A 69,487-nucleotide genomic window follows, 5' to 3' on the forward strand; every position below is an offset into this window, starting at 1 on the left:
TGCCCTCTGGCATCCAGGACCCTGGAGACCAGGAAGAAAGTCTGGAGAAAGGAAGACTTTCCCTCAGCAGAGGACAATCAGACTGGGGTGGGGGTGGGGGGGTCACACAAGCAAATTGGACAGCCACAAGTCCATGGGCCCTAAGGGGATGCACCCATGAGTGCTGAGGGAGCTGGCAGGCATCATTGCTAGGCCACTCTCCATCATCTTGGAAAGGTTGTGGAGAACAGGAGAGGTGCCTGAGGACTGGAAGAAAGCCAATGTCAGCAGCTCATCCTGGACGCTGTCTCTAAGCATGTGGAGGATAAGAAGGTGATCGGGTGTAGTCAGCATGGCATCACCAAAGGGAAATCATGCTTAACCAACCTGATAGCCGTCTCTGACGGAATGACTGGCTGGGTAGATGAGGGCAGAGCAGTGGATGTGGTCTCCCTGGCCTTCAGCAAGGCTTCCAACACTGTCTCCCATCACATCCTCCTAGGCAAGCTCAGGAAGTGTGGGCTGGATGAGCAGACAGTGAGGTGAAGGGAGAACTGGCTGGATGGCAGAGCTCAGAAGGTGGTGATCAGTGCCACAAAGTCTAGTTGGAGGCCTGTAGCTAGCGATACACCCCAGGAGTCAGTACTGGGGCCGGTATTGCTCAACGTATTCATCAGTGAGCTGGATGAAGGGACAGAGTGCCTCCTCAGCAAGTTTGCTGATGATCCAAAACTGGAAGGAGTGGCTGACACACCAGAGGGCTGTGCTGCCATTCAGAGGGCCCTCCACAGGCTGGAGAGATGGGCAGAGAGGAGCCTCCTCAACTTCAACAAAGGGCAAGTGCAGCATCCTGCACATAGGGAGGAATAACCCCCTGCACCAGGACAGGCTGGGGGCTGCCCTGCTGGAAAGCAGCTCTGCAGAGAAGGACCTGGGAGTCCTGGTGGAAAAGCTGACCACGAGTCAGCAATGTGCCCTTGATGGCCAAGAAGGCCAATGGGATCCTGGGGTGCATTAGGCAGAGCATTGCCAGCAGGTCCAGGGAAGTAACTCAACAGCAGAAATTTCTTAGCATTGGTAAATGGGGTGTAGTTGTATTTCTTCCTCACATTGCAGACAGGAAAAGAGCAAGCCTGCTTCCTGGTTTAGGAATGGTGAACAAAGCTATCCACAGAACTCGGCTCTACCTCGAGGCAGTTTAAAATCCAAGAACCTACAGCAGCTGCTGCTGCGATCAGTTACTGACTTCCAGTTGCTGCCCCAGGACCAAAGGACAAAAATACTGTTGTGGAAGAAGAGAGAGAAACGAAAACGCAAGCTCGCCGTCTTCTCTACAAAATCAGCGTTTCAGAAAGGCAGAACCATGCATTTCAGAAAGAAAAATTGGACACGGTCGTCCTTGTGAGAGAGGTCCTTGTGAGACTAAGGTTCTGCTGAGAAGTGGGATTTGAATCAACACTTTTAGTGGCAGTCTTTCCTCCAGGGGTCCAGGTGCACCTCACAAGGAACGAGTACTCCTCCACAGAAGCAGCAGAGCTGGGGACAGTTCCCAAATGCCTCCTTTAAAACAACAGAAACGCTTGCTCTAGCCTCAAGAGCAATCCGGTATCTGGGCCAGGACATAGAGGTGGTAAAGCAGAGCTGCCAACCCAAGCCCTGTGGCAGCAAGTCCAGAAGTTGAGGTAAAGACCCTCCCGCAGCACCTCCCGCATCGGGATGACCTCAACTGCAGCGCTCCAGCAGCAGGTGAACATGAGGAGAGAGGGGACGGCAAATCTGCAGCTGTCTCGCTTATGAAAAAGATCATGGTGGTGTCGTCCACAAACAGCTGCGTGCTATTCTTCCTGAGATGCAGAGGCAACGCCTGCCCTTCCCAACATCCCTTTCAGCAGCAGCTACAGTCAGAGCGCAGCGGTAGTTTGCGGCCAACTAGCTGTTCAGCAGAGCTCTGCGCCAAATCCCTGAGGCGGGCAGCTTCTGTTACAAGGACTTTGGAGAGTATGTGCAGCGCTGCAGGCAGCCCAAGCAGCTAGATCCTCTCCTGAGACTGGGTATGGCAAGCTACGAAGGAGCTCTTCCTCGCACCACTGCTTGAGAGGGAGGAGTGGTGCAGCAGTCGACAGGCAAGACACACAGACGGGCTCACAGACAGTCACTCGAAAGCAGACTTTGACTCTTCCAGTTGACTGGATTGTGGATGATGTTCCCTGCTTCTATGGCAATCCCATCATTTTGTCTTTCTTTTTTTTTCTAGCGTCGCCTGGATTCAGCTCTGTTTTGGTATTCTGTTTTATACACAGAGCCTGTAAGAGGTAATACTCGTTCTCTGCAGCAATAAAACATGGTTCCAAAAAGAATATTCACTGGCATGAACTACGCGGCCAATTAAGAAATCTTACAGGACTGCCAAGAACAACTAACTTGGCACCCCAGAAAGCTATAAATGCTTAATTAGTACTAGCAGCTATCTAATAAATAAGTGGGGGGGCCGGGTATGGAAAAAGAGCAACTCACTGTTTTCTGATCCTCCGGTACAAAACAAGGCTGTGTATCACAGTTAGTATAAAACCAGTGACTACCACAGACAGTGCTGTAATGTAGATCATCTGTGTGTTGTTATGAAGTGCACCACCCTTCTCACTGTCCACACCTGGAGGTAATGACACAATTTGTATATTAGGAGGGGGGAGAGTCTGCATTACTGATGATCTAGCAGTGTGTTCTACATGGCCTGTAAGCACTTGTTGCTTTGTTCCTATCTCTAAATGAGTGAAAACCTGGGGGCTGTAACATCTGCTTGGTTTCAGGAGCAGCAAATTGGAATTCCCCACTCCTTGCATGTTAGGGCACTTCGGAGCCTCTCTTCAGTATGGTCTCTGGAGCTGCTTTTATGCCAAGGGCAACCTTAACCGTTTTAGGCGTGGCACTTGGTGAGAGGCAGCCAAACTCCCCTCTTGCCCTTCCTGCCTACCCAGGTACTTACACCAGGGGTCAAACAGGAGGGAGCCATTGCCATCTTCAAGAATACCTCCGTCCCTTCTCAGCTGCTGAAGGCTTTGCTAGCACACGCTGAGGGACTGGGCCTCTGATAGCTGGTGACAGAGCGCGCTGCAATTTCTATGCTTCAGGCAGCCTTGCTACACTTTGTGATTAGTTTTCCCCTGCACTGTGGGGCTTGGTGAACGACAGCTTTGCGTTCACCCCCACGGTGATTTTGGAAACCTCAGCCGCTGCCCCCGGAGCCTTCTCCTTGCCAGCATGAAGACTCTCAGCTTGCTTCGCCTCTCCTCATAAGCTTTGGTGCCTGCTAACCGCTGGCCTGAGTTTGGCCCTTCTGATGTTTTGGTGGACGTACGGTGGAACAGGGAACTAGCTTTCCTCTCCTAGGGATTTAGGTGCACCTTCCACGCCTTCAACACAGCACTAGCCTTGCTGGGCAAACCCCTGCGTTTCTTCTCTCCAGCTCTCCTCTTTCCCCGCTATCCTGCTTCTTTTGACTCCCTCTCTGGTTTTGCTATTGCTTCCTTCCCCTTCCTGAACACCCTTGAAAAGGGAAAGGCGTGAGAGAGGAAAAGGGAGCCCTTTCCTTGGCTCCAGGTGCCCTCCAGAGAGGTCTTGCCTCCCATAACAGCCTGCAACGTCGCAGGGCCCCAAGGCACTCGGCTTGCTGCAGGATTATCCCTGCTACATTCACTGGGCACAGAAGCCGATGCGCTAACTCTGGCCTCCAGAAAAGCATCCCTCTGGTCTGTCAGGCTAGTTCCTCTGCAATTGCCATGTGCCTTTGGCATCCAAACATCAGCATGTGACTGGCTGCGTCAGCCTGCCTCTCTGCAGAAAACAAAGCAGTCCAAAACATATATACAGATATGCATATATATCGTGGTGCGGTAGAGAGAGAGATTCCTTAGGAAAAACAGGGTTGCTGCTGGGCGCCTCCTTTTCTCTGCCCTTCACGTGCCTTTCTTGCCTTCCTCTCCATAGCCCATTCCCCACAGATGACATGCAGTACGTTTCCCACTCAACATGTGCTGCTTGAGGGAAACATGCACCACACGCTTCAATTGCGTTATTATTGCTAGCTGGAGCACAACAGCACTTCTAGAACCTTCCCCTATCTACAGGAGACATTTCACCTAGAAAAGACTATTGCTCAGCCAGACCCCTCAGGGAACTACTCTTTGGAAAGTCTTTTCTAAAGGTCGGTCTGATGACTTCTCAAGCCACAGTCACACAGCTGGCTTTCAAAATTCAGTGCATCAAGCAGCTCAGAGGTTTGGTACAGTGTCTAGTTCTGAACTCTCCCGTCTCCAGTCACTCCAGTCACTGCTTCTATCCCAAGCAGCTCAACAACAACCACCACCAAACCTGCCCTGGTAATTCTGTAGTCAAGCTCTAGGCAAACAAACTGCCGTAGGCATAGGAACATGTTTGCTCCCTTTCAGCTCAACACACACCCTACCTTACAGCTGCAGAAAAACCTACTGAAAGGCAGAAACCAAGTGTTTCTGAATAGCTGGAGGAGAGCTGTAGCTTCCTAAGTCAACAACTACAGGGCCACAAAGCCAAAATGATGCCCCTGTTGTATACGGTAAGCCTCTGTCTAACTAGATGACAGTGCGTCGCTTAGAGATGGGCAGGAAGACCAAACTAGCATCCACTATTTACTAAGTGATAAAGGTCCTAACGGACAGCTTTACAAAAAACAAAACTGCTTTGTATTTACCTTCACCACTTTTATCCTCCGGAATTATGACGACGGGGCGCTTCTCTTCCGGTTTTGAGAGATTTGTCCCTAATCAGAGAAAGGTAAAGTCTCAGCATGCCATAGTCACAGAGGATGTAGAAGACCAGGAGCATTTCCACTGGAAATTGTAAGAATACTTATGCTTTCTAGGAAATCAATACTGACTACCTACCCAGGAGATCCTGCTGACGCTGGAAAACAGGATCCCACTGGTAACTTCCTTGAGCTTCCCCAACAGGCCCATGTGTAGGCAAACATGCACAGAACCAGTTTCCATTACATGTTTCGCTCTGCTGCTCTTCTGAGGAACTGTGAAAATGCTCATTCTTTCCAGGAAATAAATACTGACTACTTACCCAGGGATCCCGCTGACCTACGAAAATCCGACCCCTCTCTGAAGATAGGTAAGCATTGTGCATGCTAATGACAACACTTTCCACTACACATCTATTCCTATCCAGGAAACCTAAAGGATTGTAAGAATGCACATTCTTTCCTAGAAGTAAATACTGAGTACTTACCTTGGAGATCCTGCCAACGCTCAGAAACGGGATCCCTTTCCGAAGAAGGGTGTGCTCTGCCTACAGGGACATCTGTAGGCAAACATGCAGGAGAAGAGTTGCCATTACATATTTCGCTCTCTTGCTAATCTCAGGGAGTGTGAACACGCTTAGGCTTTCCTGGAAAGAAATACTGACTGCTTACCCAGGGAACCCCGCCGATGCTCGAAAATCCGACCCCTCTCCGAAGATAGGTACGTACTGCCTACAGGCATGTTTGGAGACAGAGACAAATCAGAACACTTTCCACCACATCCATTCCTATCCAGGAAACCTAAGGGATTGTAAGAATGCTCATTCCTTCCAGGAAAACAAAGCTGACTACTTACCCTGGGGATCCTGCCGACGCTCAGAAATTGGTCGCCCGTCTAATGATGGGTAAGCCATGAACGCCTGCCCATCTGTAGTGAGACATACATGAAAAACAGCTTACCTGACATATTTCGCTATGATGCAAACCTCTAGTAATTTACTGAAAGCAAGTGCACCACGTAATGACTCCGCAACACTTTTCGCTCCCTTCACCTCACGAGCATTTTCCAAACAGCTGCTGCGGGCCTCCAGGGGCCCTGTCTTACTACACAACTAATTCTCCTGGCATAGCATGCCGGCTCACATCTCCAAGGTCTCCCGATTCCCACTCCCAGACGCACTCTTTGGCACGTCTAACCATCCACTTGCCTCTAATGAGCACAGCTGCGCTACCATGCCTGGGATGCAGACGTACAGCCCGTGACACAAGCGATCTCAACATTTAGCCCAGGAGGAGAGCTGAACTGGGCTGCGCGTTACTCCCCGCTAGGAACAGGAGAACCGGGAACACAACTTGGGCCCGGAGGAAATACACTGCTCTCCACGCCGCTGGCTGCCTGGCTGGAAACGCAGGCTACACGAGAAACGCGCTTCTCTACGGTCTCGGCTAGCGCTGATGCTCTGACAGAGACAGAGCCTGATTGCGCACCACCTCTTGGGCTGCCATCACAAGTAGGCCTAAGGGGTAGCTGCGGGTCCTGGGAATCGGGGGAAGACACGCTTGGGAAGGGCAGAATGCTTCCAGCACCCGGGGGAAAAAATCCCTGCTTCCCCTCATCACGAGTGATCCCAAGGTCTTCGCAGCGCGGCCCCAGAAAGAGAGCTGGGGGCAGGAAGGAGGCAGAAGGGGACCCTCTGGACCTCTGCAGCAGCCCCCGCCGGAGAGCGGGGCAGAGGGAACGCCTCTGCCCAAAGCTCGCCGCACAGGACAGCGGCGGAGGCGGCAAACGAGGAGAGCCGAAGGGCGCCGCAAGCCCCGAGGGAAAATCCGCCCTCTGGAAAATCCGCCGCTGCCACCCCCGCACTCAGCCCCGGCGCTGCCGGCTGCCGCCCTGCCTGCGCCTGCAGCGCGCCAGCAGCCCGCGGCTTGCTGCGGCCAGGCTCCGCGCACCCCCGGGCCGTTAACAGTCTCCCGGCCGCAGGTGGCGGCGCCGCAGCTTCCGCGGGGGCCGCGCTCGGCCCCGCAAAGCGCTTGACGCGGCCGAGCGCTCGGCAGCAGCCCGGCGGCGCCAGGGAAAGTCTCGCCGGCGTTTCGTGCCCTCCTCGCCTCCGCACCGCCCCGTTTCCCCGCAGAAGCCCCCGCGGCGGCCGCGGCCCCTCCGCGCCTCCCCGCGGCGCTTCTGCCTCCCGCCCGCCCGCGGCCGCTCGGGGTCTGCCGGCGCCGAGCCCCCCGCCGAGCCCCGCGCCGAGCCCCGCTCCGAGCCCCCAGCCGAGCCCCGCGCCGAGCCCCCCGCGCCGAGCCCCCCGCGCCGAGCCCCCCGCCGAGCCCTCCGCCGAGCCCCCCGCCGAGCCCCGCGCCGAGCCCCCCGCCGAGCCCCGCGCCGAGCCCCCCGCGCCGAGCCCCGCTCCGAGCCCCCCGCGCCGAGCCCCGCTCCGAGCCCCCCGCGCCGAGCCCCCCGCGCCGAGCCCCCCGCGCCGCTGCCCCGCTCCGAGCCCCCCGCCGAGCCCCCCGCCGAGCCCCCCGCCGAGCCCCGCGCCGAGCCCCGCGCGCCGAGCCCCCCGCCGAGCCCCCCCGCGCCGAGCCCCGCGCCGAGCCCCCCGCCGAGCCCCCCCGCGCCGAGCCCCGCGCCGAGCCCCCCGCGCCGAGCCCCCCGCCGAGCCCCCCCGCGCCGAGCCTCCTGCGCCGAGCCCCCCGCCGAGCCCCCCGCCGAGCCCCGGGCGCGGCCGGCACCGTCCCGCCACCTGCCGCCGCCGCCGCCCGCCCGCCCTACCTGGGCCCCGCGCTCCCTGCCGAGCAGCCCCGGCGCCCCGGGCCCGCGAGGCCGCCAGCGGCAGCGGGAGCAGCGGCAGCGGCAGCAGCAGGAGGAGGAGGAGGAGGCGGCGGGCGGGGGCCGAGGCCCCCCCCGCCCGCGCCATGCTGCCGCTCGCCAGCTGCCACCGCCGCCGGGTGTCGGGGCGCGGCGTGGCACCGCGGGGCCCGTCGGGGGGCTCGGGGGCGCTCTGTGACCTCACGGCCCCTCTCCGACCCGCTGCCCCGGCCGCCTTGTGACCTCACCTCTCCGGGCCTGCCCCACGCCCTAACCGCACAGGTGCTTCACACATGGACAATAACTGCTTGGGGAGAAGGAAAAAAATGCGCGCTAGAATTATTTTCAAGCTCTTCCACGTGATTTAACAATGAAAGTTGTTGTCGTTTTTTGAGGGGGTTTCTTACTTTTCAAAAGTGTGCTGCTTTGTTTACAAGGTGATTTCTTCTCGTCAAGAGAAAAATCATGCAGAAACCGTTATTACAGCAAAGCAACCAGAAGAAGAGGTAATCCCACCTCAAGATAAACGTAAAATGAGAATGGGCAGGGGTTGCAGCGTTAAGCAGAATGAAGATGTGGGCCGTTTGATCATCTGAAGGAAGAAAGGAGTGAGCATAAACTTATTTGGGAAGGTGGGATCATTTGCATGTTTTATATGTGTGAAAGCAGCCTGCACTGACAGCAGCATCAGCCAGTTCTGCAACCTTAATCTTGGTACCACGTGCTACCGCGTCCTGCCACAATACAAGCCTCTCTCTTTTCCCAGCAATATCGTTTGAGAAGACCAAGGCTTTTTTCAAGTAACCTGGTGCGTCAGCCATAATTTTGGTTACTCCCAGGTGCTTCCCACCTTGCCCTGCTGCAACAGCAGTGGTGGGTACAGAGATTTACATGACACTTTCCGTTTGTCTATTCCCTCACCAGTGGTAACTGTTTCAGGAGCTGGAAGAAAATAAGGTCAGAAAGTCTTCCCAGCAAAAAAACATGTCTCAAAAGGGTCAAGAGAGCCCTGTTTTTAAAGAGCCTGCAGTCTACAGCCATTTCCGCAACGGAGAACAGAATCCATGATCTCCTTCCATTAGAAAGAAATCCAGACCACTTCCTTGTTCACATTTTGAGTCTAAATCACATCCCCTGGCATACTGACTTTGCCACTGAAAAACCTTCAGGTCGCTAAGAGAATCCGGTAGTACTACGTTCCGGTACCTCCAAGAGTTAGTGAATCAAAACACAGGTAGCGCCTTCTGTTTCCAACTAATAGTTTTGGTATCAGACGAATAGTTCCATGCTCTCCCGCACAGCTTATTACATGCTGAAAGCTTTTGTGTCCGGTAGAGCAGGAGGTTTAGAGCTGTCGTCCGTTCTTGACTGAGGCAGTGACTTCTCGGTGTTGTATGATTGATGTTCCCCCTCAGAAACGGTAACATCCCGCTCTGCAACAGCAGTGTATGGCCCACAGGCAGTTTCTGACATGTACTCCTTGGAGGGGGAATTCTCTTACTCCAAAGGTACTTTGGGCTGTTCCTTGGGAACTGAGCCACCTGCATGAGCTTGATGAGATCCAGCAGATTTCAATCAACTGAGATCAGCGTATCCAAAGGAAGAGGCTTCCTAAGTGTGAACCAACAAGGTAGGAGACATGAGAAGGAAGACTCAAGGACTGCGGATACGTTAACTTCTTAGGCGACTGTCAAACCAACCAGCATTAAGTAGTTCAAGCATGCAGTGAATTGGAACATGCGGCAAATTTCCAAATCTTTCCTGTGAATACAGGGTTTATGTCCCCTCTTACTGAAGCCAGTTAATGCAAACTCTCTTGGGAGTACAGGCCAGGGAAGCAAGTCACAGGGGATGTGGGTTGCCTAGTATCTAATCCCTTTCCAAAACCTATTAAGCTACTTTAATAACTGTTCCTTTTTTCCCTCCTGATTGAGAAGTAAGTCTAGAATTTCCCTCTTCTAAGCCTGCTCATTTCTAAGCTAAGTTTCTTTTAAGTTTCTGGCTGCTTGGTACCCTTTTAGTCTTGTGCTGCCACGGTGGAGAAGTTCAAGCGTTCTTTTTTTCCCCGGTGTTTACTCAATGGCATGTTCATAGACCATAATAGTATTCCTTCTCAACCTTCACCTCCGCCTAAGCGAAAAAGCTGAACTCTTTCAGTTGCTTCTCATACAAGGGTCTCTTGATTCGTCTGTTTACTTAATAGCACTTGTGTGCATCTGCCCCAGTCTCAAAGAATCCTTGAATGGGATACCCAAAGTTATGCCCAGTATTACAGATGTGGTCATCATGGCCTTTGACTAAGGATAGGAATGTTTCTCTGCCCTTGCAGGAAAGGCCATTCCTGATGCATCCTACAGTTGCCTTTGTCTTTTTGTTTTTATGGCTGCCATCATGGTGCCAGGTCCGTCCTCAGCTGTACTCCAGATTTCTTCGCTCTGCCTTGTGAGGCTGCAAATGCTGTTCTCTTTGAAGTGCTTCTCCTTTTCTCTGCAGCTTCGTAGGTTCCTTGGAACTTAAGTCAGTCCTGCACAACACACAGTTGCCTGCCTGTTCTTCTGCTCCTCTGGAAGAACATAAGTGACACTGTGTTTCCTCTTGAGTTCCTCTCAACTCAGAAGTTCAAAGTGGAGTTTGTGCTGTCTCATCCACTGTCTCATTGCTTAGATGCATACAGACCTTGTGAATGTGTGTCTGTACTGTCTCCTTGTCTGGAGATAACGTTCATTTGCTTATCAGCTTTTTCCCTACCTGCTAGAAGGCCTTGGCCAACACCTGAAAAGAGGCCTACTCCTTTCCTCCAGATCATCAGTGAGTATCCATTGCCTCCTTTGCTATGGTGGGAAAGCATCCATTGCCTCCTTTGCTAAGGTGGGAAATACTTCTTAGCCTTCTATACATGCAAGGCTGCTGGTCTCCTGAGGAGACAAAGTTTACATATCCATTCTGTGGAGCTGGAGATCTTCCTACGTCATATATGGGAGGGCACCTTCAAATTATGACGAGCAATGCCAGTACAGTATTCTGTTATCAGCCTCCAAGGACAGGGGAGATCTTTCGCTCTATACGTGGAGTTAGTTGGCTTTTGGAACTGGAGTATCACTCCTTACCTACATCTGCTGGAGTTGTGCTTCAGACCCTGCAGAGCAGCCAGCTGAACAGCACTAGCAGGCATTTGTCCTTGGAATCATCAAGGGAAGATCAGTCTCCGGCACACCCATTTTCCTGTACTGCAGCCGTCTAGACATAGATCTCCTTCCTTCTTGCATCAACAAGCAGTGTTACTTATGTACCGCCTGCTGGTGCAATCAGTTCTGGTTTCTGGACTTAGTAATGGGGAGGGCTAGGACTCTGCTGATGCTCCTGGGTCTGTTCTGCCAGAGGTAGGGCATGACAACTTGGACCTGCACAGCCAGTGCTTGGCAGTGTGGGTGCAGGATGATTTCAGTGAAGTGGCAGGCCTCCAGCCGGAGAGATTCAGGAACGCTTCTACTACACAAACCAATTTAGGTGAGGAGACTTTTGTCTTCCAAAGGTATTAGTCCATTATTTGCATAATCAGTGAAATAACTAATGGAACTACTTCCCCACCCACACATGCACCAACTCCAGGACCTGCTTTCCGTCTGACTGCTACAGAGGCCTGTTGGGGGAGCGCGCAGCAAAGAGACTATGACCCGGCTCCTCAATGCACGCAGGGCTGTGTTGGTTGTATGTTAGGGTTACGCGCATGCATTTCATGGTTATGTGTGGGTGAGGCAACAGGTGTTTTTGGGTGCAGTATAGTGTGGAGGTAAAGGAGAATCAACAATAGTGAAAAAAGACTAACATCATTGTTTTCCTAATCACAATCTTAAGATAGAGCAGCTAAAGAAACCTTGAGCTTTCTTTAAAAAGCTCCAACTCCTGCCTGGCTTGCCAAGGACTCAAACTAGATAAAGCCGGATAGAAGCTGCAGAGTTTGCTAGTGAAGAACTTCCTCTCACTTTGTTCTCTGCCTTGTATATCTAGCCAATCAGGAGAGTGTTAGATAGTAACTCTACCAACCAAAGAAATGTCATTTACGTATGCTAATCAGGGAAGCCTCTGCCTGATCTGTGTATCGGACCTGCTTCCCCTGCAGCTGCCAGGGTGTGCGTGTGAGAAAAAAGGCTCTCTCTGAACTGAATTCCTACGAGTAGAGTTTTTCTACAACAATAGTGTGTGTGTGTGCACATGGCTGTGTATATATGGCCATTATTCCACTATGGCCCTGCAAGTTACTGTGGGCCAGCACGTAGGCATTTTAATATCTCTTCCGTTCATGATTCCTGCAGAGAAAGAGGTTGTAAGGCACAGGCAGGTTTCTCCAGCTGGGAAGAGGCACTCACCATCTTTATCTGGCATTTCCTAGTAGATTTTTGCACTGGGAAATGTGCCCCCCAAGCCCTTTGTTAGGAACTCCACTGCTGCCAAAGAGGCACCACCAAGAGCAGCAATGGGAGCCTCCACGCTAACATGCCTCCCCCCCCCAGCTTGGGAGGTGCAGGCCCTTTGGTCTGGCCAGTCTTTCAGTCCATCGAGGCTTCCGTCTCAGGATCCCACCTGCAGTCTCTGCCGAAGGGTGTTCACATCTCTTTCACACAGCCAGCAATTCTTGGTCCTGGTTACTACGGTCATGCAGCAGCATTTTCTGCCCAGAACTAAGGAGTTTCAAAGAATGCTGTGGAATTTTATGGAGAGGGACAAAACCACAGAGCCAAGAATGCCCGTGGGGCTAGCTGGGGTCTGATATTCCGAGAGCCCTGCTCTTAGTTTTCCAGAGGCCTCAATGAGGCAAAACAGGTCCTTGTGGCCACAGATGTGGTCTCACCAGGGCTGAGTACGGGGGAACAATGACCTACCTCCGACCTGCTAGAAAGGCCCTGCCTAATACAGCCCAGGATACTGTTGGCCTTCCTTGCTGCAAGGGCACATTGTTAACTCTTGTTCAGCTTGTTGTCCACCAGGAGCCCAGTCCTTTTCCTAAAAGCTCCTCTCCAGCTAGTCAGCCCCCAGCCTGTACCAGTTCACAGGGCTGTTCCTCCCCAGGGGAAGAACTTGGCACTTCCCTGCATTGAACTTCATGAGGTTCCTGGCAGCCCATTTCTCCAGCCTGTCAACGTCCTTCTAAGTGGTGGCATAACCATATGGTATGTCAACCACTCCTTCCAGTTGTGTATCATCAGCAAACTTGCTGAGGGCCATTAATGACGATGTGAAGCAATCCTGGCCCCAGTACTGACCCCAAGCACACCAAGAGCGACTGGCCTCCAGCTGGACTTGGCGCCACTGAACTGAGGCTGGCAATTAGGCCAGTTTTCAGTCCACATCACTACCCACATATCTAGTCTGAACTTTGTCATTTGGAGGTCAGAGCACATGGAAGAAAAACTCCTCACCATCCCCAAACAAAAAGAAGTCTGTGCAGGACCAAGGCGTCACTCGCAGAGTGCTTTGGCAAGCCAGTAGGAACAGATTGCTGCCTTCTCGCGGCTCTGAAGCACCAGTCATATTCGACTTTAAAAGGCACCAGTTTGTATGAATAAGGGGAAACTGTCATGCATGCAGGCTCAGTTTCTCTTCTTGGCTCTCCAAGCCAGTGGAATTGCAAAAATAATCATGACTGGACAGAATGCTCCCCTGCCGCCCCAAAGAGTTCTCTCTAAAACCTAGGATACCATCTACCAACTGTGAAAGCAGGCTTTCAGACACAGAATTGTGGTCATTCCTCATCAGTCTCTCAAATCTCACCCTCAAGTGGACCAGTCCTTATGCACCCAAATGCATATACATGCACACTGACACACACCGAGCTGCATGTTAAAATAGACTTTAATTGTGCAATATCTTTTAAAGGGCCGCATGTATGTGAAGTACTAGTGCAGAGTTTTTAAAAAGCACGGCAGCACAGCACACGGTATTTTGTTCTTTCAGTTGCAGAAGAAGCAGCTGCAAGGCTCCAGAGCAGGGACAGGAAAGTTCAGAGGGCAGAGCTGTTTCAGTTCGTTGTTGGGTACAAAAGCACCCTGAGATGCCCCTTCTGGCAAAGGCCTCAGAGGCTGACTGCAGGTATGTATGCTGTTCCTCACTTCTATGGCAATCCCATTGTTTTGTGACTTTTTTCTGTGGTTTGGTCTTCTTTCTGCTGTATTTGGGTCATGTTTCATCTCAGAGTCTGTAATAGGTGATACGGGTTCTCTGCAGCAATAAAAGTGTGTTTCCAAAAAGAATATTCTATGGTATGAACTATGATGCCAACTAAAACATCTTACATTGGTAATGTCAGAGAGAAATCTCGCTTCAGTAGGTCCACATCTCTCTTGTACGGGGGAGCCCAGAACTGGACGCGGCACTCCAGGTGTGGCCTCACCAGTGCTGAGCAGAGGGGAAGCATCGCTTCACCAACTTCACTCAGTCTGCTGGCAACACTCTGTCTAATGCAGCCCAGGATGCCATTGACCTTCTTTGCCACAAGGGCATTTTGCAGGCATGAAGGCCTTCAAAGCCTTCAGTAATTTGACCTTGAAGGAAGCAGAAGCAGTGACAAAGTCCCGGGCAGTTATTCTTCAGCTTCTCTTAAACTTTGGGCAGAAGCAACTTAGCTTCCACAATAACGCTACAGCTCTTCAGTCAGCTTAAACCACTATGCAAGGGACTGTGTATGCACGTTCTCCCCCTCCCCAAGTCCCTGCCACATGAACTTCCCAGCCTCTCTTTCCATACTTTGCTTTTCAAGCCAGCACTCATGTTCAAGTGGCCACAGTGTGAATCAGAGAGGGGAGCTGATCTGGCCAAACACTGTTTGGCTTCCTCCTTTTTCCCTGAGTCTGGTTCATCTTGCAGCCACCCTGCTCTTGGACCCACACAAAGCAGGAGGCAGAAATGGGCAAGAAAGAGGGCTAAACTTCACCTTTTGGCTGCCATGTGGACACATTGATTATAAAGCCACAGAAGAAATAATGCTTGCCTACATTCAAACATATCTGCTACCTCTCTGCCTCCTGTTCTTACCCATTTCCCTTTCTCCCACCCAGTTCTTTGTCACCATCTTCTCTCAGCTTGTCCCACCCCTTCCCCCATTCTCTTTGCAAAGCCAGCTTCCTTTTTCCTCATTGCTGCATTGTTATCTGAAGCCAGTAAAGTGCCCAGTTTGGACCCCCCCACAAGGACAAGAGAGCTGTCAGCAAAGTGGCATGAGTCTAGCAAAGGATGACTAAGATGGTTTGGGCTGGAGCACTTGATATATGAGAAGCAGCAAGGTGAATGGGCCTTGTTCAGCCCAAGGAAGGGCAGGAGGAAGCAGGGAGATCTAAGGGAAGTCTTCCACCACCTGAAGGGAGATTACAGAGAAGATAGAGCCAAACACTTTGCAGAGGTGCACAGGGAAAGCACAAGAGATAATGCGCAAAAGCTGCAACAGCAAACCACAAAAGGAGTGGAACTCTGAGACAGAGGCCCAGGGAGGTCATGCAGTCTCCTTCCTTTGAGATTTTTCAAAACTTGGTAACCTGATCTACTTTTAAAGTCAGCCCTGCTTGGAGCAGAAGACTGGATTAGATGACCTCCAAAGGTACCTTCTGGTCTACGTTCTTCCATGGTTCTTAAGCATAGCCAAGAAGGCAGTGTTCTTGTCCCTAGTACTTTGAGTACAATGGCAATAATTCACTGAGAAAACTATGCACTCTACCAAGACATTCAACTCATAAAACTCCCTTTTCTACCAGCAAGCTCCCTTCTAAGAAGACACTATGCTTTTGGATTGGGATTTTGTCATGAGGAGTGATGCTTATTTGTGTAGAAAGGCAGCTGGCAATATTTTTCTAAATTTATGATGCAAGAGACTGCTGTCCACATTCACTAGGTGAATCACGGTGACAGTTAGCTAACTTTTTCTCATAAGCACACGATATTAACAAATTGTCAAGCTAACAAATCCGTGAACTACAGAAGTAAGTAACCAGAGAATTAACCATTTAGGCTGATCTGCAGCGGAAATATTAACCCATTTTTTGCTTGTTTGCTTGCTTTTTTTTTTTTAACTGAATGAGCTCATAACAATAAAGTTTGTCCTGTAAATCTGAGAAATCATAACGATTATGACACCTCAGCCTCTCCTCACAGGACATGTACTCCCTTCCTGACCATCTTGGTGGCCCTGCACTGAACTTATTCCAATTTATCAATGTCTTCCTTTGGGCCTGGAGAGGAGGAGGGGGCCAAAACTGGAGGCAATGTTTTAGATGTGGTAAACTGAATGCCGGGTAGAGGGGGGTAATCATGCCCCTCAATCTACTGGCTATGGTCCTGTTCACATAGACCAGGATCCCCTTGCCAGGGCACGCTCTTTGCTGCCAGGCCACACTGCTGGATCACATGCACCTTATTGTCTACTGAGATGCACAGGTCCTTTGCAACAGAGCTGCTCTCCAGCCACTCAGTCCCCAGCCTGTATTGCTGCATTCTTCCTTCCTGGGTACAGAACTTCACACTGGTCCTTGCTGACTGTCTTGAGGTTCCCGGTGGCCCATTCCTCCAGGAGAAAGGGTGCTCTCTGAATGGTGGTCCCCTCAGAAGCAGATCGACTGAGCCTCCCCAATCTGCTATTCTATGCCAACATGATAGGAGTGCACGCTGTGACCTCTGCCAGGTCCTGAATAAGGATGTGAAACAGGACAGGTTCCAGTATGGACTCCTGCAGTAGCCCACATGTCAGCAGCATCTAGGCAGGCTATGACCCATTAGCCACTACCTGGTTGGCCTGAACCTCCATCCGTTTTTCTACCTATACAGTTGTCCACCCATTTAGACAACATGATGTCCCACCATGATGTCACCCTTACAGGCCCCTCCTCTCAGCTTACAGAGCAAAACGGAACCGTGTACCTTCCCCTACAACGTACCTAGAAACCAAAGACCCCTGAAGTGGACTTAACTGAATAGAATATTGTTCCTTATATTCACTGCATGCTTGAACTACTTAATGCTGGTTGGTTTGACAGTCGCCTAAGAAGTTAACGTATCCGCAGTCCTTGAGTCTTCCTTCTCATGTCTCCTACCTTGTTGGTTCACACTTAGGAAGCCTCTTCCTTTGGATACGCTGATCTCAGTTGATTGAAATCTGCTGGATCTCATCAAGCTCATGCAGGTGGCTCAGTTCCCAAGGAACAGCCCAAAGTACCTTTGGAGTAAGAGAATTCCCCCTCCAAGGAGTACATGTCAGAAACTGCCTGTGGGCCATACACTGCTGTTGCAGAGCGGGATGTTACCGTTTCTGAGGGGGAACATCAATCATACAACACCAAGAAGTCACTGCCTCAGTCAAGAACGGACGACAGCTCTAAACCTCCTGCTCTACCGGACACAAAAGCTTTCAGCATGTAATAAGCTGTGCGGGAGAGCATGGAACTATTCGTCTGATACCAAAACTATTAGTTGGAAACAGAAGGCGCTACCTGTGTTTTGATTCACTAACTCTTGGAGGTACCGGAACGTAGTACTACCGGATTCTCTTAGCGACCTGAAGGTTTTTCAGTGGCAAAGTCAGTATGCCAGGGGATGTGATTTAGACTCAAAATGTGAACAAGGAAGTGGTCTGGATTTCTTTCTAATGGAAGGAGATCATGGATTCTGTTCTCCGTTGCGGAAATGGCTGTAGACTGCAGGCTCTTTAAAAACAGGGCTCTCTTGACCCTTTTGAGACATGTTTTTTTGCTGGGAAGACTTTCTGACCTTATTTTCTTCCAGCTCCTGAAACAGTTACCACTGGTGAGGGAATAGACAAACGGAAAGTGTCATGTAAATCTCTGTACCCACCACTGCTGTTGCAGCAGGGCAAGGTGGGAAGCACCTGGGAGTAACCAAAATTATGGCTGACGCACCAGGTTACTTGAAAAAAGCCTTGGTCTTCTCAAACGATATTGCTGGGAAAAGAGAGAGGCTTGTATTGTGGCAGGACGCGGTAGCACGTGGTACCAAGATTAAGGTTGCAGAACTGGCTGATGCTGCTGTCAGTGCAGGCTGCTTTCACACATATAAAACATGCAAATGATCCCACCTTCCCAAATAAGTTTATGCTCACTCCTTTCTTCCTTCAGATGATCAAACGGCCCACATCTTCATTCTGCTTAACGCTGCAACCCCTGCCCATTCTCATTTTACGTTTATCTTGAGGTGGGATTACCTCTTCTTCTGGTTGCTTTGCTGTAATAACGGTTTCTGCATGATTTTTCTCTTGACGAGAAGAAATCACCTTGTAAACAAAGCAGCACACTTTTGAAAAGTAAGAAACCCCCTCAAAAAACGACAACAACTTTCATTGTTAAATCACGTGGAAGAGCTTGAAAATAATTCTAGCGCGCATTTTTTTCCTTCTCCCCAAGCAGTTATTGTCCATGTGTGAAGCACCTGTGCGGTTAGGGCGTGGGGCAGGCCCGGAGAGGTGAGGTCACAAGGCGGCCGGGGCAGCGGGTCGGAGAGGGGCCGTGAGGTCACAGAGCGCCCCCGAGCCCCCCGACGGGCCCCGCGGTGCCACGCCGCGCCCCGACACCCGGCGGCGGTGGCAGCTGGCGAGCGGCAGCATGGCGCGGGCGGGGGGGGCCTCGGCCCCCGCCCGCCGCCTCCTCCTCCTCCTCCTGCTGCTGCCGCTGCCGCTGCTCCCGCTGCCGCTGGCGGCCTCGCGGGCCCGGGGCGCCGGGGCTGCTCGGCAGGGAGCGCGGGGCCCAGGTAGGGCGGGCGGGCGGCGGCGGCGGCAGGTGGCGGGACGGTGCCGGCCGCGCCCGGGGCTCGGCGGGGGGCTCGGCGGGGGGCTCGGCGCAGGAGGCTCGGCGCGGGGGGGCTCGGCGGGGGGCTCGGCGCGGGGGGCTCGGCGCGGGGCTCGGCGCGGGGGGGCTCGGCGGGGGGCTCGGCGCGGGGCTCGGCGCGGGGGGGCTCGGCGGGGGGCTCGGCGCGCGGGGCTCGGCGCGGGGCTCGGCGGGGGGCTCGGCGGGGGGCTCGGCGGGGGGCTCGGAGCGGGGCAGCGGCGCGGGGGGCTCGGCGCGGGGGGCTCGGCGCGGGGGGCTCGGAGCGGGGCTCGGCGCGGGGGGCTCGGAGCGGGGCTCGGCGCGGGGGGCTCGGCGCGGGGCTCGGCGGGGGGCTCGGCGCGGGGCTCGGCGGGGGGCTCGGCGGAGGGCTCGGCGGGGGGCTCGGCGCGGGGGGCTCGGCGCGGGGGGCTCGGCGCGGGGCTCGGCTGGGGGCTCGGAGCGGGGCTCGGCGCGGGGCTCGGCGGGGGGCTCGGCGCCGGCAGACCCCGAGCGGCCGCGGGCGGGCGGGAGGCAGAAGCGCCGCGGGGAGGCGCGGAGGGGCCGCGGCCGCCGCGGGGGCTTCTGCGGGGAAACGGGGCGGTGCGGAGGCGAGGAGGGCACGAAACGCCGGCGAGACTTTCCCTGGCGCCGCCGGGCTGCTGCCGAGCGCTCGGCCGCGTCAAGCGCTTTGCGGGGCCGAGCGCGGCCCCCGCGGAAGCTGCGGCGCCGCCACCTGCGGCCGGGAGACTGTTAACGGCCCGGGGGTGCGCGGAGCCTGGCCGCAGCAAGCCGCGGGCTGCTGGCGCGCTGCAGGCGCAGGCAGGGCGGCAGCCGGCAGCGCCGGGGCTGAGTGCGGGGGTGGCAGCGGCGGATTTTCCAGAGGGCGGATTTTCCCTCGGGGCTTGCGGCGCCCTTCGGCTCTCCTCGTTTGCCGCCTCCGCCGCTGTCCTGTGCGGCGAGCTTTGGGCAGAGGTGTTCCCTCTGCCCCGCTCTCCGGCGGGGGCTGCTGCAGAGGTCCAGAGGGTCCCCTTCTGCCTCCTTCCTGCCCCCAGCTCTCTTTCTGGGGCCGCGCTGCGAAGACCTTGGGATCACTCGTGATGAGGGGAAGCAGGGATTTTTTCCCCCGGGTGCTGGAAGCATTCTGCCCTTCCCAAGCGTGTCTTCCCCCGATTCCCAGGACCCGCAGCTACCCCTTAGGCCTACTTGTGATGGCAGCCCAAGAGGTGGTGCGCAATCAGGCTCTGTCTCTGTCAGAGCATCAGCGCTAGCCGAGACCGTAGAGAAGCGCGTTTCTCGTGTAGCCTGCGTTTCCAGCCAGGCAGCCAGCGGCGTGGAGAGCAGTGTATTTCCTCCGGGCCCAAGTTGTGTTCCCGGTTCTCCTGTTCCTAGCGGGGAGTAACGCGCAGCCCAGTTCAGCTCTCCTCCTGGGCTAAATGTTGAGATCGCTTGTGTCACGGGCTGTACGTCTGCATCCCAGGCATGGTAGCGCAGCTGTGCTCATTAGAGGCAAGTGGATGGTTAGACGTGCCAAAGAGTGCGTCTGGGAGTGGGAATCGGGAGACCTTGGAGATGTGAGCCGGCATGCTATGCCAGGAGAATTAGTTGTGTAGTAAGACAGGGCCCCTGGAGGCCCGCAGCAGCTGTTTGGAAAATGCTCGTGAGGTGAAGGGAGCGAAAAGTGTTGCGGAGTCATTACGTGGTGCACTTGCTTTCAGTAAATTACTAGAGGTTTGCATCATAGCGAAATATGTCAGGTAAGCTGTTTTTCATGTATGTCTCACTACAGATGGGCAGGCATTCATGGCTTACCCATCATTAGACGGGCGACCGATTTCTGAGCGTCGGCAGGATCCCCAGGGTAAGTAGTCAGCTTTGTTTTCCTGGAAGGAATGAGCATTCTTACAATCCCTTAGGTTTCCTGGATAGGAATGGATGTGGTGGAAAGTGTTCTGATTTGTCTCTGTCTCCAAACATGCCTGTAGGCAGTACGTACCTATCTTCGGAGAGGGGTCGGATTTTCGAGCATCGGCGGGGTTCCCTGGGTAAGCAGTCAGTATTTCTTTCCAGGAAAGCCTAAGCGTGTTCACACTCCCTGAGATTAGCAAGAGAGCGAAATATGTAATGGCAACTCTTCTCCTGCATGTTTGCCTACAGATGTCCCTGTAGGCAGAGCACACCCTTCTTCGGAAAGGGATCCCGTTTCTGAGCGTTGGCAGGATCTCCAAGGTAAGTACTCAGTATTTACTTCTAGGAAAGAATGTGCATTCTTACAATCCTTTAGGTTTCCTGGATAGGAATAGATGTGTAGTGGAAAGTGTTGTCATTAGCATGCACAATGCTTACCTATCTTCAGAGAGGGGTCGGATTTTCGTAGGTCAGCGGGATCCCTGGGTAAGTAGTCAGTATTTATTTCCTGGAAAGAATGAGCATTTTCACAGTTCCTCAGAAGAGCAGCAGAGCGAAACATGTAATGGAAACTGGTTCTGTGCATGTTTGCCTACACATGGGCCTGTTGGGGAAGCTCAAGGAAGTTCCCAGTGGGATCCTGTTTTCCAGCGTCAGCAGGATCTCCTGGGTAGGTAGTCAGTATTGATTTCCTGGGAAGAATAAGTATTCTTACAATTCCTTAAATTAGCAGGAGTGCAACATGTGTAATGGAAATGTATATCTAATTTCTAACCAGAAGGTATTGACTGGAGTTTCCCTGCGAGTGAAACAATATTTCACGCTTTGCAGGCATTTGTGTCCAGTTCTGGGCTGCGCAGTGCAAGAAAGACATGGGCATACCGGAATGAGCCTGGCAAAGCGCCAGCGTGGTGCTTAAGGGACTGGAGCACCTGACGTAGGAGCAGAGGCTGAGACAACTGGGAATGTTTAGCTTGGAGAAGAGAAGGCTCGGGGGAATCTCATCCTTGTATATAAATACCTGATGAGAGGATGTAAAGAAGATCATCCCGACAGTGCAGAGTTTGTCCCCACAGCATGGGTGAAAAGCAGCCCAGTAGCAGAGCCTGTCTCTCACCTACTGCCAACATTGGTGGCTATTTATTCCCTTCTCCACTGGATGCAAGAGCCATTTGTACTTTCTCATCAGACTGTCCGATACTTTTGTTTAAAGGGGCACTACAAAGAGGAATGTCCTGTGCACGACTAATACTTTGTCTTTTTTAATTTTTTTTGAAACTTGGCTGCAGGGAAGGTTGCAGGTTCCCTTCAAGGGAAATGATGATTTACATTCTGTGAGGACTTTCTGCCCAGGTCAGTCAGCTGCAACTTGTCAGTTAAATTTGTGCCACCCGAAGACTCCTTGAATAGTCTTTGCCCTAGGGAATATGGCACAGAGGTGTGCAGGTCCTGGGAGGCCTCATGCCCAGTTCCCTGCAGTCAACTCCAGCAGCAAGTGGATCCTGTCTGTGAACGAAGTACCTATGAAGGAGCTAAACCATCTGTCTGCAAAAGGAGGAGGAAGATGATTTAGGGCATTCTATGCTTTCTGCTGTCCTCTGCACCCCTGTGTAGAGGGCTCTACCCTCTGTTTCTCTGGGTATTTTAAAGAACAGGGAAAACTCTTCCCCCGTTGCCTGTGAATGGCCTCTCCCTGTCTCTTAGCAGTGGAAGGGGCGGGGGGAAGAAAGGTGCTGCAGCTTAGAGTCTTGCCAGGTCTCTCTGGTGAGGGTTGGTGTTCGCTCTCCGCTAGATGTGGATATGTTGGGCAGAGCAGGAGCTCCTGCTGGCTCGGGCCAGTCCTAAAGAAAAGCAGGGGAATCCCATGAGTGGGATAAGCTGCAGTGCCCATGCTCTGTGACAGCCAGCACATAGCAGGCATCTGCGGGCTTTTTCCAAGCCTTTTGCCTCTGTGGCACAGGGGCTGTTAGCTTGTTAGCTATTTACTTCCTGAGATAATTCACCATGATATAATCAGGCTGTGCTTTAAGGAGGCATGGAGCAGGAGGCAATGGTTTACCCTTCAGTGGTGTTACTGGTTTGCCCAAGATGTCAGTATGCACCCCAAGAGCCAGGGAAATGAAATTTTTGTGTGGTTTGGTGGCTCGTTTCTATCTTCAAGAGACACCATTTTCTACCAGTAGCACTTCTGTAACTTGCTCAAATGGCAAATGTTCTCCTTCTGGAGTCTTTTTGAATTTAGCCAGTTATGGCTAGCAAAGAGCTATGACAACCATTTTCTGTGCTTTCCCTGTAATTGCAAGATATTCTCTATTTGCAGCATTAAATGTTAGCAATTCTGTTGTGATCAGAAGTTAAAAAAAATAGTATCTTCTGATATATGTAATGTTATTTTTGAAATCGTTATCCTTCTCTTTGTCTTCTCCAAAGGACTTCTAGCAAATGGAGTGGGTTTCACTGTGCACTCATTGCATAGAGTCCGTGCACAAGTAATGGATCTCTTTAGGATCCTCCCTGCCTTCTTGCTTCATGACTGATGTTGAGAGCTGAAGCTACTTCTGTCAGACTGCTGTTCCCTCAGGGCCCTGGGAAGCCCAAACCACTGTTCCTTAGTGCAGCTTCAGCGCAACAGCACGTTCCTGCAAGAACTATGGCAACTGCTTAGTTGTGTAGCAGTAGAAAACGGAGGGCGTCAGGCCTGAGGCTTGGCTGCTGGGAGGAAGCCTGTCCTGGCAGAGGGATGGGGCAGGAGTACATGTCTTCTCCAGCCTCAGGAGCAAGACTCATGGGTGCTGTCAGGGGTCACAGAGAGAGAGGTGCTGAAGTGGCTCTGGCCAGAAGGGGAGCTTTTGCATCCTGCTTGAGAGAAGACTCTCTTCAGCCCTACTGCTCCAAGGAGCTGGAGGAAGGCACTGCTGCAGTTTCGCTGTGGTCACAAGGACGAGCTGTTCTGTGTAAGCTCTGGGGTTTGCTTTTGTGTTTTAATTGGAGAGAGGCTGCTGCTGATTGCCTACAGATGCTAGACTGGAGGCAGAGGCTGTAATGCAGCAATGCAAGGCACTCAGGCTAGCATTTGTTCTGGTCCCAGGAAGAAAGGCAATCAGCCTCCATAAGGTATTGGTTCAAATAGCATGGATTGGAGTTAACACAAGAAGGAAAGAGGATACATCTTCTTATGTCCCTTGAGATGCTGGGAACTTTAGACCTCTTACAGGATTTTCTTAGAAGAGACCATTTCTAGTCATCATTTCTACTGTCAAAGGCAGGGATGTTCATGTACGAACTTGCTTTGCTGGACACACAGGTGGTGTAATTGCTGGTGCCAAGTCGGAGCTGCCTGCAGGCTCCTGGGCAGCTTTTGAGATCTCAAGTTAGCAGAATCCTCCTGTGTGTGAGAAAATGTGGATGTCCTGGAGACTGAGCTGTAGATGCGGTCAAGGGTGTTGTAGGAGAAGGATCTCGTAACTTTGTACAAAGAAAGATAATCCCAAGAAGTGGATATTGCATAAAATTTCTTAAATTCCCCGTTGCAGACTTCTACCATGTTTTCCCAAAGTTGTGTTCACTTGCAGCCATGACCAACTATAGACTATGCGTCCACTAGCTGTGCAGTAAAAACTTTGTGTATTTACACTTGCTCCTTCCAGCTGTATCAGAAAAGGATGTGTGTTTTCTTCTGGGACCCTAAGAGAGATCTGACCACCAGGTGCGATAACTTGTCACCCAGTGGGCCCAAGTCAGAGGCGAGCCCCAGTTCAGACTCTTTGAGATTAGAGAGGTTTGGATCAGACCCTTGGTGCGTAAAGCCCAATAAATGAATTGATAATTTCTAAGAAACTTAGGAACAATGGGCAGAAGAGCAAAAGACCAGAGCGCTCTGTACCACCCTGCCACAGCATTTGTGTGGTTTGTTTTTCCCTTTCTACAATGGGTGTCTCCAATGGGTAGGCTCAGTTGCTGCAGTGAGATTCTGTCCTTTACCACTGATGGTGGAGGGAAGCGTAGCTGACCAGTTGGGGCTGGACACCTAACTTTAAGGCAGCTAAAATGAACCGCAGTTAATTCAATGTTGGGTTATCTAGGTGTGAATTGTTAGTTGTATTTAAAATCTCTGAGAGTTGTTTGGGGGGACCTGTGTGTTCTTTGCTAACCTTGGAGAGAGTGCCTCAAAGATCTTTGCAGAGCTTGAGGCTCAGGCCGCTTTCTGTGACTGTTACATTGCACAGTGATGTTGGCACAGTGGGACTTGTTTCTCAGGAGGCCATATTCACCAGCTGAACTGGCTACAGATTTCTCCCGTTCCCGTAGAAGTCAATACTTCAGTGTGGTCTTATGACTGGCCAAAAATGCACAAAGGGGAACGTGTTCAAGAAGAGTAGATGCAATTTACTCCTCGTCCGCTGTGTCTGTTTTTCTTGTCTGCATTAGTGAACTGGAATGTGTTGTGCGCTTAATTGTTTCTCCAGAAATGGGCTAGCTGAACCATCAGAAACCCAGCTTTTGTTTTGAAAATATTATTCAACGTCTTGAGAAGCACTGCCTTCAGAAGATGACATGTTTCTTCTGAGGAACAATCCCTTTAATTCAAGTGTCTTGCTTTCTTTCCAAAGAGACCACGGTGATGGAAAAGGAGAAAGAGACACTCCAGGAAGGTCCGAGTGACAGTCTACCTGTTGCTGCGGGAGAAAAAGAACAAAATGAAGCACAACGCCCACCAGGTAATTGCTATCCATTGTCAGGTGCCATAATAAATCAAACTGTCTGTCTACAGCCTCAATAGCTGGAATATACTATGCCAGCAGCCAGAGTTGAAAATAGTAGGGACAAGGAAGTGTTTTCCACCAAATGACAAATGGCTATCTGAAAGTGACTCTCATCTCTGGCATGTGGCAGTTGTTGCGTTTAGAGTGTTAGAGATGCCCAGGTAAGCTTTTCACAGGATCAATCACAGAACAGTGGAGTCAGAAAGGGACCTTTAGAGAACATCTAGTCTAACCCTCCAAACAGCACACTTATGAGGATGCTGTGCAATATTTCTCATACCCCTAGGGAACCCCCAGTTCCCTAGGAATGTAGAGACATAGTCATTTTTGGAGTAAGACATTTTGAACTGCATTCAGCGCACGTTAAGAACCTGACACTTAAGCGCCCCTGCCTCCTGCAGTGCCTGCATTCCCTGAACTTGCAGTAAATGCACGGAGGGCTTAGGCGCCAAAGAAGTAGAGAGCGGGATCCTGCTTCTGCCTGGACTCAGAACTGATGTACTGATTCCCTGGCTGGGCTCGGGCTGTAGAGGGAAATACCCCTGTCCTTCTGTAGCATCTGTGACAGAGACATGCTGAGACTTTACCTTTCTCTGATTAGTGACAGTGCTGACAGATCTTTCGAAACCACTCTACATAGATGACCTCATCATTTATAAAACTGGTGAAGGTAAATATGAGCTAGTTTTACTTCTTTTTTGTAAAGCTGTCCGTTAGTGGATGCTAGTTTGGTCTTCCTGCCCATCTCTAAGCGACGCACTGTCATCTGGTTAGACAGAGGCTTACCGTATACAACAGGGGCATCATTTTGGCTTTGTGGCCCTGTAGTTGTTGACTTAGGAAGCTACAGCTCTCCTCCAGCTATTCAGAAACACTTGGTTTCTGCCTTTCAGTAGGTTTTTCTGCAGCTGTAAGGTAGGGTGTGTGTTGAGCTGAAAGGGAGCAAACATGTTCCTATGCCTACGGCAGTTTGTTTGCCTAGAGCTTGACTACAGAATTACCAGGGCAGGTTTGGTGGTGGTTGTTGTTGAGCTGCTTGGGATAGAAGCAGTGACTGGAGTGACTGGAGACGGGAGAGTTCAGAACTAGACACTGTACCAAACCTCTGAGCTGCTTGATGCACTGAATTTTGAAAGCCAGCTGTGTGACTGTGGCTTGAGAAGTCATCAGACCGACCTTTAGAAAAGACTTTCCAAAGAGTAGTTCCCTGAGGGGTCTGGCTGAGCAATAGTCTTTTCTAGGTGAAATGTCTCCTGTAGATAGGGGAAGGTTCTAGAAGTGCTGTTGTGCTCCAGCTAGCAATAATAACGCAATTGAAGCGTGTGGTGCATGTTTCCCTCAAGCAGCACATGTTGAGTGGGAAACGTACTGCATGTCATCTGTGGGGAATGGGCTATGGAGAGGAAGGCAAGAAAGGCACGTGAAGGGCAGAGAAAAGGAGGCGCCCAGCAGCAACCCTGTTTTTCCTAAGGAATCTCTCTCTCTACCGCACCACGATATATATGCATATCTGTATATATGTTTTGGACTGCTTTGTTTTCTGCAGAGAGGCAGGCTGACGCAGCCAGTCACATGCTGATGTTTGGATGCCAAAGGCACATGGCAATTGCAGAGGAACTAGCCTGACAGACCAGAGGGATGCTTTTCTGGAGGCCAGAGTTAGCGCATCGGCTTCTGTGCCCAGTGAATGTAGCAGGGATAATCCTGCAGCAAGCCGAGTGCCTTGGGGCCCTGCGACGTTGCAGGCTGTTATGGGAGGCAAGACCTCTCTGGAGGGCACCTGGAGCCAAGGAAAGGGCTCCCTTTTCCTCTCTCACGCCTTTCCCTTTTCAAGGGTGTTCAGGAAGGGGAAGGAAGCAATAGCAAAACCAGAGAGGGAGTCAAAAGAAGCAGGATAGCGGGGAAAGAGGAGAGCTGGAGAGAAGAAACGCAGGGGTTTGCCCAGCAAGGCTAGTGCTGTGTTGAAGGCGTGGAAGGTGCACCTAAATCCCTAGGAGAGGAAAGCTAGTTCCCTGTTCCACCGTACGTCCACCAAAACATCAGAAGGGCCAAACTCAGGCCAGCGGTTAGCAGGCACCAAAGCTTATGAGGAGAGGCGAAGCAAGCTGAGAGTCTTCATGCTGGCAAGGAGAAGGCTCCGGGGGCAGCGGCTGAGGTTTCCAAAATCACCGTGGGGGTGAACGCAAAGCTGTCGTTCACCAAGCCCCACAGTGCAGGGGAAAACTAATCACAAAGTGTAGCAAGGCTGCCTGAAGCATAGAAATTGCAGCGCGCTCTGTCACCAGCTATCAGAGGCCCAGTCCCTCAGCGTGTGCTAGCAAAGCCTTCAGCAGCTGAGAAGGGACGGAGGTATTCTTGAAGATGGCAATGGCTCCCTCCTGTTTGACCCCTGGTGTAAGTACCTGGGTAGGCAGGAAGGGCAAGAGGGGAGTTGGGCTGCCTCTCACCAAGTGCCACGCCTAAAACGGTTAAGGTTGCCCTTGGCATAAAAGCAGCTCCAGAGACCATACTGAAGAGAGGCTCCAAAGTGCCCTAACATGCAAGGAGTGGGGAATTCCAATTTGCTGCTCCTGAAACCAAGCAGATGTTACAGCCCCCAGGTTTTCACTCATTTAGAGATAGGAACAAAGCAACAAGTGCTTACAGGCCATGTAGAACACACTGCTAGATCATCAGTAATGCAGACTCTCCCCCCTCCTAATATACAAATTGTGTCATTACCTCCAGGTGTGGACAGTGAGAAGGGTGGTGCACTTCATAACAACACACAGATGATCTACATTACAGCACTGTCTGTGGTAGTCACTGGTTTTATACTAACTGTGATACACAGCCTTGTTTTGTACCGGAGGATCAGAAAACAGTGAGTTGCTCTTTTTCCATACCCGGCCCCCCCACTTATTTATTAGATAGCTGCTAGTACTAATTAAGCATTTATAGCTTTCTGGGGTGCCAAGTTAGTTGTTCTTGGCAGTCCTGTAAGATTTCTTAATTGGCCGCGTAGTTCATGCCAGTGAATATTCTTTTTGGAACCATGTTTTATTGCTGCAGAGAACGAGTATTACCTCTTACAGGCTCTGTGTATAAAACAGAATACCAAAACAGAGCTGAATCCAGGCGACGCTAGAAAAAAAAAGAAAGACAAAATGATGGGATTGCCATAGAAGCAGGGAACATCATCCACAATCCAGTCAACTGGAAGAGTCAAAGTCTGCTTTCGAGTGACTGTCTGTGAGCCCGTCTGTGTGTCTTGCCTGTCGACTGCTGCAGTTGGTGGAGTGCTGCTTTGCACCACTCCTCCCTCTCAAGCAGTGGTGCGAGGAAGAGCTCCTTCGTAGCTTGCCATACCCAGTCTCAGGAGAGGATCTAGCTGCTTGGGCTGCCTGCAGCGCTGCACATACTCTCCAAAGTCCTTGTAACAGAAGCTGCCCGCCTCAGGGATTTGGCGCAGAGCTCTGCTGAACAGCTAGTTGGCCGCAAACTACCGCTGCGCTCTGACTGTAGCTGCTGCTGAAAGGGATGTTGGGAAGGGCAGGCGTTGCCTCTGCATCTCAGGAAGAATAGCACGCAGCTGTTTGTGGACGACACCACCATGATCTTTTTCATAAGCGAGACAGCTGCAGATTTGCCGTCCCCTCTCTCCTCATGTTCACCTGCTGCTGGAGCGCTGCAGTTGAGGTCATCCCGATGCGGGAGGTGCTGCGGGAGGGTCTTTACCTCAACTTCTGGACTTGCTGCCACAGGGCTTGGGTTGGCAGCTCTGCTTTACCACCTCTATGTCCTGGCCCAGATACCGGATTGCTCTTGAGGCTAGAGCAAGCGTTTCTGTTGTTTTAAAGGAGGCATTTGGGAACTGTCCCCAGCTCTGCTGCTTCTGTGGAGGAGTACTCGTTCCTTGTGAGGTGCACCTGGACCCCTGGAGGAAAGACTGCCACTAAAAGTGTTGATTCAAATCCCACTTCTCAGCAGAACCTTAGTCTCACAAGGACCTCTCTCACAAGGACGACCGTGTCCAATTTTTCTTTCTGAAATGCATGGTTCTGCCTTTCTGAAACGCTGATTTTGTAGAGAAGACGGCGAGCTTGCGTTTTCGTTTCTCTCTCTTCTTCCACAACAGTATTTTTGTCCTTTGGTCCTGGGGCAGCAACTGGAAGTCAGTAACTGATCGCAGCAGCAGCTGCTGTAGGTTCTTGGATTTTAAACTGCCTCGAGGTAGAGCCGAGTTCTGTGGATAGCTTTGTTCACCATTCCTAAACCAGGAAGCAGGCTTGCTCTTTTCCTGTCTGCAATGTGAGGAAGAAATACAACTACACCCCATTTACCAATGCTAAGAAATTTCTGCTGTTGAGTTACTTCCCTGGACCTGCTGGCAATGCTCTGCCTAATGCACCCCAGGATCCCATTGGCCTTCTTGGCCATCAAGGGCACATTGCTGACTCGTGGTCAGCTTTTCCACCAGGACTCCCAGGTCCTTCTCTGCAGAGCTGCTTTCCAGCAGGGCAGCCCCCAGCCTGTCCTGGTGCAGGGGGTTATTCCTCCCTATGTGCAGGATGCTGCACTTGCCCTTTGTTGAAGTTGAGGAGGCTCCTCTCTGCCCATCTCTCCAGCCTGTGGAGGGCCCTCTGAATGGCAGCACAGCCCTCTGGTGTGTCAGCCACTCCTTCCAGTTTTGGATCATCAGCAAACTTGCTGAGGAGGCACTCTGTCCCTTCATCCAGCTCACTGATGAATACGTTGAGCAATACCGGCCCCAGTACTGACTCCTGGGGTGTATCGCTAGCTACAGGCCTCCAACTAGACTTTGTGGCACTGATCACCACCTTCTGAGCTCTGCCATCCAGCCAGTTCTCCCTTCACCTCACTGTCTGCTCATCCAGCCCACACTTCCTGAGCTTGCCTAGGAGGATGTGATGGGAGACAGTGTTGGAAGCCTTGCTGAAGGCCAGGGAGACCACATCCACTGCTCTGCCCTCATCTACCCAGCCAGTCATTCCGTCAGAGACGGCTATCAGGTTGGTTAAGCATGATTTCCCTTTGGTGATGCCATGCTGACTACACCCGATCACCTTCTTATCCTCCACGTGCTTTAGAGACAGCGTCCAGGATGAGCTGCTGACATTGGCTTTCTTCCAGTCCTCAGGCACCTCTCCTGTTCTCCACAACCTTTCCAAGATGATGGAGAGTGGCCTAGCAATGATGCCTGCCAGCTCCCTCAGCACTCATGGGTGCATCCCCTTAGGGCCCATGGACTTGTGGCTGTCCAATTTGCTTGTGTGACCCCCCCCACCCCCACCCCAGTCTGATTGTCCTCTGCTGAGGGAAAGTCTTCCTTTCTCCAGACTTTCTTCCTGGTCTCCAGGGTCCTGGATGCCAGAGGGCAGGCCTCAGCACTAAAGACTGAAGTAAAGGAGGCGTTCAGTAGCTCTGCCTTCTCTGTATGCTTCGTCACCAGGGCCACTACCCCTTTCAGCAGCGGGCCCACATTTTCCCTAGCCTTCCTTTTGTTACTGATGTATTTGAAGAAGCCCTTCTTGCTGTCCTTGATATCCTTTGCCAGGCTTAATTCCAAATGGGCCTTGGCCTTCCTCATCACATCCCTACGTGCTCGGACGACGTTCCTATATTCCTTCCGAGTGGGCTGTCCTGGCTTCCGCCTCCTGTACGCTTCCTGCTTATGCTTGGTTTTGCCAGCCCTTGGTGTTCCCACATGTGTAAGGCGGACATCTCAAACTCTTGGCAAAGGGGGAAGGAGCCCAAAATATTTCTAATACAGCCGCAAGGTCCAAGGACGCGTCACCCACAGCGCCAGCTGCTGCACAGTGCAGCGTTGGAGCTGGTCAGATGTACCTTGGCAGGTGAGCCTTGTGCAGTGCAGTTCTCACTGCAATTTGGACAGCTGTTGTGCAGTGGCCGAGGCTGCTCCCCTTGCAGCTGCAGGGGAGCAGGGAATGACCAGAATCACAGTATTTCTGTGACTTGAGGCATCCGTGGCCAAGAATAGAACAGGCCCTTCCAAACCAAACCCCTCACTGTTTTACAATCAAAAGGGGAGCAGCAGCTGTGCTGCTGATGACACATGGCCCAGCTTGGAAATGAGCCACAGAAAAGCTTGGGCCCCAGCAGCACTTCTGCTGTGCCCCATGCAAATGATGTACAAACAAGAGACAACATTAAATATCTAGGTTTCATTGTTCTTACGGAGTTTCCTGTTTCCTCTGTTTGTATACAGGAGAAGGGGTTTCAGGAATTTTGTTCTTAGAAGGGGCATGGGGACTCTGTGCATTAACCAGTCTGCTTTCACCTGCCAAAGGAGGGACCCGTGTGGGAGATGAGATGCTTGGGGCTCATACAGCCAGTGCAGCATCTTTTCTCGCAGGCAGTGCCCGGCCTCTCCTCTGCAATAAAGCATGCAGGGCCCAGCACACACTATGGATACAGTGCTCACAGGCACCTTCCTTCCTTGTGAGCCATTTGGTGACTACCAGAGCCAGCAATAATCCCCTTTTGACCCAGGAAAGCCTCAAACAGGTGGCCCCACGCCTGATGTCAAGCTTAGGCATCTGCACTGTTCAGTGTCAGCCCTGGCTGTGGCAGGAGGCTCTACTTCAAACCATGCCCACACTGATATTTCCACTCTGGTTTTGCACAAAAAGGAAGCAAATGCATCCCCATGCATGTGTGTGTGTCTGCCTCTCTCTCTTCCCTCATCACTTTTGGACCCCCCCTTGGCAGTTTTCAATCCAATGCACTAGGTGATGGGGCAGAGCGCTCCAATATTCGGTTCCCACCAGGCTAGTGAGAACAGACAGCTGGGTGGAGGAGGGACTGCATTCATGCCTGTTGGTAGCGGATGGTGGGAGCTTCTGTCTTACAAGACACTGGAGACTCCATGTGGGAAAATGCCCTTAGAGATGCTGTCGCCAGGGAAAAAGCTCCCATCCTCCTCAATCCATCCATGAGTCACCCACCGACTGAGGCCCTTCTCGGACCCTCCTCCAACCACATTGCAGCTCCTGGCACTGGCTGGCAGACTCAGACAAGGCAAGGTGGCAAAGGGAGTCACACACCAGGGCATGTAAGGAGTGCTCAGTGCTAGGGTGACCCCCCCCCCTCCCCCCAGCAGCCCTGCACTGTGCTAGCGCTGCCCTTTATGGTGACAACAGGAGACACAGGCTGCAAGGCACACAGGTATCCCTCTTCCCAGGTTACAGCTCGCTGATGCTTCAGTGGGGCATGGGGTACAGAGTGGGCAGCAAAGGCCTCTTGGGAGCAGGAAAGGCAAGTTTCTGTGATGTTGTCCACATCCAGCCCATCATCACATCCACGCACCTGATTCCCCAAAGCGCCAATGCCCCTGGGAGACAGACAGCTGGTCCCTCCAGCAGGGATTTCCATGGGAGACTCAAATAGGGATGACTCCTCTGGTTTCTAGACCGAAAAGGGCCTGAACAGAAAAAATTGTCTGCTTCCAAATTTCTTTCTTGAGCTGAACATATGCTGCGCTAACAGTGAAACATCTGATGTCCCTTGGTGGGATGAGAGTCCCGGGGCTGGGCTTGGAACGGCCATAGCCACCTGGACATGAGCAAGGAGGTGCCAGGAGGTGGAAAAATGCTAATGTGGCTCAGGAGCTCCGTGTTTAAAGGTGGCTGGAATGAGCTACAATTTAAAGAAAAGACTAATACAAGTAGGAAAAGAAACAACCCAAAGCTGGGAAATTTCTTAAACCCTCTCATCGGAGGGACTTCTCTTGGCTGACAGCAAGGAGCCACAACTCTGCAGGAAAGCAGGTCTTGCTCCAGGACACAAAACCCTTAAAATGGACCCCAATCAACATTGATTTCATGCAAGCAAGTTAAAAAGCAGACTGGCACCAGCCCCTTTTGGAAAAGGCCACCAACAGGTGCCTACACAGGGTATGGCCCTGGGTTGCTCGGCTGGACACTGATGCCCCTATGCAGACGGATCGTCAGGCCGAAAGCCTCGGCCAGTCCGAACGCAGGCCAGGCAGTTTGGTTCTCAGCAACCCGCTGGCCAACACATCCCATACAGGTGCTACTGCCAAGGGTGTCATCGATTTGTTCTCTCTCAGGACAAGTGTCTGCACTACCAAAGGACTATCCCCAGCTGTTGCAGGCCAGCAAGGAGGGGGGCCAGTGGGTGCCATGTGCTGGATGGACCATACTGAGAGGCAGCTCTGCTTTTTCCACAAGTTACCTCCACCTGGGCTGCAGGTGCCAGGGGCTGCCCCCATCACCTCTGCTGCCCAGGCCCATCTGGCGCTGGGGGCTTTGCCCCAAGCTGGGCAGCAGTGTCACGCTCAGTTGGAGGAAGGCAGGACACTGCACTGGGCCTTGGCCAGCCTCTGAGAGCTGTCACCAGCCTGTCATAGGAGAGAGTGGGAGACACCGCTGCCTCTCCTAACCTGGGGCAAGACGGGAGTCCTGGATAAAAAGCAGTATGGGGAAGCTGAACGGGTAGGAAAACCCAGCAGTGTTGGGGGAAGGGGAATGGATGCTCCTTGAGCAGGTTGCCATTGGAGTGCCTGCCAGATAGACATGTTCATAGCCCCCTCCTTTTCCAGTTCATAGAACCAGCCCTGCCAGGGAGGCCCTGGGTGTCGCATGCCACCGGGGATCCCTGTGCATGCAGGAGCCAGCACTGCGGGTGCTGCTCACTGCAAATCCAGGCAGAGCCATGGCAGCCAGACACTCCCTGTCCCAGGGCTGTGGTGGGACAGAGGGATTCCCTAGAAAGCGTGGCAGGTCCAAGCATGGGGATGGTCCTGCAAGACACCAAGGAGGCACTGCTGGAGCCTGACCTGGCACAGCCCACAGCCCCGGCAGACTGGGTGCTGGCTGGCACTTTGGGGTACAGATCACCCTGCCACGGGGCATCCTGGCTGGGGCAGAGAGGTCTGCCGTGGCTGTGCATGGCCGAGCCCTGCTTCCTAGGAGACAGCTTCAGCCCAAGCCAGACCTTTGCCTGACTGCCCAGATCTACTTCTGTGCACACACACATGCACATGGACACACACATCCATGCTCACGCCTCTGGGCACTCGCACACCCCAGGCACGCTCACATATGTGTGCACGCATACTTCACCCCAAGGAACCTGTTTTCCTCCCCAGTCGCAGGTCCTCCCTCACTGGCCAGAGGAGCATAGTGTGCTGCAAAGTCCCACCATGCTGGTGAGTCCCAGTGAGGCTGCTCGGCGCCATGGGCAGCCGCAGGTGCTGGTGAAGCTGCTGCCCAGCATCTCTGCCTGGTCACAGGGTAAAGCCCCCAACCAGCAGGATGCTCATGATGTGCCAGCGCACAGGCCAGGCCCCCAGCTCTTGCTTTTCCCATTTGTGCTGGTGCTGACAGGCCCAGAGCATCTGGTTGTGCTGTCCCCAGGACTGGCAGAGACTGGGCTCAGGATTACTGACTGTTTCTTGTGCTTGGGTTTTGCAGGGCAGGAGGAGGCTCTGGCTGCCCTGAGCATGGCTCCCAGCCCCAGGAGGTCTGTTCATCCCTCTCAGGGTGGGCCAAGCAGCCCCCAGCCTCCACGGGAGCAGAGCAGGAAGCCAGTGGCTAAGGACAGGGCTGGGCAGCACAGTGCACTGCCAAAAGCTCAGCCTCTTCCATGGGGATAGGATGAGGCCGTGCTAAAAACAGAGCCCAGGAAGGAAAACTGAGCTCCTGCTTCCTGCCCAGGGGCTCCCCAGATACCCGTGGTCACGAGGGACCGATCTAGCTGGGAAGATCAGCACCATCCCCAGCTCAGCTGCTCCCAGCTGCAGGGTTGTGCAGGATATGGAGTCTCTGCCCCGGGGGGCTGGATCCAGCCCAGGACAGGGACTCCTGCCTCCACACCAGTCTGGAGGAACAAGCTCAGCAAGCCCTGCCAGAACTCTGTGCCCCACGTTGTCCTTGGAGCAAGCTGCAGAGTACCGTGTCCCAGGAGCCTAGATCACCCTCTCCTGCTCCAAACCAGTTGGCAGCTTTCACATGCTGCAGCTTCAGATGTAGCACTCCAAAGGCTCAGCAGAACTCAGACCAAGACTCCAAGAAGTTCCTCAGGATGGTGGCAAGGCCTCGTCAAATGGTCCTGCAGCTCTTAGCACCAGCAAGCAGACCCCCTGGAGCGAAGCGCCAGGCAGGACTGGCTGGCAGCAGGGTGGACCTGCTCAGATGATTCACTGGAGAAATGTCAGCAATGTTTCAAATAAGCATTCCTGTGGCACAGCTTGCAAAACATGACATCAAGTTGGCATTTTAACTACGCCTGGTCATCCTCACAGGTCTAATCTGTTGGGATTCTGGTTCTAGGGACTCCCTGCCTTTGAGGCCATACCTAAGGGTTCCTTAGTAGTTTACTAGCCTTTACCAGGTCAGCAGAACACTAAAGAGACAACAAAACAGAGAACAGGTAACCCTCTAACCTGATGGTTTTCTGTCTGCTGGAGAAGATGCAGGGAACAGCAGAAAGGAAATGACGATAGCATAGTGTCACAAGACATGGAAGGGGCTTGAAGCTCCATGGGTAGAAAGGGCTGGGGCAGATGCCCTCAGCAAAACTGAGCTCAGCATGGAAAGAGTAAAATGGGGGTGGTTTGTTTATCTGGGGAGGGGGAGGGGGAGGAGAGGGAGAAGAGGAAAATAAGATAGAGCAAAGCATATGCTTGGGGCTGATTTGGGAGCCTCTTGCAAGAGCACAGGCCAGAGATTGACCGTCTCTGCTAAAAAGGACATAGTGGTCCTGGTGGACAACAGGCTAAAAGTGTCTGCAGTGCATCCTGGCTGTGATGAACATTCTGGGCTGTATTAACTGTAGTGCAGTCAGTAGATCAGAGGAAGTAATTTTTCCCCTTTATTCGGCGCTTACCAGATCACACCTGGAACGCTGTGTCCAGGTTTGGGCCCCCCAGTGCAAGAAAGACATTGATCACCTGGAGCAAGCTCAGCAGAGGGCCACAAAGATCATTGGGGGCTGGAGCATATGTCCTATGAGGAGTGGCTGAAGGTACAAGGTTTCTTCAGCTTGGAGAAGAGAAGGGAGACCTAGTAGGAGCCTTCCAATACCTGTGAGGAGGTCATGAGGAGATGGAGCCAGGCTACTGTAATGAGGAAGAACTTAGAAGGGGAAAAAGGGAATATACAGGGCTGCAAATCATGTAATCAGATCAGTTTATTGGGGGTACCTGTCAGTCAGACCTGTGCTTGCTCATTGAAGTTTAGGGTCAGACTGTAAACCCACTGTTTCCAAAGTACTTGTGTCTGACTTATCTCTGCGGTCAGGAGGAATCTAGCGTGCTTTCCCATGACCTCAGTGAAAGAATACTTGGAGCATTCTTCCCGGCAATGGCAAGGAAACACCTGGCGGGGACCACCTAACAACAGCACCTTACTTCTTCCTCTCCTAACAGTAAGGAAAAAGAAATTTCACATGAGGACAGTCAAGCACTGGAGCAGGGGGCCCGGAGAGGCTATGGTCTTTGAGTTTTTTGGACCCAACCGGACAAAGCCCTGAACAATCAGGTCTGAATTTGGTGTTGACCCTGCTTTGAGCAGGAGGTTGAACCAGAGACTTCTGGAAGTCTTGTCCATTTCCTTATCTGTCTTCTTGCTCGACGGGACCTGACAGCACCTCCCTTACCTGGCAGGCTAATGTGTTTTTCAGATCCATGTGCAGGAATCCAGCTTCACACTCAGGGGAGAGATGGGCTGGTTGTTAACAGCTCTGACAGCAGGCCCTTACTCTGACAAAGATGATCAGCTCTTCTCCCCAGCTCTGCTGAGCAATGCCCTGGTCTCTCTGAAGCCCCACTGGGAGCACACCGTGAGCCCAGGGCACCCCATGGCACAGCAGTGCACTGCTCTCCTGGGGTGTCATGGGCACTGCAGCCCTTTGGCAGCTCCCAGGCTTGTATTTTTGGATCCCACACATGGAGAGGTCCGAGATGCAGGCCATCAGGGCACAGGCTCAGGGCAAGATCTATCCATTTCTTCCCAATCACCTTCCTATTGGGCAAGAACTCTCTCAGGTCCCCTCAGACATTCTGTTTCCCACCTCTTTACACATTGTTTGCACCTACACCTCCATATACAACAGGCGCACCAATTCTACCACATCACAGCAACACAAATTCCCGATACTAGAATCAAGGCTCCTTCCAGAGTTTCAAAGTCACTATGGTTATTCCAGCTCCAGGCAGTGCCAGGTCCAGGTGGTGCCTGAACCCTCCACCAACTACTGTTGTGGGCAAAAGAGTCTCAAATCAGAGAATTTCACTTAATTTAGTTTATTGGCATTTATCATAAACTTTAATTACTGATTCAGGCATTGAGAAGCAAAGATGACAGTGACCATTAAACAAACACTTAGAGAAAAACCTTTTGTCTGCTTTCCCCAGGCTCAATTTCAGTCCAACACCTCCCCTTCCCTTTCCTAGGCTCAAATCCCCCTGTTTTTCCCACATGTGGTCGCTCCTAGTTCCTCTGGTGAGGCAACTGGTGGCACTCGCTGTTGGTGGTGTTGTGTAATGGCTTTCTGCCACTCCTTGCTTTTTGCTCTTTTCCTCTGTTACTCCTTTCTTCTGGTTCCCCCATGGGCTGCAGTCCCTCAGGGGTTTCCCTGCCCCAAAGTGGTCCCTTAACAGGTTGAAGTGCCTCAGGGGTGTCACTGCTCCAGTGTGGGTCTTCCATGGGCCACAGCCCCGTCAAAGGTACCTCCTCTGACATGGAACGTCTCCTTCTAAGAGCATGTCTCTAGCTATGTCCCCCAAAATGTCAAATTTCTCCTAACATGTCCCCTTTTGTGTAGCTTCCTTTCTTTCCTCTTGTGTCTCCTCTCATGGCTCCTCCTGTGTTTCTTCATGTCTTTCCCTTTGTTTGTCCTCACATGCATTCTCATGCCTCCTCCTGCATCTCCTGCCCCTAGAGCTCCTACCCTTTCTTTAATATGTCTGAGCAGTGATGCCATATTTTCTTCTGAGTCATTAAAGTGCTGGTGCACTGTGGGCTATCTTCATCCGTTTCAGAGCTGTTGGCGCTAGCTGTGACTGGTACAGGGTGGTTGATGGCTTTCTCCAACAGAGATCTCCCTGCAGCACCCTGCTCCCAAAATCAGGCCATTTATGTCCAATACACCAGAATGCAGAGTGGAGACACAGGAAGACTGGGTAGATGGTCGCACACCCAGAATCACAAAATGGTTGAGGTTGGAAGGGACCTCCAGAGATCATCTAGTCCAACCCTCCCTGCTCAAGCAGGGTCACCTAGAGCACAGTGCATAGGATCGTGGCCAGATGGCTTCTGACTATCTCCAAGGAAGGAGACTCCACTACCTCTCCGGGCAATCTGTGCCAGTGCTCACTCACCCTCACAGTCAAGAAGTTTTTCCCCATGTTCCAATGGAACTTCCTGTGTTTCAGTTTGTGCCTGTTGCCTCTCGTCCTATAGCTGGGCACCACAGAGAAGAGTCTGGCCCCATCCTCTTTACATTCTCCCTGTCTTCTCTTCTGCAGGCTGAAGAGGCCCAGCTCTCTCAGCCTTTCCTCAGAGGAGAGATGCTCCAGTCCCTTCATCACCTTAGTAGCCCTTCACTGGACTCTCTCCAGTAGCTCCATGTCTCTCTTGTATAGGTGAGCCCAGACTGGATAGAGTAACCCAGATGCAGCCTCAGCAGGGCTGAGTAGAGGAGGAGGATTACTTCCCTCAACCTGCTGGCATTGCTCTTCCTAATCTGATAATTTCAATTTTGACTGTGAACCTCTTGAGTGGGTCCAGGTGGCTGGGGACATGCAACATATGCTGTGACTGGTGTGGGCCATCAGACTATGCTTTGGGCCTTTAGGTTTGCGTCAGCACTACAAGGTTGGTTTCTGGTTCGGTGTTAGGCTCTCTGCCTTCCATTAGCAGAGCTGGAGTCTGTGGGAAGTGCACACAGCAGTCCCTTCTGCACCTGCCTTGCATCGTGCAGGGCTGCGGGTGAGCTGGTGAGTGGTGCAAGCTAACGTACCTGCTTCCATTGGTGCTGTAGTGTTTGTCGACACAGCTTCCAGGTGCTCCTGACCTGAAGTGTCCCAGGTACCTTCGTGGTCCCCTGAGACCCACTTCTTGTTACAGCAGGCTTCTCTGTACAATCTCCAAGCGCCTGGCACGCTACACTGTGTGCTGCCTGCTCTGTGTGTGCCTTTCTGGGGCTTGGTGGCATCAGATCCCATTCTCTGGATGTAGCTGTATCGTTCTGACTGCTCTTCCTTCCCTGGTTTAGGTGGTCTACTGTGCTTACCTTTCAGACTTCCTCTGGTCCCTGAAGCATAGCAGCTGCCTGTAATAAAGCCCTTTACATGTGGGGAACAAAGGCAGCTTGGGCCAGGACGTTTTCCATCTTCCCATCAGATTTCTGCATAGGTGTGTAAACACGCTGTTGCACATCTTGACCTCGTACTCTGCAATCATTCAGAGAATTCAGATATACATCCCCAAAGGTCAAGAAATAAATCAGCAAGCTACAATACAAGAAGCTATAGGAGTCTTGGGATTTTTTTTAGGAAACAGTTAATCTGTCTAAATAAGCTTGAGTTGTGTTGGCAGGTGGGTAGGTGAGGGTGATATGGCTAGCGTTTTGACTGTGCTGCGGGACCACATAGGAAAGTGATGCTCACACACCTGAGGTCCAACCTGGCAGAGTAAAGCAGGTCCAGCAGCCCTTGCTGCCTGCGTCCTGTTTATATCCAGTTCACTGCCTGAGAAACTGCAGGCAGGCTCCTCCCTGTGTCAGCTTGCTTCTAGGGTGGCCTGGGTGTTTGTTAGACACAATGTGCTACTGCAGAGAAGTATCAGTTTGAAGGGTAGGATTTACAGTTAACTATTCTGGGAGCCCCCCAGAACTGTAGACGTCAGCAACGCGAGAAGTGCGGAAGTGTCTTCTGGAGCTGCCACTACAAATACTCCTTTTCATGCGCTGTATCCCTGCAGAATCATGTGCCTCCATGGCTGTGTTTGGACCATAGCATATAGCTCTCAGTTTTGTTTCAAAAGTTGTTTTTCCTGTTTATTGTGTTTCAAACTTTTGCAAAGCAGCGCTGCTGCACCATGGTCCATGAGGCTGCAGAAGGAGGTCTGTGACATTATTCTTAACAACAAACTCGTTACCTGCCAGCTAGGGATTTGCTGGTGTCACCTCTGCCATCAGAGGTGTGCAGGGCTTAATTCTGGTTTGTAACTGTGATTGGTCATAGTCTACTCTCTCCTTCCCCCCCACCCCACCAGATAGATTAAAACTGAGTCACAATTACAATTATAAGCTGTATTTTCCAGCTCTGTTCCCATTCCCATCAACTCCCGAGGCTATTTCCTTTCCCATCCCAACTTTCTCAGGAAATGATACCAGCCTCTTCCACCTTCCTGCAGTCCCCAGCTCTCCTTCCTGCACTGTTATCTCCTCCAGGTCCCCAGAGAGGGCTGGAGGGAAAAGAGCCCTCCAATTGGAAAAGCATTCAGTCATCAGTTCAGAAAACTCATCTTTGGTTTTGATGATCATTTAATTTAAAACCAATTATCATTGGCTTGACAGCACCAGATAGGAGATGACTTTAGACTTCAATGCTAAGTTGAATCGCATGGTTAGGACCGCACAGTTCGTAAAACAGCATTTACGTCTGTGATTAGTACGATCCGAGTCTTATCGCTTTTCCCCCAGCTGCTAAAACAGATATAAAATGTCGCTTTGACCAAAACCTTTCAAATGGGTGTTCCAGAGGTTGAAAACCACTGCCTTAAAACACTTGGGAAGAGCCATATCTTAGCTTTGAGAACACGCTGCAGGAACACCCTGTAACAGCAAGCTTGGCAAGGCTTACGCAGGCCACAGTTTTGAGTGCAGGTGTCAGGTGTTTTAGCTTAAGAGCTAGTAAAGTATTCAGGCACAGAAACAAACATGTGGAAATGCATTTTGTCATAGCTCACAGATGCTGTAGTACCTTGTAACAAGAAGCAGCTTAGAAAACAGGACACTTGAGCCAAGGCTGAAAGACCGGTGTATCTTGGAGTCGTTTCCCCTGTGGCAGAGAGGTCTGTGCTTCCAGCAGGCGAGAGAAGCTGTTGCTGCGACAGCGCTGACAGCAAAGTCACGGGTCCTCGGTGCGCTTTGTTGTCTAAATTCCAAGGTGGATGATTGAGCAGCCCAGCACTGCCATCTTCTAACTCCTGCTGAAATCTGTGAAGAACCCTCTGAAACAGAGCCTGTAAGCATGTGGTGACCAACAGATGATCTGTGCTAAAAGCATGAAGCAGTGAGAGGTGATGGTCGGGCAATGCTTAATGAATCTCAAACTGCAAGAAAAATGCCACTGTGGTTACCTAGAGATATAGGCCACCTCAAGCCATTGCTAACTGATGGCTGTCAAAGGCTTTGGGATGTGAATTATTAATTACCTTTTGGGTTTGTGGAGAGTCCATGAGCACAGTGAAGGGGGTTATCTGCCTCGTTCTGCTGGCTCTCTTGTCTTTTAGGAGAACAGCTTGCATGATGTCACATGTGCCTTGCAGGTTCAGAGGCTGGGGCTAAACCTCTGCTGAAAACAGTTGCCAGCTTGCCAGTGAGAGTGATCCCTGCTGTAAAGCAGAGTCTAACCTGCAGCTTGGCATCCTCATACAGCCTTGGAGCAGTTTCTTTGCCTGCAGTTTGTTGGCAGCAAGCTTTTCCCTGGCCTGAGAAGGAATCTGTAGCTCTGTTTAAATAGTCTGGTGGTGGCAACCTGCTCCTGCTCCTTCCCAGGGGCCAGCAGCACTTCCTCCCCATTTGTAGGTTTAATGGAAGTGGTCTGAATACTTTAGACTCTAGGCCGCATATTTGACATAGTCAAAAAGATCAAAATACATCATTCTGTTACTTGGAAGATTTCAGCAGTAGACATTTAAATGAGAACATTTATTTCACATAAGTCAAAGTGCATATGGCTCTTCTGGAAAGGGGAGTTTCTGCTTTGTTTAAATAATCTCAGGCGCAGAAAGTACGTAGTTACTGTCTAGGACTAATCTTCAGAAAATACCTGTATTTCTGCTGTCCAGAGCATTTTAGCAGAAGAGCCACAGGTCTCTGGAAATGAGACATTGCTTCAGTCTAGACAGTTCCTTCTCCTGGGCCGTGGATGGCCACACTGTGCTCCAGGCATGGTTGGGTTTATTTGCCCTAACTTTGGGGCACCTTAAATTTGCCTGAGCAAACCTTGCTCTCTAGAGTCCTGCAGTCGATGGGGTCAAGGAAATACCTCTTCTGACCAATTTGTCCCTACCTCCTTAGAAACCTAGGTTAGCCAGGCAGGGCATCTCTGTTCTGCTCTCTCTACCCGGGCCCTTAGAAAGGTCTGGATTCTTCCCTTCTGCCACTTATCCATGGGTACCTTCCCTTCTTTTTCTCTATCATTTAGAGATGACTCAGCCCCCATTGCTCCTGGAGGCTTACAGTAAAGAGAGGCCTCCTCAGTCCAGCTGCAATCACGGTCACTGCGCAGCAGTAATGTCCTACGAGCACTCATTTCAAATCAGCTTTTGCAGAGTAGCTGCTCCTGCTGCTAACAGTTCTAGCCTGCTGCTCCCACCGTGCAGAGGTTTGCGTGTGTGCGGGGGCCATGCGGTAGCCCCTCTGCTCCCCAGCTGTGCCGGCTGTGCTGCTGGAGGGGCTCAGCCCTGCTTCCAGGCACCGCAGCTCCTGCGTGGGCGCTGCCTCCCTCCCCAAACCCCTTCCCTTGGCAATGAGCGCTGCATTGCCGCTCTGTGCCTGGTGCTGGGCCCCCCCCCCCCCGCTTCAGCCCTTCCCCAGCGACACTCATGTCGCCAGGATATTTCCAGAGCAACAACAATCTGAATCTGGGGGTCTAGTTTAACCCTCCCATCCCTGGCTGCCTCCCAGGAGCTTGATCTTCTGACGCATCTAGTGCTGGCGCTAACGCCTCTAGTATCTGAGGATGTGCATTCCCACACTGCGTTCCCATAGTATGGACTTAATGGGGCTGGTGTTTCAGCTGGGAAACCCGATGTTGATCCAAAGATGCAACTGTGAAAGCCAGAAGTCCCTGGCTGGGGCAGATGGGGCCTGGCCCTGTGCTGCTGCAGGGTTGTGGCTTCACTCTCTGCTCTGTTGTCTTTATCATAGTTGCCAATAATTGGAGTTGTTGCATGTGCCACTGCAGCAGCTGATAGCGCCTCTTTGAACCTTCTCCTCCTTCCCAGTGGAGACGCTCAGCTCTGGGGGATGTGGGAAATCAATGTCTTTGACCTGCCACGTTCCAGTGTCGTGAGGAAATGGGCTGTGCAATTATGTAAATAAAAGTGAGACGAACTGTGGGTTGTTCTGTTGTTACTGGAGAAGTTGGGAGGGCTCGAAGAGCTGGAGCTGTCTCCCTGCTAGGGTACCCTGTGTGCTGGGTTGCCTGGGCACTGCGAGCAGCTTTCCTAGCCTTGCCCCTGGGAGAGCTGGCAGAAGGCTTTCTGCTTGAGCCAAAGCTGGACAAAGCCAAGGCTTGCTCTGATTTGAGGGCAGGTTTCTCCTGTCTGTGCACACTGCAGCCTCCCTAGTGCGAGGCAGAGAAGGACGTGATGGTGGTCATGAGGTCTGGGCCAAGGGACTCCTTGTGAACTCTTCAGGGGGAGGGTAGGGGTCTACGCTAGACCAGACCAGCCTGGCCTGGCCTCCTGGTACTTCCTGCAACGCATCCCCGTAGGCTGGGGTCCCAGTTTGTGCTCTACAGGGCATCTTCCTGTTTCTGCGCTGCTGGCATTGCTCCAGTGAATCATCTGAGTAGGATCTGTCCAAGCTTAAGGACAACTTTCTTCCAGGAGAAGAAGTGACAGGTGCCCTGGTCCCAATGTTTACAGCTTACACAAGACAGCAAAAAAGTGGTTTAAAAAATATAAGGTGTTTCTGGCAAAGGTGGAGGCATAAAGGCAGGTAGACTTTGATATACAGCAGTTTTCCAAACAAAATGATGGTGTAAAGTACATCTTAACAGACATACTATCCAAGCATGCCTAGGCCATTGGTCTGAAAGAGAAAACAGGTTCTGAATAGTTAGGGCTTTTAAAACATTTTTTAGCAGGGAGGCACATGTCACAGAAATTACAGACTTACTGGGGAAAAGAATATTTAAGCCAACCTTTAAAAAAGCTGTTCAAGCAGTATAATATTCACCATTTTGTTACTAATAATGAAGTAAAAGGCTCCTTCATAAAGTGTTTTAGCAGGATGCTCAAACCCAAGATGTGGAGATATTTTACAGTGCACAACACTTTTTTCTACGTTGATGTGTTATCAGAGTTTATAAACAGCTGTAACCATACCTTCCACAGAAGTACAGAACCAGACCTGTGGACATGAACCCTTTAAACTCTGCAAGGATTTAGGAAACTGTATATAGGGAAGTGTTTAAAATTAAAGAATCTGTGCCTGTGCTCTAAAAGGGAGACCAAGTCAGGGTGTCTAGAATAAAAGAGAGATTTGAGAAAGCTTATGAGCAGGCATTCACAAATGAAGTTTTCATAGTAGCTCAGATTGTGAAAAGAGGACAGATACCCATGATTGCTTAATAGACTATGGTCACAAAGCAATGGAAAGGGCATTTTGCCTTGATGAATTTCAGAAAGTGAATCCTGACAAGGACAGAATCTACAAAATTGAGATCATTGCTGAAAAAGGGAAAGGAAGAAAGAAACAGCTGCTAGTGAAGTGGTGTGGCTGGCCCCAGAAATTTATCAATTGGATAGAAGTCTCCCAAGTCCAGAACATCTAGTGAGTGGAGTGAGGGACAAGAAGGATGGCAGACAGGGGTTTCTAGATCACATTACCTGGCAATGCCAGCGCTAGAATTTTCCCACAGAACACCAGGTCAGACCTCATCACAGAGTTGGTGAGGCCCCTGGAGTTCTCAGGCAAGTGGGAGGTGGGCCTGGCAGAAATACAGTGCTGGCACAGCTGGAATAACATTAAAGCAGATGCCATGTTTAAAACAGTGCTGTAGGATAAGACACGGTAGTATACTTTACAGAAAGGCTATTATGCATTCCTCTCCCAGTTGATGGAACGTATAAACCATCTTATTAACCCCCACAACAAAGCTTCAGCTGTCTACTCCCCAGCAGTAGGCCTGGATGGCACTGTTAATGAGGGGTTTAGGCAACGCTCGGCTCACATGGCCCTGAGTAGGAGGACTGAACTATTGTGTCCCCTCCACAGCAATCTGTTTTTTCAAGAAAAGCTTTTGTTGAATGGGATTAATGTAAAAATTAAGCTGACAAAGAGAGCTTTTGTTTGATGAGCTCCCTGGCTGCAGAGGCCTACAAGCTGGTTATTACCTGTGTCTCCTGTTCATGAAGAAGGTGCAGGTGGCACCCAGGGTGTGTTTGGGACACACAATATTATTTGGAGCCAGTGCTAAACCCAGTGGACCAGCTGGGCATGAAAGTGTTCAGCATAGCAGCAGCAGCTGTGTTTCTGGGACAGCTGCCCAAGGTTGTTGTTACTGGGTTCATAGTGATGCTTTTAGTGGCAATTATAAGAACCTTTCAAACTTAAAAACATTAGGATATAAATTATGTGGATTTATGTGGATGGTGAGCAAACCCAGTGAAACCATTGCAGCCTGATTTGGAGAACTATTCTCTGATTAAAACAGAAAACCTGAAAGCAGAAGTACACTTTGCAGGGGCCTTGACCATCACCATTAATATGAATGCGTATGGCATGTTTGACAACTGTTTAGATATAAACTTATGGAGATGTATGCTTTTCAACTATACATGAAGATGGACATCCCATAGCCCTCCAGGGTTTTTTCAGTCCTATACGCCAAAGAAACATTTCTAGGCATGCACCCAGAGCTGAACACAGAGCTGAGGGTGCAGCTAATATCAGGTATTTGCAGATTCAGTGGATAGAGTAAGACATGAGTTGGTGCAGATTCAAACCGCATTCTCATATTGCTCCTGTGTCCTTAACTCAGGTGAATGGGTCTGTCTGTGCTTCAGATCCTGGGGATTCAAGAGGCTCTAGGCAAGTTACTGATGTGTGTGGCAGTGACCCAAGCCCAGGGGCTGGGCTTGCTGAAAACATAAGCCTAGCTGCTTTCACCTGAGAGCCTGCAGATCTTGCCCTGCCTGAGAGGTTATGCGACTGAAGCCACATTTCCAGCTGATGCCAGGGACTGAGGTTTGGCAGACCAGCAAGTTTCCTGCCTGTGGCAGGGCTATGAGCTGTCTGCTCACCTCTGAATCCCTGGCCCTGTTCCTGCTGCAAGAGGAGCTGGGGCTAGAGGAGAGGTGGCTAGGCCCTGGGGACACATGCAGTGATCTGAATCTCTGGCCAGGGACACCGAGAGCAACTACAAGACACCTGTATGCAGAGCTGCATGCCACGGCTGCCTCCCGTCTCAGCTTTCCTAAAAGCACAGCCGCCTTGTGCTGTAAGGACAGCTGAGAAACGTGGAAGAGTATCTTTAAGCACAACCTGGGGGTCAAATACCGTTTCTCTGCAAATACCAAAGCCCCTGGAGAGGTGGTGATGGAGAAGGGCTGTGGCCAGGTCCTTCAGCTAGTGGGAAGGGAAGTCTGGGAGGTCTGCGCAATTGGGAGAGTGGTGCAGGAGCTGTGACAAACACGAACATGTCTGAGTGTCACTTGCATCTTGGTCATGGGTGCAGACCTCCTTGCTCTGCTCAGATGGAGCAGAGATGGGTGATATAGGGCCATTGTGATTTTGGGTGTGCCCATATCCAAGCTGTACCCAAATGATTATGTACAATGCAATGCAGTCTTCTCAGGACCCCTGGCTCAACCTCTTGGTGTAGCAGAATGGAGGAAAAGGAGGTGGCAGTCTATCCCAGCACAGTGACAATATTGTGATGCTAGGTGGTAATTTCATACTTCGTGGGAAAGCTGGACCATGGGAGATACAAACAGCATTGCTGTCTCTAAGCCACCCCTGACTCCTGCAAGAACCCAGGGGAGGGAGGTGCTGTGACTGCCAACCTGAAAAAGGCTGGAGTGAAGGAAGATGCAGAGAATTACAGCACACTCTGCCTAGCTCTATTGCTTGGAGAGACAGCTTGGACTTGCTTTAATAAATAATGAACATGGAGAGATTTAAAAGAGAAGACGGTGCAACATTCAGCATGGGCTTGTCAAGAGCAGGTCTTCACAAATGACTGGTTCCCTTCTTTGCATTAGAAAAGCAGGAAGTAGGTGTGAAGTACTTTGGCGGTCATTATCAAATTAACATCATCAAGTGGAAGAAGTAGGATTTAGATGAGGTGGCATGTAGAGAGTGTTTAAGATTCAAAACAATCTATCAGTGGCTTCCTGCCTTGTGCTGGGTTGACCAAGGGTAGGAAGAAAATGGCATGGCCTTTGTGGTGGGAGTGCAGGCAGCATGAAGCAGTACCAAGGAACAGGAGCGCCATCTCTCACCCGTCTTCAGTACAGGAGGGTTGCTGGCGAGAGCTGTTACCCAGGCCTGTGCCAGCTCACTATTTGCATCAGCAGGGTGGTTGTGTGTGTAACTGTGGCTGAGAGGCTGTTGCCTGCATGGGAGCGCTAGCGGGAAGATGTTGCTCTGCTGGAAAGGTATCCTAAAACTAAGAGAGTGGGGCTGAGTTGCTGCTGAACGCAAGATGCTGCTCTGGCAAAGGAGACCATCAGTGCATGAAGAGAAAAGCTGAACACATGCAGCAGGACCTTCAGTAGCAGAACAGGCCCTTGAGCAGTTGTGGCCCACAGACATGGCTCAGCTGGAGGAGCTCAGGGAACCGATGCAGGCTGTTAAGAGCGAGCCTAAGGGGGATGGGGACCAGGAGACACGACCTAGATCTACACGGGCTGTGAAGGAGCTGCATTTGCCGACTGTAGAGAGTCTGTGAAGCCTGTAGGGCCTCCCTGGCCGGCAGACCAGGGTGACGGGGCACACACAGCCCCAAGCAGCCCTTCGGCCGCGCAGGCACAGCACGGGCAGGGCCGCAGCACCACGGAGGCTCAGTTTCTAGGCCCCGGCGGGGAGCGGCAGCGGGTGCCGGCGTCCGCCGCCCCCTCGGCGCCGAAGAACCCCTCGGGCACGACCAGACGAGCCGCCCCGGCAGCAGCCCCGCGCGCCACACTGCGCACGCGCCGCAAGCGGGCACGCCGCAGACGCAAGAGCGCGCCGGCCTGCGCCTTCCCCTAGAGCCCCGCCCCCTCCGGCCGGCCGATCTCCTCCCCTTCCCTCCCAGCGTGCCTCGCGCGGCTGCGAGCGGGGTGGGCTCTCCTCACACAAAGGCTCAGCGCTAGGAAAATGGCGGCGGCAGCGGCAGTAGCGGCGGCCACAGAGAATACTGGTGGCAAAATGGAGGAGCCAGCGGCAGCCGCGGCGGCGGCGGCGGCAGCAGCAGCAGCAGCAGCGCCGCCGCCGCCGCCGCCGCCGCCCAACGGGGCAGGCAGTGCTGGGGACGCGCCCATCAAGAGGTGAGGCAGCTGCTGCTGCCGGGCCGCGCTCACGTCCGGGCCCGCCGTCCCGCGCGCGGCCTCCCCGTGCCGCAGGCCCGGCGCGGGCAGGCCCGGGGGAGGCGGGCGGCCCGCCGCGCCCGCCCGAGCGCCTTGGGGCTCGCCCCGGCACCACCGCCGCGCGGGCCTCGGGCGGGCAGGCCTGTCCGTAGCACCGTGGCGCCGCTCGCTTCCACGCGGGCACTGGGAGCCCGCGCAGGGCCTACCCGCCGCGCCGCCTGCCATGGCGGCCCAGCTGGCGGCGCAGAGATCGGTGGGCACGGAGCCGCCCCGGGGAGGCGCCTCTGGGAACTCTCTTGACTTGAGGTCGGGGCGTGCAAGTAGCTAGTACCCCATTCTGGCGCTTTTTGTGCCACGCAAGCCGCAGGGTATGATTGAGGTGCATCTCTAGAGCTATAGGTAGTGCCAGAGGATTGGGTTTTGTGTCTTAAGTTAATTACTTTTTGTGCTAGCCTTAGCAGATGGATTATAATAATTAGGCTCTGGTCAGGCAATGATCATCTCTCACTGCTGCAGAGTTCGGAGCAAAGTGTACTTCTGTTCTATGGTTAATGATATCCCAGTGGCATGGGTTAGAAAGACATCCGAATCGAATGCCTCATGGGCAAGGGCTGGCTTGAAGGTGATGCCAAACACTAGCTAGGGTTTTTGTCTGTTGTAAGGAAAATGTTATAGAACTTTTTTAAAAAAAAGCTTAAGAGCTTACAATTACTGACCCGTAAATATGGGAGTCATAAACAAAAAAAGCTTGAACTGCATGTAACTTGCGTAGATTAATATTAACCTTATTTTGGGAAGTTTCATTCTCAGAGAAGCTTTTTTTTTTTTTTTTTTCCCTTCATGTGAAATCTATGGAGTGAACAGCAGTTTTTCAGTTACTTTTTGGCCCTGGGCCTTGAAGATAAGAATTGGCATTTTGAATCTGATGTTCTGTGAGCAATCTTTTGGACTTGAGGTCAGATTTGTTTAACTAGTGTTTCTGAGATGTGTTACGTAACTGTGTGTCAGTAACATCTCAAGCTACTGAAGACTGTTACGCCCAAGAGCTGATAGAAATGAGTAATTGAGGCCGGCTAACTGGTCTGTAGCTGACTGGAGATAATAGAGGTACAATGAAGAGGTGAATATGGTGCCTTAGCTTGAAAGGCCTCTTTCATGAATCTCTCCTGGCTTTACCTGTAGGTTCAGTTTCACGTGACCAGAAAGGGAGTTAACTTTCCAAGCACTGAGAATAGAAAAGGCTATTTTAGAAAAATGTTCATAGCTGTTTTTTTTTTTTTCCCTACAAAAATAGTTAAAGGGTGCTCATGACAGCTGCTGCTACCTGGCTCTTTCATCTCCTTTCTGCCAGGCAGACATGCCTGTTCAGGAGTAGAGGAAGTCCTGGTTGCAGAGGGTGGGGTTCTCTGTGTCACCATGTTGCATGATGCAGAGGCTGTAATATGTTAGCCAGGGCTAGGATCTGAAGGATGTTCAGATCTTCCCTTTCATATTGGGTAGTGGACACTTGGAGGATGTTCATGTCTTATCTTTGGTTGTGGTTACACCTTAATTGGACACGAAAGCTTGATCTTGGCAACTACAGCAGATCCTGCAGCTCTGGGTAGTATGAATGCAGCAGTTTGTCTCATACGAGGTGAAGATTCATTCCAGAAAGCATAAATAAAGATTTTGAATTTGTTGTAGTCCAGGAGGAAGAACTTTTCCTGACCCTGTAGGTGTTTGGGGTTTCTCCAGAGGGGTTGTTATTTTTTTTCTAGGTTCAGTTCTGTGTCTAACATCAAGCTCCATGTAGCAGAGCTAACATATCTATACTAATAATGCCAATGTTCATGTGAGCATACTTACATCATAGATAGATTTCCCTCCCCCCCCCCCCCCGAATACTGGATTTTGGTTCTTGCTGTATTTAATGACTTGTGGTGCACTTTCTGGGTATAAGTGGCATGCTTCTGAAATATATCTTGAAGAGTACTGTATGTAGTAGTTCATTTTTGGGGGGAGAAAATAAGAGCTTCCCTTTCAGTTCCTCCTTCCACACACACTTATCTCAAGAAAAATTCTGTTTGTGATCTGCTGAAGCATTTCAGTTCTGTAACTCAAGGAGAAACATCAAAGTAGAGAAATTACCTTCAGTAAGTAATAACTTAAATGCATTATTTTTCATAGATCTTGTTTTAGCTTCATATGCTTTTAGTGTAAGTGTGTCACAGTTATTTAGAGTTCCTTATTGGGACAGATAAACCTGTTCTGGGAATTTTATCTTACCTCTTCTAACTTTTTGATACTAACAGGTATGATGTGTTTGGGGAGATGATGGAGGGCTGAGAGGAGCTCATGCTCTCTTGCTAGCTAGAACTCCCTGGGGGGAAAAGAGACCTAAAAACTCAGTTGTCTTCATACCTACTAACTGTATCTTTTAAGCTGTCTGTATGGACCTCTGCCTGTCCATTCTTGTCTTTTCAGTGTGTTGGGGGATACTGTAGAAGTGTGGTCTGAAATCCCACAAAATAAAAATATTGCGGCTTAACTAGTTTCTCTGACGCTTTTGGGTTTCCTTTACCTGGCTGAATTTTTATTACATTGAGTATGATAAGGAATATGTTCTAGGCTAATGCTTGCCTTTAATTGTGGGTACCATGGCTTGTCTGAATTTTCTTACAGGTGTATCAAAGGTGTTTATAAGCTGATTTGGGAGCATTAAATGCAGGATTTGCATTGTAGCTCATGACTTTGAACCATCCTATACAGCAGCTCTATCTAGGTGGAACTTGAACAGTTCCATTTTGAGGGTTAACCTTAGAAAACGGGAGCACTGGATGTAACTTTTACTACAAGTGTTAAATTTTGTGTGTGTTACTTCTTCAACTAAATAAAAGCTACAGTGTTTAAAAAAGATTCAAATCAGGACAATCCTTTAGGTTTTTAATGACTCTGAGTTTTTAAAAATACTTCCTGACTAACAATGAGGAAAAAGTCTAAACATTTCATTTTTTTGGTGAAATAAATACTTCATACAAGTGAACAATTTTGTGTGTGCATATACACACACACACACACACACTCTCTTCCAGCATATTATTCATGTGCAGAATCTATGTCATCTTTGATTAAAGGCTTAATGATATCTGATGGACATATGTAGAGCCAAATTCTGTTTGCAGTTGCAGCTGTCTCTATAAAGTACAATTTTTTTTGTATATTTGCTTATAACTTATGCCTGTGACTGAAAAAGCCTAGATTACTATGTAGTAAAAATGAGGAACCCGCTCAAATATGCAGCTTTTTAGAAATCCTCATACTTTCTCTTTCATTGCAGGCTGTTCTATCTGTTCACTGATAGAAATGATTCTAAAGAAAAGAATAGTATTAAGAAGTAGGTTCATATCAGAGCTAGGATTTCTCTTAGAAATGCTACCTTCTGACAGGGCTTGGACTTTGCAGGTCCACTTAAGCTGAGCAAAAACTCAATGGAAGTACAGCACATTCATTAGAAAAATTATCAGGTTCTCATGAATTCCTTGTAAAGGTGCGTTTCTGTATCTTGTAAACATGGAAGTCAGTTGTATCAGTTAATGAAATCATGTCAGACTGAAGTTTTTTATCATCCTGTTTTTTAAATACTTGCTGTTCGGTGGGATTTGTGCCCTATAAAAAGACGCACGTAGCTTGTTAGAGAAATAGTCTTCATTTTTTCTTTTCCAAATATGACTATCGGAACACCAATTTTGACATTAGTTAAAAGAACCATCCAATACATTTGTTGAAAGGCACAGAGACTCTGAATTAATGGCATTGTCCAAAAATTACATTCATTAGAAAAAAATAGTGTTTGTTAACAGTCATAGTGACTTATATGCAGGATCATTTTGTTAAGATTCTTGTGCAAAACTGCAAATATGGTGGGTTAATACATTATTTGTATTAAGGTTGTTGAAGTAATTCAGAGTGTTAAGGAGAAAATAAGTAGGGTTGAACGTCTTTGGTCTGGAGCATCCTCAGGAGATGAGGTTAGGCTTGGTCTACTTTAGAGATAGTTAGCCTATAAAACTGAAAACCTCTAACTTACACTAGATAGATGAATCGGGGGAAAAATAGTGGGTCTTGACAACTGTAAGCTGTCTGCTATTAGAAAGTCTTTGTTACAATATGCTGTGCAGCACTAGTACTGTGTCTCCCAACTGTGTATAAAGGTGTGCAGTTCTGTATTTGTTCTGCGGATAGCACTAATAATCAAAAATTGCAAAGTTTAGTCTTAGTTTTAAGAATATGAAAAACTGTGTTCCAGTAGGTGGCATCATTTGGATCAAGTTCCGGAATGGTTAATGTGTCTGAATATCTTTCTCTGCTTGCAGTGAAGGTGAACGACCAAGCCAAAATGAAAAAAGAAAAGAGAAAAGTGTCAAAAGAGGAGGAAATCGCTTTGAGCCGTATGCCAACCCTGCTAAAAGATACCGAGCTTTTATTACAAATATTCCATTTGATGTGAAGTGGCAGTCTCTGAAAGACCTGGTCAAAGAGAAAGGTAATGTACAATTCAGGTGGTCAAGTGATGTTTGTCATCTTACCTGTGGCTGATTCTTTGTTTCTAAACTTAATAGTTGAAGTTCTGGGTGGACTTAGTGACGTGAGTTTTGTAAAAGGTCTGCTTAAAGCCTTTTTTGGTGTTGTACAACATCTACTCTGTGGCAGAATTCCACGTGGATAGTTTCTTTGTAGGCATTTTGGCAGATGGTTAACAGTGCTTCATCAGAGATTAAAAAGATCCATTGTCTCAATGGGGGGGGATAGGGGGTTGATCAGGCTTTTATCAGATTTTAGTCTTGACATACAAGAAATGCAAGAAAACTTTCTGAAGCATTTTAATGTCTTTTGGTTACTGTAGGTTGTCATTTACTGCTGATCTGGTGTGTATATATATAGCTGTGTCCAAACGTTGTAGTCATTTGTGCTTAGATGAAAATCTATATTGCCATTTGATAGCAGTAAAATGTATTTAAGGGTGACCTGCAAAGGAGAAAAATCAGGTTTGTGCTTTAGCATGTGCTGTAACATGGGTAGGGCTTTGGAAATCATGTTCACGGTGTTTCCCCCTTCTCCACTTTTATTTAACCTACACTTATGAATGGGAGCCCTCTTGGTTTGCTGGCTTAGCATCTTCATCCCTTCAAGAAGATGAAGAAATTGAGTTGACTATTCTCAGATGGTGATAAGTCTAAATGGATCTTTTTGGCTCACTTAGTGTTATTTCTTGAAGCTGATGCCCAACCTATTAGTTTTCAAGTCATCTTGGAAATGTAGCCTGTGGCAAGAAAATACCTGGCTTCTCCATCTTTAAAATGTCTCAAAATATGTTAAGAGTCACTAATACAACCATTCCTCTTGTGGGTCACTTCTAAAATACATAGCATGTCATAAATGTCTCACAAAATAGCGATCAATGTTCACTTGTGTTTTGAACTAGGTAAGGAATTATGGCTAATGAGTTCATAAGTTGTGGCCTAATGAATTGGAAAACAAATTTCCAGAAGGGTTTTAAAACGTTTGTCTCTGGAGGCAAAATGGAGCAGAGTCTGTGTAACAAACTATAAGCCCTGGGAAGCGTTCATAATTAGAGGCTGTGAAACATTGATGCCTGAGATTCAACAACTGTTTTCCATAATACGAAGAAATATAGTCTTAAAAGGTTGTGTTGACAGTCCCTAATTATGAATGGTCCCTTGCCTTAGACTATACTTTGCTACACAAGATACACTGGTTAATAGGAGTATCTGTCTGTGTAGATGTCTTAATATTTTAAGTGCTATGTTGAATTCCGTTCCAAGTGTCTTGTGGTTTCTCTCCAGTTCACGTGGATGGAAAAGTCCGATGTGAGATTGTTTCCTGCCTTGCTGTTCAGCTACTCATTCCTGCAGATACCTCTAGGGGAACAGTGAAACCTCTTCATTCTGTCTGCAGGGCTTGTTATGCTAAATCCTGGGAAGCATTGTTCTTGGTTTTTGGGACTGCTCGTTAAAATATAACAGTTTAGATTTGCTGTGTAGTTGGGATTCATTCTAATTAGTCACTGACTTTTACCAAATTGGTGCTCTTGTGCTGTGCTTGAACTTGCTGAATCGGTACTTCTTGATACAAGGCATAGTAGTTCCAAGAACCAGGAATGTGGCTGTGAAAAATCTAACTGTTAGAATTCTTGGTTTGTAAGCGTAAGAATTACAGGCCAAATGTTCAAGGTTTTGGGAGCATGTGAAACAGCTCTGTACATAAAGGATAAATATAGGTGATTCATTACTGCTCCATCACTCGGCAGTCATAGAAGACTTAAACTGTTAGCAGCAATGGCATGGCAGGTTGCCGAACGTAGAAGGAGTTCACCTCAATCGGCTGTTTTGTGTCAGTAAGTATGGTTTAGGAGACATGAGCTTTGAGGTTTGCTTATGTTTCTGCAACCTGGTTTTTTCAGATGCGTACATCTGAAATCTTAAAATGGTGACATCGCTCTGAAGAGCAATGCCTTGGTTCAGTCATTTCAGCGTATTTGTTGGTGAAACTCAATTACAGGTGTGCAGTATAACACAGTTATTAATAAAATTAACAAATGTTCTTGCTTGAAACTCCCTTGTATTGGCTGACAAACCCAAGCTTCTGCTAAATTGATGTCATCAGCATTGATAACTGGTAAATGGATTCAGGAGAAGAATGAGGCAGCAATTCTTCAGCATGTAAGTGGATTCTGAATGTAATCATGATTGAATACTAAACAGTTGTCTCAATCTGTCCCCCAAGAAATGGCTCTGTCTTGGGGAGAAAAACTGTAATGCTTCATGGTAGCTGGCATACATGATGTGTGATGCCATAAGATAAAAACAAACTTGTATTTGAATTTGAGATACTCATTGATTCCTTTAGGAAAAAGAGAATTTTATATTTTTAATCTCTTTATTGACAAGAATAACACGGCAGAATACAAAACAAAGAAACCTTTAGCTCTAAAATGAGCAAATAACTATGTTCTGCTCTGTTGCAAAGCTAGGAGCAGTTGCAGCAAAGACTATGCTCAAGTCAGGCTCTCTTGAAACATTTGGACTAATAAGCTATTTGTATTAACATTGTGGCACCTACTTTTATGTAACGCAGACCTGTAGTTTGTGACGGGCATGTTTACCTCTTCATATCAAAACCTAGATGTGTGAACAAGCACGAGGAAAAAGAAGTAGTGTAGCTGTTCCCATGTTATAATGGCTGAAGAAAAACAGCTGCTAAACTTCATTGTTCGTGTGCTGACTTTACCTTTCTTGCCTCATCTCCAGGAACTGTTGGCAGCTGATTAGATGTAACTCACACGCTCTTGGTACTATACGTAATCCAAAATGGTAGCACTGTTGAGCGCCTTTGTCACTTGGGTACTAAAGGCAGTCACTCCAGTACCTGAAGACAGCTGTTGCTGAGGTTCCCCTGGCTTTCAGTGCCTAAGAAGATACTGTCACAATGTGCTTAAAACTTCAGTTTGTGGTGAAAGAGAAAGGGATGAATTAAACAAAGTAGAAGTGCTAATTTGTCTGACTTATTCCCTCTTACTTTCAGTAGTCATGCTAATGATTTATTTTAGCATGATGAAGCATCTTGACGCAAAAATGGTTCCTTGTCCTAGTTCTAGAATTATTTACAACTGGATCCTCTATAGGCCTTCCAAGCTTCTCCATTCCTGTACAGTTCCTGCCTTTCTTCCCATCCTTTACCACAAGGCATATCAACTTCACTTTAAACTTCAGTCTCAAATTGCAGCTTACTACTTGCCTGTTCGTCTTTCTGTTGAATGAACTAGAATTTCGTTTAACATCAATAAAAACCATCACGAGTAAGAAGCATGATGTTGTCTCCTTGTTCCACAGCTAGATGCTAGTGGCAGTTTAATTTCTGTAATGGTTAATGTCAGTCAGTAGGCAGCTTGCTTGTGTGAAAGCAAAAGCAAGCCTACAATTTTATTTCTTTCTCTAGGAAATACTCTTTTTATTTATGGAAGGGGGAGTTGGACTGGGAGTATGGACTGGGTTCCTTTTCCCATGTGTTTATATTGAAGCACCTGTATCAGTTGCTACAGAAGGCAAAAAATGATTTTTATTCTTCAGTTGTTCTTTGCTGCAGTTCAAAGCTATTGTGAAATGCAGCTAGATGAATTCATTTGTGTAAGAATAGTTAAGTATCTTAACTTGAGCTGAAATTACTTGACTGAAATTTAGAACCAAGTATGTATAAACGTTTCATAACTTGTTTGGGGCAGAAGAAAACTGTTTGCTATGCCAGGTACAGCACCAATCTGGGTACTGGTGTTCTATTGCTGTGGCAAATACGCACTGAGTATGATTGTTTGGTAATGTCAGTAAGGGAGAGGGAGGATGCTTCACCTTTCGTCCTCATTTTCAAAAGGATTTTTCTTTTCCTGTCAACAGGAGGAGAGCCTGAAAAGCTCTGAGCAGTGCTTCAACTTGTACATTGGACCTCTGTATCTGTGATTGTTTCAACTTGATTTACTTCTAGATCATAGCAGAAAGTTTCATCACTTCTAAGGCTTTTACACAGGAATCTTCAGTGTGAACTGCAATGTAATTGTCTGTAGTTGACTGTAATTGACTGTAGTTGACTTCTGTTGCAGTACAGAGATGAATACATCCTTAGTTCTAAGGTTTTTCCTTTTTTCTTTTATCATGGCTGAAAAGATAACCTTGGCTGACGTTCAAAACTTTGGTGTATTCCTCTCTAGACAATGAGAGAATGCTATCTAGATCACCTGCTTTTTTCATAGCTTTTTCATGTGTGCTGACTGCAGATGGCAAGGTTTGACTATACTTAAAGTATAGTTGGACTATTTAAAATAAGACATCTAAAAATATTTAAAAAAAAAAAACAAACCCTAATAGTTGAGAGCAGCAGCAAATGCAAGCTTTTAACTTGTATGTGATTTCTCTTGCTTAATTTTTGCTATTTAAGACTCATTCTGAACAGTAAGTAGATTCTATTCATAAAATGAAAAAAACTTGGATCTTTTTCAAGGTGAAACTTCAATTTAAATCCAGCTGTGTACCTTGCATCAGTGCTCACAACATACGTCTCTGACTAATGTTTGATCTGGCTTCTGTGTAAATCACTTCAATAAAACATCTTGAGAAGCAATTATAAGTGGAGGTCAGTACCTTATAGTAGGACTTTCAAGTGCAGCAATCTCTAAATTTGTTTAAATTTTGCGTTTCTGCTGTGGCTGTCATGTTTAATGGAAACTTTACTATTCTGAAAAAGTTGCACCAATTTTTCTAAGAGCGGAGGTTGTACTTAATATTCTGGAGCTGTCTGTCACCTTGCAGCGACCCTGCTCAAGACATGGTTCCATTAACTTTCTAGCAAGATAGAAGATGCTTCAGTTCCGCTGAAATGCTAATAGTATTTTAAATAAGTATTTTAAACTTTTTAATGAGTGTTTAAACTTTTAGTGTAGCTAATTCAGTTAGACTTTGGAATTTGTGACTGGGATCTGCTTGTTTCTTGCTCTGTTTTTATAGCCTTAACCATCTTTTGGAGGTGGCATTGTCCTTGTGGATGGCAGTGGGTACAATGTGCTTTTCATGTCATCTCTCTTGGCTGTGCTCTTAAAGAGCCAAAATTCCACAAGGCTCTTCTCTGAATCCTTTTGCTGAAACAGAAAGTGTGTTTTTTTTTTTTTTCCCTTCCTCCTGTATTGTAAAAGATAGCTTGCTTCCTCTTCCCTATCTCTGCTTTGGAAGAAACATTTTTCTTCTCCGATTTTGCCCAGAGATCCGTCTATATACATCAAGTGTCCTTCCCTCTTCCAATCCCCACCCACAGGTAACTTTTTAGAGGCAGTCTGTTCTGAGTTTTAAATATGGTAAATGAAGGAGGAACTGTGACAAATTCTGAATTCTTACGTTGATGGTGTTTGGCTTTTGATAGTACAGTCCTCCAGATTCTAGAATCAGTCACTTTGATTGCAGTTCTTTACTTCTGGACATGATAAATCTGTGCAGTCTTGGAATAGTGTCTTGAGGGGGTACCTTCTCTGTTTAGTCTATAACAATTTACTTTGGACCATATAAGCAAAGGAAAATACCGTGACTTTATATTTTTTAAGCATTTGCTATGTTCTCAATTTCTGTGTTTTTCCTCAGTTGCTGAGACATGCGTCTGAATCTCTTAGCTTTTCAGAGTTTCTTGATTTCTTACTAACGGTAAGAATTGTATTGCCCAACTTGATCTTTAAAGTGAGTATCTACATCTGAGTTCATTATCCTAGGCTCTCAGATACATTCCTCTAGCATTAAAGAGGTATGTAAGCCATGCCTCAAATCACCATATGGACATACTTTCCTGAACAGTCAATGGAGAACGTCCAAATGCAGACAAACGAAGCTTGATTGCACGTTGTAACTTTTCATGCAGATAGCGCGTGGGAAGATAGCTTTACAAAGTGGGTACAAAACTAAGAGAAAAAACAATGACAGTATGGAATCATACCTGTTTTTGATCTGTAACACTGGAGATTCCTTTGGTTTGTATTTCTAGTTCTTGTAATGAAGACTTCTACCTAAAATTTTTGTTTTAGAAATGCTGAATTTCTCAGTTGTTTTTAAATATGGGGTTAAAAAAATCCTTCTGCTCTAAAGGCACCATGGTGAACATCATGCAAGTATAATTAAGTCAAGGAATAACTTAAAATTAATATTTTAATCTCCCTTTAGATATGTATCTGGTAATGAACTTTAATTCCTTGAATAAATTTTTTTGTGCTTGGATGAGACTTCTTCACTTCTTGGGTGTAGGATCTCTCTCTCTGTGCGAGCCAACTGTTCTCTAGCAGAAATAAAATCTGCCTGGATCACTGTGAATTTCTTTTGCCCTCTGAAGCAGGATTTGGTATGTGGATATCTGCTGTTGGTACTTTTCAATGGCTTAATTGCCTATGTAGCGTTGTAGACTGTATTTGTCTGCTCTTGCTAGCAGGCAGATCTCTGTCCAATGATGCCCGTTCTTCTGATACACTCTGGTCTGAGATCTAGAAAGAAGCCAACTAGAACGTGACCCATTGCAGATTATTTAAAAAAAAAAAATCTTTTGCTAGTCTCAAACCATAGTCTCCTGGAAGAAGTGTCATGTTGAATTTTATTACACGTTTTTCAGGTGCATTTTCTTTTGCAGTTCTGTACTCTGGACTTGGTGTCTTAGATATTGGACTATTAGTGTATTTATTTTTTCTTTTGAAGTCTGGCTAATTCAGGAAGTTCAGACATCCTTTGAAGGAAAACGGCAACTTCAAGATGTATATTCAGTTTTAGGTGAAGGTTTCTGTGAGGCTTGAACATGAAGCTCTGAGCAAAATTGGAACATAAAAGATTTTCCAAGTGATATACAATTGCTTCTGTGGCAGATTCTAGGAAATCTTGTGCTTCTGAGGTCAGAGATTCCTTAAAAGAGTCTATGTTAAATCATATTTAACATATGTTATGTTCAAGCATGGCAAACTTGTTTTGGAAGGGTTTGTGTAAGATCTTACGTAAGAATTGCAGCTGACTTGATTAGTGGTTAGAAGAGTGGAGAGCCATAAATCCAGGGGCTCAATAGTGTTATTAGGAGCAGAGTCACAGACTTCTAACCTTGTGACTTCTGGCCTCTTTGAAATGGAGTGGTTTTGTATTGTAGGTAATCTGAGAATTTGTTGTCTTACTACGTAAATTGTTGAATCACATTTTCATTCTTGATAAAAGTTTGGTTGGACTCTGGCTGCTGCTGTTGAGATGGATGGCTTCAGAATGTCCTGGTAATACTGAATATTTGCGCTCAGTACATGGCCCCTAGGTACCACCATGGACTACTCCAGGAGGGCTGTATACAATGCAGTCCCTTTAAATAGGCTGTGGAAAGAATTCTATGTATACTGTACTATTTCATGATTTCACACTGTTCAGATTATAGGATGGAGTTGCTTTTTTGGTTAGGTTTTATTTCAAGAAGTACCACTTAGATACTAAAGATACTGATAGTAATTGAACTCTGGTGTTCACTGTCCCTTTAAAAATGATTTGTTTGTTAGTCTTTACCAGTCTCAAACACTCAACTGTCCTCATAAAAATGTGAGTGGATCAGCATTTGTTTAATATGTCTGGCTATCTGCTCTCTGCCTTGAATGCTGATACTGTTTAATTTCTCTTTAAATGGAGAAAAAATTGTAGATACTTCATTAAGCATTCCTTTTCTTCCAGCTTCTGGAATGAAATTCAGAATACTCATTTTGGTTAATAACATTAGGTGTCCTATAAAATGACTGGTCCTGTGGGAGGTGAAATAGAAATTCCTTCCTCTCACTCCCTTGCTCAAAGGTAGACTCTTGAATGAGACTCTAGTTAGTTCCTGGTGCAGTTTGAATAAATAAACTTTTGTTTAACATACCCTATCAATATTCAGACTGTAGAATTTGTGGTTTCCAATGAAGACTACTTTCCTTGTACCTTTCAGAGGAAAAAAAACTTGGAGTCCTCCTGTCATAATAAAAAAAAGAAAGTCAAAATTGTTTTCTTCAGTTATTCTTCTGTGTGCCAGTCACTTCAAAGGCAGCAGCCATTCGGTAGTTGTATTCTGGAGGTACACGATATGGTTATGTGGTCCTAAATAGGCAATCCTAATCTTGTGTGGAAAGGTGCAGATTTAGTTTTCTGATGCATTTTGCCTTTTGTTGCAGACTTTTGTCTTGAGAATGAGTATGGCAGTTTAATGCTTCCTGCTGAAGCTAAAAAATGGACTTAGAATTCATTACAGCTTGACAAAAGGCAAAAAAGCTACTGAAAAAAACAGTAGGCAGTCAGTGATGTCTTGGTCTGTTGGGTCAGTCTGACTCCATTTTTGGAAGTTTGCTTTTAAATCCAGAAAAAAAGCAAATGGTAACTGTTCAAGTTCTGGACTGTGGAGACAAGACTGCATATTGTATAATGTGAAGGAAACTTATTGTTGCAGATTTCCCATGGATTTGGATTGCTTCAAGTAATGAGTGGGTACTAAAGTTAAGGAAACTGATATTGTGGAAATAGCTGGCTTTTGAAGTGGAGGAAAATCAAGAACATGTTTAACTAATTTAAAACTTTACTGCATACCTGTAATTGTCCAGTTTTGTGGTTTAGAGAATATGGAGTGTTTCTGGGCTTTCTTATAAGGCAGAGGCTCCATACACGGTTGTTGATTGTTCTAAATTCCCATTGTTTTCTTGGCTTTTCTCCCTTGGTATATGTGTCGTCTGGAATCTGATTTGTAGTTGGTGAGGTAACATACGTGGAGCTCTTAATGGACGCTGAAGGAAAGTCAAGGGTAAGTGTTTGAGAGAATTTCTTCTGTGGATTTTCTACATGACAAATGTAACTGTATGGTGGCGTGGAACGAAACGAAGTCAGGAAGGTAGAGAGTGTGTATGCTTAGTGGCTATAACATAGGTAGTGCTTAAAGGTCCTCTTGGGATGGGGAGGAGGTGGGATGGGACTTGCGAACAGCGTTAGGGTGGTCTTCCACTGTGTTCAGTTGGTGTTGGCTGTGTGAATTACGCATGGACCCTAGCAGTGGTATGGAATATTAATGTAACACTTGTGTTTTGGCAAATGTCACTGTAGTGGTTTGCTGAATTTGTAAGGCCAGTGTGTAAAAGCAGGTTCTGTAAACTACACTTCCTGTGCCAGTAAACATAAGTCAACCTCTTAACTTAAACGTATATAGCCTTCACAGGTACTTAACTCCTTTAGTCCAGCAAAAGAATTTACAGGGAAGAAACGGTAGGAGCTCGCTTAACTGTACTGAAGAATATGGATTTAGGGTGAGAGAATATGGCAAGGATTTTGACGTATGACAGAGAAGAACAGGCCATATAAAGCGTATGGTATTTCTCTTGGAGAACTTGGACTTAGTTTTGTTTGTTACAACTTCAGAAACTGCAGTTTAATCCTGTTAATGTGTAAGAAATTATATCTTATGGAATTCAAGTAATGAAGGCCTTACTGGGTAAGATTACATTTATTTTTGCTATTAGGGTTAACTAATGTAATTGGACTTAAAACATCTTTTTTTTTTTTGTATTTTGTGCTTTTACTTATTTTTTCTTCTTTCTTCCCTCTTCTCTTCCTTGTTATATCGCCTGTGAAATCATCTCGTCAGGGATGCGCGTAAGTTCACTTATCAGTTTATAGCAAGAAATGGGGAAGCTCCAAGCTATAAGCAATGTTCTTAGCTGTCTTGTATCCCCACAGTGTTGTTGAATTCAAGATGGAAGAAAGCATGAAAAAGGCTGCAGAGGTTTTGAACAAGCATAGCCTTGGTGGAAGACCGCTGAAAGTGAAAGAAGTAAGACTCGTATCTGTTCTTTCAGTATCTTGGATTTTAAGGTGAAGGAATTCTTATTCAAATTTCATGGCTGACTAATTTACAGATAAAAATATTTGAAAAGTAGGATTCATCAAATAGAATTAAAAAACGGACTATCAGCTTTTATTGCCATCAGCCATGTGTTGCTGAAATTGAGGTTGAATGTGATTATCAAGAATAAACTTGATTTAAAGAATAGGGGCTGATGATAGTAATGCAGAACTGAAAGAGACAAAGCAAGAGTTTGGCTTTAACTGCACGTATGCTTCTTGTTTAATGATTTGAAAAAGTAACTTCTGTAAGTATTGTTTATTCTTCATTGACTGCTTTCTGTTTTAATTCCGCATCCTAACGCATGCGTTTCTACAAATAGTTCCACAGAGAAAGCTTATTTCTGAAACACTTTAAAGATTTATTTCCATTTTTCTTTCCTCTTTTTTTGAATAGTGTGACATGCTCAACTGAATTATGAGTTAATGCTTATTTATTGACAAGTTTAAAGCTTGTTTCCATAAGCTTGGAATCGGTAGCTGTGTTTAAGGTTCAATTTAAAAAAATAAAAAAATCAGTATTAGCATCGACTCATGGCCTTAGCCAAGAACATAGCTCATATACCCTAAGAAAACTACATATTTTCTTTCTTAATGGTGGGAGAAAAGATGTCTGCATATGTATAAAACGGGATATGTGTGCAGTAGTTCTGCCCTTAGCATCCTGCTTTGCGGTGTAGTCTGAGGAGCGCTTGGAAAGAAGGATGAGTGCAGTAAGTGACAGCACTTCTCAAATCTGGCAGCATTGATTGCAAGCAGGATAATGGTTTCCAGGGGCAGCAGCCTGCTTCTGGCTGCAAGCACTCCTTGGGAACTATTGACTCCTGCATGTCCTTTGAAGGAAGAGGTGAAACAAGGCTAGAAAGAACTAGTTGCATCTGGAAATCATTTATTATTTGAGGCAACCTGACTTCCTGTACTAATGGTATATCACTATCCAGAAAAGGCATTCATATCATGACCCCCTTTCAGCAGCCGTTCTTTCCAAAGAAAAGCCATCCTGACAAGAAGTCAGGGTGCCCCTTTTTTTAATTGAAAAGGGGTAGTTTGCTAAACTCTTCCTTAAACTGTTGTTAAAACTTGAATGTTCCCGTCTATGTGGAACGGACAGAACACAAATGACTCTTGAAATCAGCGTAGCAGCATTTTCCCAGTTTTGGGGATTTTAGCAACGCTTAACCCAGCCAAGTGCCACAGTATGACTGTATAGAATGAATTATTATGGGTGACCATTACATAAGTTCTGCTGACTGCCATGTTTGCTAGCTCACTACTGAAGAGCATGAAAGTCTTCAAGTGACATAATAAAGTTATGAGGCAGCATAAAGGTCTCTACCTGACCAGAAGGCTTTAGTTTTATAGCTACCACTTTTGACTTTGTCTTGGAGCCAATCTGATTTTAAGCAATACCTTATTTTAACAATGAAACAGGATATTTCAATTGAGAATTGGCTTGTGCTCACGTTAATGTGTTCTTTGCTGATTTGATACCACTATGATTTTCTGAAATAACTTTGTGAAAGCTATTCTCAAAATTTTTCAAAATGTGCTTTGGCTTATTCTTAAAGTTCAGATGAAGATTAAATCACCAGAATAGTTTATTTTTAGGACCTTTGTATTATGAACTAATTAATTCTATTTTTCGTTTCACTTTCTTTAGCAGACTGGTGGTGCTGCCATATTTTGCTCACTGAATACTTAAGTTAGAAATTTTGCATTGTAACATAGATTTTTACCTTGTATTCTGAAGGCAGTTTTCTTCACTTTCCATCTGAAGTGAAGTGATAATCTTATTTCTTGCCTTGAAGTCTTTATCATGTTCTTTGTTCTCTAATGTGTATGAAAATCATGAGATTCAGCAGTGATAGGGGCACACCTTAGCATGATTTTCAGTTTCAGCAAGATACAGTGTGTACAATTTAAAGCCCGAATGTAAGATAAATGAGTTGTTGCATTGTTTTGAAGATTCCTAAAGACAATTGGCGTTTGTCTTTCAAAACCTTCCCATTGCCATACTGGCTTTGGAACAAATGTAACTACAAAGTTCATCTTCAGTATTGAATAATATATATTTTCAGAATCAGGGCAAATGCACCAAAAGGAATAGCTTACCACCTTGAAGGTGCTGATACACTGATTAAAAATGGTTTAGTGGGTGGCTATTATGTGTGAAGTAGTTGGCTGGAAATCCATAGGAAGTAGAGAGCCCTGAAGAACCAGGGAAACTCTTCCTTTGTTTTAGTCATGCCATTGAATCCCCATGTGTTTATGGGAATACAGAGGAACTGACTATGTTTCTGGTTTTTGTAGGATCCTGATGGTGAGCATGCGAGGAGAGCAATGCAGAAGGTCATGGCAGCAGCTGGTGGAATGGGTATTGGTCCAGGCCCAGGCGGCCCTGGAATGATCAATATCCCACCTAGTATACTAAACAATCCCAACATACCCAACGAGATCATTCATGCCTTACAGGCAGGGAGACTAGGAAGCACTGTGTTTGTTGCAAATGTAAGTACTATGTGATCTGAGAATATTGGTCTTAACTGAATTAAATTTAATGGATTAGAGAAGTCAAGGATCAGCTCTGTGGCAGTAAAACTGAGTAGTAGTTTATTCTGTGACTAGTTCTCTTCTCTTCAGTTGAAATACCTGCTGAGCAGAAACAAATCTTTCATTACTTTATATGAATAAAAGTGAAGTATTTTCCCCATGGTAGCAATACCTTTGTCATAGAAATAGTGTAAAAACAGGACTAGAAAGGGACACTGTTCTTCCCTGAGTTTTTAGACCTAACTGTACATACAACATTATCAAATACTAAAGCTAAACTTAGTTAAGGAAAATGCAGATGGTTTGAAGAAGGGGTGGGGGGATTGACCGGACCCTAGGGTCACTGACCGAGCTGGACAGGAGGCTGGAAAACATGAAGTATGAGGATAAACTGAGGGACCTGGATTTATTCAGGCTTGAAAGAAAGCAGCTAAAGGGGAGACCTTATTGCTGATCAAAAGATGGAGCTGGACTCTTCTCAGAGATGCCCAGCAATAGGATGGGGGCCATCAAACGCAAAATGGAACATGGAAAATTCCAGTTAGATATTAGGGCATTTATTTATTTACCACAAGGCTGATCGAATACTGGACGGGTTCTCCAGAGAGGTTGTAGAATCTCCATCCTTGAAGGTATTCAGGAATTGATGGGATGTGGCCCTGAGCAACATGACGTAACTAGACCTCTTGAATTTGAGAAGGTAGTTGGACTAGATGACCTCCAGAGGTCCCTTCCAACGTAAATTATTCTGTGATTCTATGTGCTAGTGATGTAAAATACGAGGTATCCTGTGTGTTCTAATGGTTTGATAACTTGTATTTTTGATCCAATATTCTTGGTTTTGTTCAAATTTTGTGGCGTTCTTTTACTTAAACTTTATTTTACCTCTGTTGGAGATTGATTGTTCTCAAGGCTGCTGATACCAGAAAAGTAAACTTAAGAATATGGAAATGTGTGTGGTGTTTAAAAAAAAAAAAAAAAAAGGGGGGGGGGGAGGAAAAAAAAACCACATTTCTGGTATCACTTGTCTTCCAGTTGGATTACAAGGTTGGTTGGAAGAAACTGAAAGAAGTATTCAGCATGGCCGGTGTTGTGGTTCGGGCAGACATACTAGAAGATAAAGATGGCAAAAGTCGCGGGATTGGGACCGTCACTTTTGAGCAAGCTATAGAGGCTGTTCAGGCTATATGTATCCTTGAAGGGTAATGATGGTAAGCAGTAGGCAAGATTGCCAGTATGTCCTGTACTAACTTCCATGAGTTAGCAAATAACTGTCAGTAAAGCAAGATGAAAGTATAATTTTCAGTATTACAACTGAGAGTATTGCTGCATTGTGGGAAATCAAGGCATTGCAGTGGACTGAGAACGTAAGGAAAACTGAAAAAGAAGAAAAAAGCCCAGCTTAAAATAATGCTTTTGTTTGCTCAGATGACTCTGAGTGGATTTCCTTTCACATATGGGGAAATGTGTTTCCAGCCCAAATGGGAAATTTCTGTCTCTGTTGTAGCTAGTGCTAAAATGTAGTTTCTAAGAAAAGATTTGTTATAAGTTTCTGTAATGGAGGTAAAAGAGGGAGTGCAACAGATACATCTGCAGTGTAGAAAGGCTGGATCTGGTGTGTTCCCCTGACCATTCTTACACGGTGGAAGTTCTGGTCTGGTATGTATAGCAGACTTCCAAAAACACCCAAGTACAGATCGCTAACTATGTTTGTGGTCTCTCAACTGGGACTATGGTATGGAGGGATGAAAGTATCCCCCTCTTCCCCTGAAAAGTGGCTTTGGCTGTTGAGTGTTGATTCCTTTTTTTCCTTAGACACCTTAGAAGTTAAGGCTACTGGTTGTGTACTTTCAGTTCAGCTATTTGACATGGGAGAAAGAGTTGACTAAATTTTGAAGTAAGTCCCCTTAATGAATCAGATGACACTTGTATATTCATTGATTTCGAAATGTGCATCTTTTTCATGTTCAAAATATCTAAAGGTATTAGTGGAAACATTTAAGCACCTAGACTGGTTTGGAGAAACGCAAGCTCATTTTACATGATGTCTTAATGACTTTAATTGCAAAAATATTCTTCTGACTAAGATTAATGTTTTAAATTAAAGATCATCTTTGAACACTCAGTAATTGGTTTTGGAAGCCTTTTAGTTTTGGAGAAGGCAGAAGGATTGTTGATAATCTGAATGACAATGTAAGAGGCAAACTGGAGGGATGTGGTTCTGTGACTGGGTTTTTGTGCTCCGCATCGGCAACACTTAGAGCTTTAAGACTTTGCGTGATTCCAGCACTTGAAAGATAATCTTTAACGAAATAATAGCAATGTTTAATGGCCAGCTGCTGTTTGACAGACCAATGCATGTAAAAATGGTAAGTACATTCAAATTCTCATTACTTTTTGAATTGATAATATGCTCCTGGTTTTGGATGGTAAATGGCTTTAAGGTTGTTGCTTAATAGTGATCTGAGCAAGCAGAGAAACTAAATAGTTAGGACAAAGAAGTTGGTATATAGCCGTGTATTTTGCATCTCAATTCTAGCTTATGGGTTGAAGTATGAAAGTAAATGTGAATTCTGTTTAAAGATTTGTCTAATTCCTAGTGATATAAACCCCCACAATCCAAAACAACCCACAAAAGGTTATTTCTGATTATTCTGCTAGAAAACAATCACAGATAGAGTAAAGATCGCTTTAGCTTTGCGTTTCTGTTTTGTTTAAAGTTTGAATGAGATCCTAGCCTGCCTTCCGGCTAGAAGAACAAGAAATGGTTTCTTAAATTTTTTTTATTTGTTTAATGTATTGAATTGTATCTAGGATGAACGAGCTTTTCCAAAAGGAGACTTCTTTCCTCCAGAACGACCTCAACAACTTCCTCGTAAGTCTCTCCTACGTGACTGAACATGTTAAGTTTTTAGTTTGCCATGCAGCAACTTGAATGCTTGCAACGCGAGACATGATCTGAAAGTATTTTGCTCTCAGCACTGCTTTTAGAGAGGCTTCCTTTGTATTTACATGTATTACTGAATATTACTTGTGTAATCTGCGTATTACTGAGTTTGAATCGGCTGACACCCTCCTTGCTGGCAAACAAAGCCGAGTCACTAATAGTACTCCTTAGGTGCAGGAAATTTGGGCTTAAGAGGTAGTGCTTTTGTAGCCCAGTAGCCTTAGGAGGAAGAGATGAATAATTAGAACGCACCTAAAAAGTTAAGCCTTTTTTTTTTTTTTTTTTAAGCTTGAGGCCACATACTTTTTTAGAACCTGGCCCCCATAAAATTCTAGCTCAATCTTTTGAAAACTAGTATCCAAATTGTCAGAATAACATTAAAGGAGAAAATAGTAATGTAGAGTTTCTCCCTCTTGTCTCTTTTTTGGATCCTTCTTTTACCTAATTGCTAGATTGTCTTAAGACAGTATCCCATTCATGTTCTTAAAGCTTCCAATTTCTCAATTGTAATCCAAAGGCCATGATGCCTTGTTGTACTGCTGTTAGTAGCATATTTTAATGGAGCCTTAATGAATTGATTAATGGAGAAAAACGTGCATCCTGATGTGTGCTGGTATTCTGGATATTGGATATTTTCCTCAAATTTAAAGGACTGAATTGAAGACCAGAGGATTTTTCAGGTCTTCAGAATAAGAAATTAAATGTATTGAACAGAAGAGGGCTGACTGGGAAAGGAAGAGCTAGAGGTCGGGCAAACACTAGCCATGTAGCCAAAACTTAATTTTGTTTAAATACAGCAAAAATGTAAAACATGGCTGACTGTTCTAAAACATAATGTAGTTGTGTTGTTAGTTCAACCAGTTGCTGTTTTCTTAGGCATGGGAACCAAACCTGCTGCGTTGCCAGTTTGCACGATCTTAGTGCTCGTCAGTCAATCTCCTAATTAGTTCAGAATTCTGATAATTCATTGTTCATCTGTCAAAGCCTTATTC

The 69,487-nt window shown here is 47.9% G+C and overlaps 3 protein-coding genes across 3 annotated transcripts in view; 2 read left to right on the forward strand and 1 right to left on the reverse strand.

Moving 5' to 3' along the window:
- Positions 1–316: 316 nt before the first annotated feature.
- On the reverse strand, positions 317–7,674 carry LOC138062284 (uncharacterized). The gene is made up of 7 exons (XM_068919516.1): positions 7,530–7,674; positions 5,616–5,687; positions 5,432–5,491; positions 5,248–5,319; positions 4,706–4,774; positions 2,494–2,629; positions 317–2,305 (listed from the first exon to the last, which is right to left on the reverse strand). The coding sequence occupies exons 1-7, from the start codon at positions 7,672–7,674 to the stop codon at positions 2,230–2,232; spliced, it is 630 nt and encodes a 209-aa protein (XP_068775617.1). The 3' UTR covers positions 317–2,229.
- A 10,486-nt stretch (positions 7,675–18,160) lies between these two features.
- LOC138062285 (uncharacterized) lies at positions 18,161–35,617 on the forward strand. Its single transcript, XM_068919517.1, has 7 exons — positions 18,161–18,305; positions 20,148–20,219; positions 20,344–20,403; positions 20,516–20,587; positions 24,877–24,984; positions 27,757–27,892; positions 28,081–35,617. Exons 1-7 carry the CDS (start codon positions 18,161–18,163, stop codon positions 28,154–28,156), a joined length of 669 nt encoding a protein of 222 aa, XP_068775618.1. The 3' UTR covers positions 28,157–35,617.
- A 12,704-nt stretch (positions 35,618–48,321) lies between these two features.
- HNRNPM (heterogeneous nuclear ribonucleoprotein M) overlaps positions 48,322–69,487 on the forward strand; it is a 29,458-nt gene continuing 8,292 nt past the window's right edge. Inside the window, exons 1-9 of the mRNA XM_068920276.1 lie at positions 48,322–48,506; positions 52,901–53,070; positions 61,855–61,907; positions 62,742–62,749; positions 62,834–62,927; positions 65,309–65,506; positions 66,584–66,737; positions 67,868–67,917; positions 68,363–68,423. Of these exons, the coding sequence (XP_068776377.1) occupies positions 48,337–48,506; positions 52,901–53,070; positions 61,855–61,907; positions 62,742–62,749; positions 62,834–62,927; positions 65,309–65,506; positions 66,584–66,737; positions 67,868–67,917; positions 68,363–68,423 (958 nt within the window). The 5' untranslated portion in view covers positions 48,322–48,336. The remainder of the gene's footprint in view (positions 48,507–52,900; positions 53,071–61,854; positions 61,908–62,741; positions 62,750–62,833; positions 62,928–65,308; positions 65,507–66,583; positions 66,738–67,867; positions 67,918–68,362; positions 68,424–69,487) is intronic.

Source organism: Struthio camelus, chromosome 26 (assembly GCF_040807025.1).
Source record: "Struthio camelus isolate bStrCam1 chromosome 26, bStrCam1.hap1, whole genome shotgun sequence".
In the NCBI taxonomy this organism is placed as follows: Eukaryota; Metazoa; Chordata; class Aves; order Struthioniformes; family Struthionidae; genus Struthio; species Struthio camelus.

Bases quoted from the DNA above. Each gene is read 5' to 3' on its own strand.
- LOC138062285 (XM_068919517.1), top strand. From the start codon at position 18,161: ATGGCGCGGGCGGGGGGGGCCTCGGCCCCCGCCCGCCGCCTCCTCCTC. The intron at 20,404-20,515 runs GTAAGCAGTCAG...GTTTGCCTACAG, and splicing joins GCATCGGCGGGGTTCCCTGG to ATGTCCCTGTAGGCAGAGCA. The intron at 27,893-28,080 runs GTGAGTTGCTCT...TTATTGCTGCAG, and splicing joins TACCGGAGGATCAGAAAACA to AGAACGAGTATTACCTCTTA.
- LOC138062284 (XM_068919516.1), bottom strand. From the start codon at position 7,674: ATGGCGCGGGCGGGGGGGGCCTCGGCCCCCGCCCGCCGCCTCCTCCTC. The intron at 2,630-4,705 runs GTAAATACAAAG...CATTACCTCCAG, and splicing joins GGAGGATAAAAGTGGTGAAG to GTGTGGACAGTGAGAAGGGT. The intron at 2,306-2,493 runs GTGAGTTGCTCT...TTATTGCTGCAG, and splicing joins TACCGGAGGATCAGAAAACA to AGAACGAGTATTACCTCTTA.